Genomic DNA, 72,089 nt, shown 5'->3' on the forward strand with positions numbered 1-72,089 from the left:
CCTTCTAAAAAAGCAGAGGCAGAGTTAGGATTGAAAATACTAACTCTTTATTTGGGAAACACAAGCCATGGGTAGTGAGATTGAGAAAAAGTGAAATGAGGCAAGGAAAAAAAGCAAAGCAAAGCAGTGGTTATAGCTTCACAAAGAGTAAGAGGAGACTTGGCAGGTCATGGAGCATGAGTGTTTACTTGGCACACAGGTATTATCTGAAAGGCAGAAAAAGACAAGCTGAATCTTGGATTGTCCTTGGAGGGGAGAAAGGAGGGGGAATTTATCTGCCCAACATCCTCTCATTCCCTGTTTCCCATTGGTCAAGATTCATCATGCTCTAGGTAAACCATGTTTGCAGGATTCATCATGCTCTAGGTAAACACTCAGAAAACTTAGATACCATACCTATGGCATGTCATTTCATCTGAGTCCAGAAATAGATCACATGACATGAATAAGCTAAAGGAGGCAGGCAGCACCTTTGCAAGAAGGGAAACAGAGGAGTCAGGAGTGCTTACAAGGTTTTATCCATTCATGTGGTAGGATTAATGTCATGTGGGCATTCAGTACTGAGGTTTCTTTCAGTTATTCTTGTAGATAACCTTCTGATCTACTGTGGCAGCACTAACAGTGTATTCTAGGGTGGTGATGATGATGAAGAGATAGGGCTGGACTATATCTTTGGGAACCCGAGGGACTAAGAAATAGAAAATTCCTGGTTTGACTTTTCATTATCAATATGATTATTAGAACTAGACCTATCATTCAAACTGGAAAACCAATAAGCTTTGTAGACCTGTACCCTGGCTGAGAGGTTTTGAGCCCAGTCACAAATAGTATCAATCACTTTGTCACCAGTAGTGCAGTGTCCACAGGTCTGCTTTCTGCCCCACCTTCCTTGCCAGTGGTCAGATGTTATAGATGGAAAGGCTTCTAGGTCTACTATGTTTTCACCGATAACCATGAGGCTTTTGAGTTACAATCTTGCACTGGCAGGCAGTATTTTCCTGATAGGGCCACCCTTTCCTGGTTCTTAATAAAGCAGGTATAGATATTAAAACATAAATCCCTAAGTATATACCAAATCCATTTGTTTATCTGAGTCACATAGCTTCAACTCCTATTCAATAAAGTAGGTTCTTTATTTCTGGCCACAGACAATTTTCTTTTTCTGCTTTTAAGTTGAGCTATGTAGAATAAACTTTAAAAAAATCTGGCTATTGTAATTATTGAGAGTAAGGTGTGTAGTCGTGGTGAGTTTTCTTTCATTTGCTTAGTCTGCATCTTCACCTGAAGTCTCCCGATGCATTCTAAATTTTATCCTTTGAAATACAACCTTTACCTTCAATTGAATTCTCATGTATACAGGGTGTGTTCCTGAAATCTCTCTTCTCTCTTACCAGTGGGCTTCCCTATTCTCTTTTTTTTAAATTTTTTTTTTAGTGTTTATTTATTTTTGAGAGAGAGAGAGAGAGAGATTGACAGAGTGCAAGCAGGGTAGGGGCAGAGTGAGAGGGAGACACAGAATCTGAAGCAGCTCCAGGCTCTGAGCCGTCAGCACAGAGCCTGACGTGGGGCTCAAACTCTCGAACTGTGAGATCATGACCTGAGCTAAAGTCAAAAGCTTAACCCACTGAGTCACCCTGGTGCCCCAGGGCTTCCCTATTCTTATGCCATTGCTCTACCATTTTGCCATAGCTTTAAAGGAAATTTTGATGTTCTGTAGGGTAATTCACCACTTGTTTTTCACATTTTAAAAAACGTTCTATATGTTCTTGCTCATATCCTTAGGAGTCAGCTGTTGAGTTCAATGATCAGTGTCAACTAATTAGGGAGAAGTTAAGGGATGCTCTTGGAGGAGTTCATTGAGAGGATGTGACCACCAGTTGACCCTCAAGCAGGACCTGGGCAATTGGACACTCCTTACTCCCTCCCCTGCTCTTGGAATGTGTGTTCTACCCACCCTTCCCAATGCTAGGAGCTGTTTCAAGAACATAACCTTGAGAGAGCAAGGTGTTGTTGAGACCATCTGGGCTGAATACATGGTTGAACCCAGTTAAGGCCTTTATATAAACTTTTAAGTCTGGTGGGTAGATGTGGAGATTTACTGATCTTGTGGCTACCCAAGACAAGCTTTATATGTAAGTTCCCTTACTTTTTAAATCTGCCGCCTACTAATGTGGAGTGGTCTGCCTCTTAGTCTCCCCTTGCCCTCTGTGTATAGGGGACAATTTGTGACTCAAAAAACACTCTGTGTCTTTCTGTTTACTCAAATTTTCTTCTATATTCTCCAGGTGGGGTTTTATAGTTTATTTCTCTAAGGGTTTGCACATTTGTGTTAGCATTATTCCTAATTAGTTTATGGCCTTTGTTGATACAGTAAATTGAATTTTAAAAAAAAAATTATATTTGTGATATATATGTATATATATATTATATGTATATGGGTTATAGGAAATCTGTTGATTTTTATTGTTGATTTTATCTGGTTACTGTACTGACTTTAAAAGTTTTCCATTTGATTTACCTGGTTTCCTCAGGTATAAGATTATCTTCAAAGATTGCAGTTTCATTGTTTTTTTACCTGATCAATTTAATTTTTATTTGATTCTTCCTTGGACCTGCATTGTAATGCTAATAATAGTACTAATGGGTCTTCCTGACTTAGTGGAGATAGTTTTAGTATTCTACAACTAAGTATACGGTTTATGTAAGTTTCTTGTTAATGGCCTTTATTAAATTTAGTTTTCTTCAATTGCTAGCTTATTGTTAGATTATCCTTATCATTAGGAAGTGTGTGGAATTTTATTAAATTCTTTTTTATTTTTGGCATTTGTTGTCAAGATGCTTTGTTTACAACTTTTTATTTAATATTTCCTAATGATAAACAATTCTTAACATTCCTAAGATAAATGCTATTTGGTTGTAATATAGTACTATTCTTTTAATTCTCTTTAGAATTTGATTTGTTAAAGTCTTCTCTAGAAATTTTGTTTCTCTATTTATAATTAAATATTTTTCTTCTGTTTTGATATCAGGATTATGGTGGCATGGAATCTTACACTGAAGAAGATAAAGCAAAGGAACTACACTCCATTTAGACAATACATATTATAAAATAAGAAAACAAAATCTGAAAGCATAATACTAATTATCTGAATATAAAGAACACACACACTATATATGTGTATATATGTATATGTATTTATTTTTATATGTATATGTAGCTAAGTATATGTATAAATATATATTTATTAATATAAAATATACATAATATATAATATATATTTCATTATATATAAAGTTATGTGTTATGATGGAGCATGTGCTCACAAAAAATATATAGTCATATTTGTTCCTTTAGCAAAACAAACACAAAAGAAACAGAATGATAATAAATATGAATTCAGAAGTTAAGGAATTATAAAACAAAAATTTGCAGCATTGGTAAGTAAACTAGAGTTAGTTCTCAGAAGAAGAAAATCATAAAATAGAAACATTAATGCCTAGTTGAATTAGGAAAGACACACAAAAAGAATTTAAGAGTGCTGTGACACCATAAATGGGTGATTTTTAAAATGATAAAAAAGAGCCATGTATGGCCATAAATATGAAAATTGGATTAAAATGCATAATTTTCTGACAAATTGTAAATAATCAAAATCAAGGTGAAATTGATAAGCAAAAGAAACATTTTAAAGATTTTTTTTTTTTCAACGTTTATTTATTTTTGGGACAGAGAGAGACAGAGCATGAACGGGGGAGGGGCAGAGAGAGAGGGAGACACAGAATCAGAAACAGGCTCCAGGCTCTGAGCCATCAGCCCAGAGCCCGACGCGGGGCTCGAACTCAGCAACAGCGAGATCGTGACCTGGCTGAAGTCGGACGCTTAACCGACTGCGCCACCCAGGCGCCCCAGCAAAAGAAATATTTTAAAGAAAAACCTTTAAAGATTATCAAATAATTGATAACCAAAAAACTGTGGGTCTAGATGTTCTTACCACTTGAATTATTTCAAGCTTTGAAGACATTATATCAACTGTAATACAATGTAGAAAGAAATGAAAAACTCTCCAGTTCAGTTTTAAATCTAAGAAAAAACCCTGGTAACAAATCCAATCAAATGTAACAGAAAGGAAAAACAGAATAACTTATACATGTATGTGCCACAAAACTAAATTCAGAAGTAAATTAAGAGTATAATGTACCAGGAACAAATAAGTTTTGGTTTGGAGATATAAGAATGTTTTGATGAAAAAATTAGAAATAAAGCATACTATGTTAATAAATCAAAGGAAGAAAATGGAATATTTCAAATTTCTGGTAGAAGAATTTTTAAATTATATTTTAAGCTTATTTATTTTGAGAGAGAGAGAAAGAGTGAGAGCATGAGCTGGGAAAGGCAGAGAGAGAGGGAGAGAGAATCTCAGGCAGGTACCACGCTGTCAGTGAAGAGCCTGAGGTGGGGCTCGAATCTGCAGGGCTTGAACGTATGGAAGTTTCACCGACTGAGCCACCCAGATTCCCCAGAAGAATTTTTTAAAAGATGATGATGAGTATCATTTTATCAAAAGGCTACATTATACACTTAATGACAGACCAAAAGCATTTTCACTATAATCAGGAGTGAGCTAAGAATGTCTACTAATGATCACTTTTATTTAATGTTGCCCTAAAATTTCTAGGTATAGTTACAGGAAAAAACAGACTATTATTTTCAGATGGTATTTTTTCTTAGACACAATACAAGATAACCTATTAAAAATCATTAGTAATAATAAAAAAATTAAGTGACTTAAAAAAGAGAAGAAAATAGATTTCATAAACAATTATCTACTAGAAAAAAATCAACCACAATGGAATAAAGATACCATTCAGAATAGCAATAAAAGCACAAATATATAAGATAATGAGTTATTGAGTGCATCTTATATAATGGAGTTATCATAATATAAACAGGATGTGTGAGAGAGCTGAGCCATATTTTTGAATGGGGCTCATTAATACTATCAATATCAGTTTTTCCCCAATTAATGTTTAATACAACTTTAATAGAAACCTACTTTTTTGTCTTTTTGTTTTATATTTTTACAAACTTTTATTCAGACTCATTGGAAAGAAATAATTTTCATTCACGTTTGCAAGATTATTGGAGATTGTAAGTTCATTGAACTTAGTAACAATTACTAATAGGTATTCTGTAAACTTTATACCTGCTAGTGACACAGCAGCATGTCTTCTTTCTGCTCTTTACTTCCATAGAGATTATCTTATAGTCTTAAGAGCTAAGCATTTTAAGCATGAATAGAGACAAAATATTCCCCATATCCAATTAGTAGCCTGAACTTCAGAAAACCAATTTAATTTAATTGTAGTTAATTAAAAAAAAAATTGAGGCATAAGTGACATATAGCATTGTTAGTTTCAGTTATACAACATAATGATTTGATATTTGCATAATGCAAATTATGCCTATATACCGCAAAATGCTCACTACAATAACACCTGATCACAGTTAACATCTGTCACCATATGTATTTACAAAATGTTTTTATTATGTTGAGGATTCTAAGATCTACTCTCGTAGCAATCTTCAAACATACAATACAGTATTATTAAATATAGTCACCATGTGTACATCACGTCCCCGTGACTTATTTATTTTATAACTGGAAGTTTGTACCTTTTGACGCTGTTCACCCGTTCCTCCCATCTCTGGCAACCGCCAATCTGTTTTCTGGTATCTATGAGTTCATTTTTTTTTTTCTTCTTTTTTAGATTCCACAATGTAAGTGAGATCATATAGTACCTGTCTTTCTCTGTCTGACTTTCTTTAGTTAGCATAATGCCCTCACGGTCCAATGTTGTGGCAAATGGCAAAATTCCATTCTTTTCTTGGCTGAATAATAATCCATTGTGTATATATACCACGTTTTATTTATATGTATAATTCATCGATCAAGTTGGGTTTCTTCCATTTCTTGCCTGTGGTAGATAATGCCACAATGATCATGAGGGTACATACATATTCTCAAATTAGTGTTTTTGTTTTCTTCTGTGACCTCTATTTGATTCTCTTATATTTTCTATCTCTTAATTGAAGTTCTCACATGCTCATATATTCTTCCAAGCTTGATGAACATATTTATGACCATTACTTTGCACTCTTTTTCAGGTAAATTACTTATCTCTGTTTTATGAAGGTTTTTCTCTGAAGTTTTATCTTGTGTTTTTCATTTAGAATATATTCCTCTACTTCTTTACTTTGCTTCATTCTCTGTGTTGGTTTCTATGCATTAGATAAAGCATTCACCTCTCTCAGTCTTGAAGGAATGGCCTCGTGTAAAAGAGGAAAGTTATTGTTCCACCCCGCCCTTGCTTTTGGTTGTCTCTCAAACTTCTGTGATTGTCCAAGCAGTCTATTTTATTTTTCACAGCTTCCACTAGTTGGGGGTGTGCCAAGACCTCTCAGTGTCCCAAAGAGGTCAATCTCAGTACCTAGATTCAGGCTGATTGGAATCTAGACTCTCAAGAAGCAGCTTTTAAAATATGCAAATATATGCAGTGAAATGTATGCAGCCCTGGTGGTTGGCAAGCTAAGCCCCTCTAGCCACTAGTTCTAGGTGATCTAGAGGTGTTCCCTGGGGGCAGTTGGAAAACCAGGGCTCCAGATGAGCGTGTGAGTTTCCTCTGGGAGCTACCGGCACTCGAGTGTGGTAGAGGGAGAGGGTGAAGACAGCACCTACCCACTGAGGTTCTGGAAAGTATGACAGTCAGCCCTTAGACGTATGACACAGTTAGGAGGCTGGCCCTCAGGCTGTAGCTATGTTGATAAGCAGATAGGCCTCTGGCACAGAATGAGCTCCTGGCTCTGTTGCCTCTGGCTGTGCCCTGGAGGCGGTGGCCGTTTAAGGATTCTTTCTCCGTTGGTTACAGTCCTGTGGGACCCGCCAGCGTAAGCCCCACCCTGGCCACCACAGCCAGGTTCTGTAGAGGTGTCCTCTGGCGGCAGCCACAAAAGCTGGACACCAGACACGAAGCCCGGCCACCACACATGCGCACAAGTTCCCCCTCCAGGTGCGCCTGGTGCTGCGTCTCTGCGGCGGGAGTGCGCCAAGATGGCGCCCGCCGGCGGGAGTCCTGCGCGGGGTGAGTGTGGAGATGGTGCCTACCAGCAACGTGGGGGGGGCGGGTAGTGGGGAAGCCCACGGTTAAAAATAAAAAATAAAATAAATAAAAAAGATGGTGCCCACCAGCTGAAGAAAGGCAGAGGGACAGCGAAGGAGGGCGCCTGCCAGTCTCTGTCCTCGTAGAGCCCCACCGTGGCCCCGGATGTGCGTCAGCCCCGTGGGCCGCATCTCAGGCTTGAGGCTCCAAGATGAACGAAGGAGCCTGGCCCCCACAAAGTCATGCCTCCGTGGGCTGCTGCCTGGGCCCTGGGGCAGGTGAGTCCCAGCGAGCCCCGTAAGAGCCCTTTCTCAGATCCTTACATCCTGTGGGGCTTGTGGCGGAGCCCTTTCGTTTTCAAAAAGAGATATTGTGGGGTCATTTCTCAGGTGCAGGTCTTAAAAGTTGGGGGGTGCCCTATGTGGGTTCAAACCCTTAGTTCCTCAGGGAGAGGCCCTGGGTTTTGAGTTTCTTCCTGTGAAGTCACTGCACTCGACATGGGATTTATGGCGAGATCATGTCCCAGCTGCTCCTGCCTGCTAACAAGCGGACGGTCTTGTCTTTTGTTTGATGTGATACATGGAGTCACTCAGCCAGTGTCCAGGGTTTATGTTTTTCAGGGGAAGATACTCCACATGTAGCTGCTGATTTCGTGTGTTTATGGGAGGAGGTGAGTTTAGGATGCTCTTAAGTCGCCACCTTGAACCACAACCCAAAACCTACTTTTAAAAAACTTTCACGGGGGCACCTGGGTGGCTCAGTCGGTTAAGCATCTGACTTCAGCTCAGGTCACGATCTCACAGTTTGCCAGTTCGAGCCCCGCGTCAGGCTCTGGGCTGACGGCTCAGAGCCTGGAGCCTGCTTCTGATTCTGTGTCTCCTTCTCTCTCTGCCCCTACCCTGCTCATGCTCTCTTTCTCTCTCTCTCTCTCTCTCTCTCTCTCTCTCTCTCTCTCTCTCTCTCAAAACTAAGTAAATATTAAAATTAAAAAAAAAACTTTCAGCAATATGATTCTAACATCCTTCTGAATGAATAAAAACGTGGGAATGGATAATAAAATTTCGAAAAGAGGGAGCATGGAGAAAATACTGAACTAGACATTGAATATTATTATAAAGCCATAATAATTAAAAATAGGCTGCTACAGGTGCTGAGAGTTATGGCATCTAATATATAACTGTAAATAAGCAAATATATATTTGCTTATATATTATTTATACACAACAAATATTTGTGTGTAAATATATAAAAGGCGCTTTACAAAGGAAGGGGCACTCAGATCATATTAAGGGCCTAGCACAATGTACAATAAATGGGAGCTGAGGATAAAATGAAGCAAAACAGGGGTAGAGGCAATGACCAATATGTCACCACAGAGAAGGGCATGCGGTTTCAGGAAGCCCACCCTGGAAAGGTGAGTATAGAACCTGTATGTAATATTAGCACAGAGTTGACAGGTCCACGGTTCTAAGTAGAACAGTTGGTCCACACTCAGGAGAGGAGGTGTCAGAATTCAGGACTCTAGACCAGGGCTTGGGAATAATAAGTGATAGATCAGTCAGAGCAGAAACTGAGCCATGGAAGGATTGGTATTAGGGACTAGACCTTGTTTCTCATTGCTCTTTGACAGATTCATCAGTATAGTTTCAAGAATCCCTAGTTTAAATCTCTGTTCTGCTATTTACTAGTGGTAAAATGGGTTAAGTTACTCAACCACTCTGAACTTTGATTTTCTTATGCATAAGGTGAGAATAATAGTACTTGCTCCACAGAACTGTGAGGATTAAAAATTTTTTTATAAAGTAAATAATGTATTTTATTATATACGTGTGTGTGTGTGTGTGTGTGTGTGTGTATAGTTCTTAGAAAATTCCTGGCAAATAGTTCCATATAAATATTAGTTAATAATATTCATTATCATCATCATCATCATCATCATCATTATTATTAAGCTCCTTCTATGGGGCAGGTATGGAAACAATGGAGATGTAGTCCTGAGGTTCTCACAATCCAGTGTGGGAAGATGGAAAGATGGATACTTTCAATTCCATGTAAAAATACTGTAAAGTTAGCACTTTGTGTAAGCCCCAATGCCTGCCTGTTTTGGAGGTGACTTTTTATTTAAATTACATTTAATCAATTTCTCATTTATTCCTACAAATTAAAAGATAAATCAACAAAGAGATTGACATGAACATAGTTTGTTTTCCAGGGTCAAGATTATGGTATACCAGTTGTTTCCCATTCTTTTCACTTGTCATTGTAGCGAAATGTGTTCTCCTGTTATTAGTCACTTATGGTAAGCATCCTTTCGTATAAAATATTTATTCAGTTAGAAATACAACAATTACACCTTTATTTTGTAAAATTTAAATTATTTTAACTTTTTGACTTTACAAATGGTGATGTCATCAATATGACACATAAAGCCATTTTCAATTTTCTTATAATAAATTTCCAGGGGTGGAATTACTACATCTAATTACATTAATATTTCTAAGACTCTTGATATGTATTCTCAAATTATTTTTCAGAGTGATTATATTGTAGCATCTGAAAGTGCTTATATCACCTCAACATGGTTTCTAGATCTTTCTATGAAAGATGGCATAAAAAATTACCATTATTAAAAGCATCATTGGAATATGTACATATGTGCATAAGTATTCATAAGTGTCTGTTTGTTACTGATTATGTAAAAGGAACTTGGCAGAGGGAGTCTGGTAGATGCAAGTTTTCTGTGTGACTTGATTTTGATTTCTTTTGTATCTTTTTTTTGTTTTCCTTCTTTACCATATAGACTTCTGATACTTTCTTTCTGTTAAGATGGGTTGTTCTGGGACTTTGAAACATTTTTTTTTTTTTTTTACATCTGAAAGTGACCTATATACAAGGATCACTTCCTAAGAAACATATGAATGAAACAGCTGTAGGCAGTATGTAACATGGGATAAATGATAGGCTGGGTTCTCTGCTCTGTTGGCCTTTAGGCCTATGTATGCTGTTCCCTCTTCTGGGATCATTCTCCCCTCCCCCACTTAGTCTGGTGAACTCCTAGAAACTTCAGGGAAACCTTTTATGCTGACTGTCTCTATGGAGTGCTGAACTTCACCTCCCCATTTGGACATTTTCACACAATCCAAATGGAAAATATTGGCACAAATTGTGTGGCACAAATGCTAAAATTGTAGCTGGTTTCCGGAGAAACCAATGGGGACTCAGACAACCTCTCAGGAGCCCGTTTTTCTGTGTGTATCCATGCCAGGCTTCCAATGTGCTGTCCCTGCTCTCCAATATTTTCCTTTTGTGGAGGTAAGCTGGGCCACATTCCACCTTATATTCTCTCTCACTTGGTCAGGAAGAGAGAGCTTCCTCCTCCCTGATAGCTCAAACCAACGTTTGGGAACTATATCATATTAGTTTTGATTTGTTTTCCTTTTTGATCATGATCCCAGTCTAGAACTTATCCCTAAATAGAGAGGAGCAAAGTGAGCTGATTGGCTTGGCATTAGGAATAGATGCCAGACAAAAATCAAGGGCTGTTCCAAAAGTAGTGTGCCTGGCAACCACGTATGATAACTCATATAGCTCTGCATTCTAAACATCAGTCTTCCCAGTAAACTGTAAGCACTGGTAGAGTGTATGACATTTTCAAATAAATTGTAAAAAAATTTATAAAGATCTTACAAAAGGCTTTTTTCCCCCCAACAAAAACTGGTAACTCAACTGGTAACTTGATCTATATTGTAGCCTGTAAATGCAGGCTTCCCTTCCTTGGCAATGTTTGTATTCAGGAAGGCCATCTTCCTCCCCAGTGACTTTTATTTTCTTCTGGGCTCTGGGCATGAAAGTATTGAATCACATCAGTCAGCATTTGACAGCCTCCTTCAACATTCTAGATACTGAAGACACTGCTCAGAGCTGTGAGTGAGCCTCCCAACATGCAAATCCATATATAAAGCAAATGTTAGGATTCTGTAGAGCCTATATTGCGAGTATGAGAGGTTAAATAATTCCACAGCCAATAAAAAGATTAGTAATTTTTCTGATATAAAAGGGAATATACAATATCATTGAATATGATATTAAAAATTATAATGACTGCATTGAGGGGGCAAAGAAGCACCAATGATAGGAACGAAGAGAGACAAGAGTTTAGGCAAAATTTGTATATTTCCCCCCCAGAATTTGGAGCCTGGTATGATCCAACCAATTCCTTTAGCTTTGTAGGCCATGTTATTGACCTCTTTGATGTTTTCCCTGCGGGCACGTAGGATGTTACCATAGTGCTGGGAGGGACCTGTGCTCCTTTTCCTGAGCCAGTTCCTTCCCAGTTAGAATGGCTGTCCCTGCTACATGGAAGGATCATGTAGGAGTTGCTAAGCACTAAAAGCCATATCTGCACACTGGCCAGTATGTCTGGCATAGAAGTATAGGGGAGAATAAAAATCTCCATTCCAGATACTCAGGATAAAATGGTGTACACATTTTCAGAAAGCTGTGGGGAGAAGAGATTTCCCTTGGACTTGGAAGGAGAATAGAGATCTTTGCAACTCAGAAAAGAGTAGGCAGGTGTGCCCTGCTTGTGTGTAGTTTGTGGGAGTCAGGACTGCAGTCATGGGGAGCCTCGTTATTGCCACACCCTGAAACAGCTGGATCTGAAGGGGTCACCCTGGCTGGGACCGTACTCAAATCTGCTGTAACCAGAGTGGGTCTCCCTGCATCTTGTTACTACCTGGACCCAGAACTACTCTGGCAACTGTGTGTGTGTCTGTGTGTGTTTCCCCTGATGACAGAGATTGAATTCTTTTTCCTATAGTATCATTTTGGGTATAGATGAGAGCTTAGAGTTGCAGTGAACTTGTGTTCATAAACTCTGTCAGACCAGCACTTTTGTTTTTGTTAGAAAACAACAAAAACACCCCAGTGATAACATTGATGTTTATTATAGAAAATTATAGGTAAAGACGAAAAGCTAAACAATAAAAATGACTTTGAATCCACCAGTCAGAGGTAATCATTCTCTGTAGGTTGATAGAGATTCATTCTCTCTCCATCCTCCTTCTCTGCCTCTGTCTTTCCTTCTCTCTTTCCCTCAATCCCAAGAGTAGGATGATTACAGACGTACAAAATTTTTTAACCTGAGTTTTACACATGCACATACACTTGCATATACACACATTATATTTTATGAAAGTGTTTTTAAGTCATTAAATATTTTTTCATATTTTTAGTGAATGAAATATATTCTACAACTTATTTAACAACACCCCTGTTGCTGGACATTGTTATTATTTCCATTGTTTTGTTGTTACAAACATCACTCTGATAAGAAATGTATGAATCTTTGTGGACATTTATTACTTAAGATTATTTCACAAACTTTAGAATTTATAGGCCAGTAATGTTCCTCATGATTACTGGAAGTTTGTCGACCTCAGCTTCAGAATAAATTCCTTTGAGTAAATTACTAAAAGTGGGAATTGCCACTTCAGAGGGGATCCAAATGATAAGGCTTTTCATGCTACTCCACATTACCCCTGCCACTTTTCTCCTTGCAGGATTGTGAATGGTAATTCTAGGATTCAGTGGTCAGGTTCTCTTGTGGGTAACAAACTGTAGCAATGCTCTTCAACTCTAGATGGTGATGTTGCATTATGTTAAAATAAAAAAAAGCCTGCTCTGCACATGCAAGGAATGGATAAAGACGGTTTTCACAATTGCATATGGATCTACTAAGACAAGAGAGATAACAGTGGGGAGGTGGCTATATAACTTTTGTCTGTAACACATTATCTGGATTATTTATCCAAAGCCAAGATGCCACACGTTCTTTCTTGGCATTAGCTCTTTGTGACATGTCTCTGAGGAAAGGGGTAAATAATTTACAAGGATGAGGTTGCAGACCGTGCAGCTTAAAAAAATGAAAATATATTCCCATCCACTAAGCTGTTGTTTTAATGCTCACTCTAGCACACTTTCTCTCTATTTCTCAGGGCATCTTGGCTGTGGACCACCTCACTTTTCCTCCTTAGGCCCAACTGTTACTCTCCAGTAGATTGTCTTTGGCTTCTTCTTCATTTGCAGGCATAAAAATGCTCCCTTTTCTGAGGAAAGGAATGGTGGTGTGCCCTGTGAGTCACTCACTCACTTCTCTCTCTCTCTCTCTCTCTCTCTCTCTCTCTCTCTGTCCTGCAGAAACAGAACTTGAATTTTAATACAAGAGTTTCTGGATGGTTGGCCATCCATCTTCCAGGACAGCCTGAGGCCTCTTTACAGTCATTGAAGAAAATGCTTTGGATAGGAGAGATATGTAGGAACCTCGTCGCTCTTTGGGATGATCAATGCTGTCCTTGGTCTAGTACTTGTTCTTATGCTAGTCCTTTTCACTTAGTAAACTCCTCTGCATCTTCCAAGAAATGACTCTACTCAAATATCTCATCCTCTGTACAGCTTCTCTTGGTCCCTCTAGTAGCTACCCTTCTCTTGGTCCCAGAGATAGAAGCTACCTCCTTTGTGCACCCAAACACACACAGTCATTTTTCTTTCAGAAGTGTTTATTGACTGCTAACTACATTTGAGGTTCATAACAAACAAGACACACATGGTTTGTTTTTCAGAGCTCAGTAGTAAATGAAATATCACTTAATTATTAATAATACTTTGAAAAATATCATAAAGGACAAGTACATTTCTCATAAAAATTATAAGTAAATTGGGGTGCCTGGGTTGCTCAGTCAGTTGAGCATCTGACTCTTGATATCACAGTTTCATGAGTTCAAGCCCCGCGTTAGGCTCTGAGCTGATGGCGTGGAGCCTACTTGGGATTCTCTCTCTCTCTCTCTCTCTCTCTCTCTCTGCCCCTCCCCTATTGTGCTTTCTCTCTCTCTCTCTCTCTCTCTCTCTCAAAATAAATAAATAAATAAATAAATAAATAAATAAATAAATAACAAGTAAATTCTTACAGAATTTAAAACAATCTACTTTGGGAAGCCAAGGAAGACTAGGAGTTAGTTTGGTGAAGGGAGAAGGCTGAGGGAGCCAGACAGGGAGGAAGCAGTGCACAGGGCCCTGGAGGGAGGGATATAATACACACAAGGAGCTGAGAGTGGGTCCAGGATGGCTTGTGCCCCATGGAGAATGGCATGAGATCAAGCTGAAGAGGCTCTTCAGTGTCCTGTAGTCCATGTTATGTACTTTGTATCTAAGAACGTTTGGAAATCTATATGAAAGATTCAGAAAATAATAAGTAATTGAATCAAACTTGATTTAGAGAAGATCACTGGCAGATATTTGGAGAATGGCTCAGTGTATGACTGCTGGGAGACTAGCTGGGAAGCTATACAGTCTTCCAGGTGAAAGGTTTTGGTGATGGTGAAGATGAAGGGGATGGCTTTGAGAGAGATGTAGGGGGTAGAAGAGCTAGGAGTTAGTAGCTAATTATATGGGAAATGAGGGAGAGAAAGTATCAAGGATGGTGTCCCAGTGTCTGGTTTTATCAAGTAGGTGAGTTTATGAAAACGTGGATTACTGAAAGACAAATGGATGTGGTTACAAGGTTATGAGGTCAGCTTTGAACAAGTGACATCTCTAATGTCTGGAAAATATCCAAGTAGTATTATCACATATATAGTTCTGGGATCCACAAGAGAGTCAGGTAGTTCTGTGATCTTCAAAGTATGATCCCTAGACAGCAACATCACCTGGGAACTTATTAGAAATTCTCCATTCTGGACCTATTGAATCAGAAACTCTGGGAGCGGGACACAGAAATTTGTTTTAACAAGCTCCCCAGGTGATTCTGATTCATGCTGAAGTTTGAGAACTACTAGGATATATCTCCAACATTTAGAAGTTTTGCAGAGGAGAATGAGTAAGCAAAGGATTCCCAAGGAATGATAAGAGTTGTAGCAAGAAAACTGAGGAAGTATGGAGTCACAGTAGCAAAATGAAGGAGAGGTCGGCTGTGTTGAATGTTCTCAGAAGCAAAAGTGAAGACTGAAATGAGTCCATTGGTTTAACAACATAAATCTTACTGATGATTGTAACTAGAATAATTATGAGGGAGTTGTAGGGCAAATAACCTGATGTATATGTGGGCTAAGGAACAAGTGGAAGATAACAAAAGTGGAGGTGGCACATTCCTCTTTGATAAACTTGCCTTAGAACAGGATATGAACAATGGGTGATAGTTGATGGGGAATGTGAGGTTGAGGTTTTTTTTTTTAATTGTAGTTTTAGCACACGTATGGAAAAGTGCATAAATCATAAGTATATGGCTCAGCTCTGACAAGTTGGTGACCAAACTCCATTGTTTTCAATCATTTCAATTTTTGAATTGGGATATAATTGACATGTAGCATTACATTTGTTTCAGGTGTACAACATAGATTCAATATTTGTATATATTGCAAAATGGCCAACACAGTAAGTGTAGATAACATTTATCATCATACCAAACTCAGTTTTTTTTTTATCATAAAAATGGAAAACAATGGGGAAATGAGAGCCTTTCCCTGGAGCACAGCTGAACTGTGTATACAACCACAGCAGCCCAAGCCTGCTCTCCACAGGAGGGTGTTCACCTGAGCCCTTTGCTGAGCGCTATCTGTCCTTCCTCTTGGGCATCCTGTAAAACTCAGGCAGTTTTGCGAGATCAGCTCCAGGGATGGAGCTTAATTGGTTTAAATTTATCACAGCGATACCATCCCTCTTGACAATGATTGGTTCAGTACCGAGGCCTTGGCCAATCAGAGCAACTTTTACTGGTCAAGGGTTGGACAAGCAAACTAAGTTGATCCAATCAGATGGAAGGAAAGGCTTTAACTCACGGTTCAGGCGCTTGCGCCTCACTCCCTTTCACTGGATGGAGCAGGAAGTGTGTCGCTATTGTAGCTGCTTGTGGTCTTCTTTCAACTGTGGAGTAAACCAGCCTGCAGGCAAAGGAGGGCAGAGCAAGAGAACTGTAGAGAAATGGTGCTGAGCCCTGACTGTACTTTGCTCTCAGTCCTCCAAACCTGTGATTTTCCTGCTCTAGGAGGTAAGTGTGATTATAATTTTGGCCTGTTTGCTTCAGGTTTTCTGTTGTTTAGTGGTGAAGGTATCCAGAAACAGGTAGGTATCATTGCGCTCTTGAATACTGGATAAAGAAACTAAGACTCATAGAGGTGGAGTCGTTTGCTTTGGTCATACAGCTAGATATCTGAATCCAGATATGCTAGATACGGAAGCTCCTGTGCAGTAGATTCTAGCTGGTCTGTATTTACCAGGGGCACAGCAGAAAACAGATTGCATCATCAAGTAATTAAGCAGTTTAATAGGGAGGCCCTTTACAATGGTAAGAGAAGAATTAAATGAAACTAAAAAAAGGTTAAATGAAGCTCTCCAAGCCTCGCAGTAAGCAAGAGTCATTTATATCCCTAGATTTAAAGGGGCAAGGACAGAGTGAGGAGATGGGAGACACTTTGGGGAAACTGGGGAGAGCTGTAGCTCTGGACACAGGAGAGGAGTCACCCTCTGGAGTGAAGGACTTCAGTAGAGGATTGCAGCCATGACCCAGACTTGGCAAGACAGTGAGGGAGCCTGGGTGATAAATACTCTGATTGCTTTCTTTTTCCACTCTTCAGTCTCCTGTTGGCTCCCTTGAGAAATCACTGGGCAAAGGCCTCGGGTGACAGTCCATAGAGCAAGGAATAGAGCAGTAAACGGGAGGAGAACAGACTTGGATGAACAAATGGGAAGTATTCCGCACAAGGCACCTCTTACTCCCCTCTCTCCCCAGTTTCTCAGATTCACCCAGTGTTGCAGATTGGTTAACCTGAGAGTGGACTCAAGATAGGCTTGCAGGATATTCAGTATAAAGTGTTTTTGGTTTTGTAATCAACATGCATGGAGGAAGGTCAGGGAGTAGAATTGGGTAGAGAGGAGATGAAATACAGCACAGTTCTGAAGAAGGCCTCAGCTAAACATGGGGTCCGGGTGGCCCTTCAGAATTCTCCCAGGTTTGGGGTAAGGGACATGGGCCTTCAGTAGCCCTGTGATGATCAGTCATTGGATGCATACTCTGAGTATCCAAAAGTCACTGTCAACTTAGACCCTTTGTCAACAACCCTAACAGTGTTTGGATCTCTCTCAAGTATACAGTTTCTTGAATCAAGAGCCTGTGTCTCTTTGGGGAAGGATTGAGGGAATCATCATACACTTGCCATGGTATTGCTGGGTTCTGAGTCTGAAACGTAGCTCAGGTATAGAGACTGATAAAAGAATCATGACTTTTTGTTAGGGTGCCTGCTTTCAGACTTCTGACTAACCACCTTGGAGTTCTTTTGGATTTTATGTAGATTGAAAAGCATCCTTGTTGGCTGCCCATCTAGTTCAGCCCTGTGGAAGCTCTTATCTCTTAAGCAGACTATAACCCACACCTGGTCAGGCCTCCTTTGACTGACAGTGTGTCCTTGCCACTCTACAGTATTTTCACCCACCTGGCTTCTGGTTAAGTACTAATATATGGCCTTGATTGTTTTTGAAGATTTACCATGCCGGTTGTTATCAGGTGTGAACCCACTTCTGCATCTCTTATGTGCACTGACTTACGTAGGAGAGCCAACAACCAAACTTCTTAGTGTTGTTTTTTCCCCTCTCACCAGACATTCCTCATTGCTTTGGTAAATGTTAAATCCTCTCACTCTCCTGTGAAGCAAAGTGATCTGATGGATTTTCTGGCTTTACATAGTATATCCCTGTGGATATCACTTCTCTACATCTTTTAACCCCTTTTTCCATTGTCTGGCACAGTAATTCTGCTATTTCTGTTTCATTTAGTATGGGCCATCTTTTTCAGGCTTCTAGAGGCCTTCTTAGCTGTGTGTTTGTGCCACTTTCAAAGGTCTTTGTCAGAGCATTAATGCTGTATCACGAGAGAATAAACTTTTATTCAGATTAGTGTCTTACTTGCTTGGGTCCAGCACACTCAGAATCCATTTTGCCTTTTCTGGGTGAACTATGCAGTTACTTTGAGGGTATTGTTTCTCCTAGCATGTCTCCAACTGAGTTGTGCTGTGATTTAACCATAGTTACTAGTCAAGTGTCCATATGGGAGAGTGGCCACTGAATGGGCACATATGCCTTTGTTAGGAGCAAAATCTTTGCATGATTTTCAAACAAAAGAAGAGGGTTAACCCTTCCCTGGGAGAATTAGGCCACTTCCTCAGGCTTAGAGAGTTGAGGCAGTCTGGTGATTCAAGTGCTTTGAGTCCGTCAACCTAGATGCCTGCACCCCATGTGTCAGAATCCTATTCTTTTCAAATCAGGACCCTAACTATGGCACAGCTGATCTTCCTTGGTTGGGAGTGTAATCTATGAAACTTTGTTCCTGGGTGGTGTCTTTCTCTTCCTTCCTGCTGAGGAGATAAGAACCACTTTATTCACCACCAAGGAAATACTCCACTTTTAGTTGACTATTTATTTTGTCTTTATCCAGAGCATCCACAGTTGATTAATAGCATTCTGGTTCCACTGTCCTAACAATTACTGCTTCCTCTATTTTCCCTCCAAATTGAGCTAATGCATTCCCTTCTACCCGTTTTTGTTTACCACCTGTAAAAGTTTCAACAGTTGCCCTGTTGCCCTGTGCCAGCGGCTATTTGTGCTGTTTCTGTCATCAGAGGTGGGTCCTCATTGCCAGCAGGTGGGCATATGATCCAATTTGAAATTCTCATCTTGGCATTTGTTTTCTCTTGATACAAAATTTTGCCAGGTGGATTCCTGGGAAGCCAACTGTAAAATACAGAAAAGCATACAGGAGGCTTCATAAGAAATGTTCTTGATAATGCTCTTACAATCAGTTCTTAAGGAAGCAGAAAGGGAAGTCTCAATATGGAATGAATAAAGGCCTCTGCTGACCTCACGGGAACCTCTAAGGCTGACATGCCCCTTGTCCCAAGTTGTAATGTTAATCAGTCTTTGGCTTTGGCTGCCCCAGAAGGTGGTTTGATTTTAGGTGAAGCGGTTTTATTCAGCCCATTAAAATCTCCAAAGAGTGTTGACTACTGCACTCACAGCAGCTGAGGAAGGAAATAATTTCGTTATTTGTATTCAGCTTTGAGGTATAATCAGAATAGAACATTGTGGAAGTTTAAAGTGTGTGGTGTATTGATTTATATATTAAGTAGAAGTTTATACCCTTTGATCACCCCTTCATTCTTTTTTTAAATTGATGTATAGTTGACACAAAATATCCTATTTCAGGTATACATCATAGTTATTTGATGTTTTTATACATTATGGAATGATCACCATGATGTCTAGTTATCGTATGTCACCATACAAAGTTGTCACAATATTGACTCTATTCCCTATGCTATGCATTACATTCCCATGACTGACTGACTTTAAAACTGGAAGTTTGTATCTTTTAAATGTCTTCACCTACTTTACCCCCACATCCCTCTGGTAAATGAGTTTGTTACCTATATCTGTGTCTGTTTCTGTTTTGTTAGTTTTGTACTTAGATTCAACATGTAAGTGAAATCTTATTTCACTTAGCATAATACCCTCTAGGTCATTTTTGTTTTGTCACAAATGGCGACATGTCATTCTTTATGACTGAATGATATTGCATTGTATATACCACATCTTTATTCATCTGTTGGACATAGGTTGCTTCCATATCTTGGCTCTGTAAATAATGCTTCCACAAACATAGGGGTGCATATGTCTGTTCACCTTGGTGTTTTCATTTTCTTTAATCACCCCAAAGTGAATTGATTGTATGGTAGTTCTGTTTTTAATTTTTTGAGGAACTTCCATACTATTTTCCATAGTGGTTGCACCAATTTACATTCCCACCAACAGTGAGGGTTCTCAGCATTTCATTCTTTTTTTTTTTTTTTTAAGTTTATTTATTTTGAGTGAGAGAGTGCAGGCATACATGCACGCATGGGGGGTGGGGTGGGCACAGAGAGGGGCAGAGGGAATCCCCAGCAGGCTCCACACTGTCAGCCCAGAGCCTAGTGACACAGAGTTCAATCTCATGAACCATGAGATCATGATCTGAGCTGAAACCAAGAGTCAGACACAACCAACTGAGCCACCCAGGTGCCCCCTCAGTGTTTCATTCTTGAAGGAGGATGTAAGTGGCCTGTCAGAGCATGCTTCACTTTCAAATATGTCTAACTTTAAAGGGAAACAAACTTATGGTGGAATGAAAGACCTTGGAATATGCACAACATGAGGATAGTAATTTTTGTCCATTTTGTGTGTTGCTTTCTTCCTAGCACCTAGAACACTGCCTGACCTATAGTGTCGGCTCCGGAAGTAATTGTTGAACAAGTGCTTGTCACTCTTAGATTCCAGCAGAGCATATGGAGTGTGCCTTCCCACCCCTTTAGTCACAACTGTTACTTCTAAATAAGATACTATGCTTTCATTGCTATAGGCTGGTCATCAGTTTCAATCCATTGTTTATGGATGTTAGTATTTATGGACTGATGTTAAAATGGAAAAATCTGAGATTTTTCCCATTTTCTGAGACTTAGTTGACTGAGTCACAGTGTTATTCTTGACTCTCATATGTTTTTTTAGAAAGTTTATTTTGAGAGAGCTTGCAAGCAGAGGGAGGGACAAAGAGACAGAAGGAATCCCAAGCAGGCTCTGTGCTGTTAGCATGGAGCCTGATGTGGGGCTCAATCCCACGAACCATGAGATCATGACTCGAGCTGAAATCAGGAGTTGGACACTCAACACTTCTGAGCCACATGGATGCCTCAGCTGTCACATTTTTCTGTTACTGGGCAACTAAAAATTAATTTGTATTCATGTGGTTAAGTTTTCTTTTGTTTCTTAGAGCTAACAATGCACCCATAATGGAAAATCTAACATTTGTTTTGGCTTTAAGTATCTGACTTATATATATATATATATATATTTACATGTGTATATGTATGTATGTATATATATATATACATGTGTATATACGTGTGTATATATGCATATATACACACTTATATACACACACACACACACACATATATATATTTTTTTGTGAGATAGCCAAAAAGTATCACTGATTTACCATAAAAAGAGGACAAATACACAAACTGATATAGAATGCAGAAATCTCTTAAAATGTGAAAATCCTTTGGGAAGCAACATTTAAAAAGAGATCTGTTCACAAATATCTGTTATTTAACAAAATCACACCTACTTATCCATTTTTATTTATATAAAGAATTGTTGCAGATAGAAGTATCTAATTTATATAAATATATAATTTATATTCTGAGTTTACTGTTAGGACACTTTGCAGAGATTTGTACATTTAAGTTCTTTTGAAATCCCATCAGATCACTTCCTGTTACTCATCTTTTTAACTTGCACTTGTGACCTGTAGATTTAACTGTCTTGATACCAGAATTCATAACTGTAACAGTGTAACTCTAGGGCAAACTTCCAAATACTAATTTTAATAATACAATCATAGCATCTGATAATAGATTCTTTTGTGCCACACATGATGCTAAATACCTAACAGTGCCATCATCTTACCTCGTGCTCACAAGCATCCTGACTCTAGAACCCTCATTCCTAACTTCTGCCCCATGTTGCTTTCCAGGGCCACAGGGCTGCTGTTCTTTACTGCATCCCCTGGCTGAATTCACTGACAATCGCCACCAATAATGGTCATGAAAAGTGCCTTCTAAGTCCAAAGGTTTTAATTTTGACATCAAGTGAATTCACATGGGTAATTTTATGAAACTGATTGTTGTCCATCAAGATTCAGCCAAAAAAGAAATAGGAAAACATTGAAAGTGGTCACAGAATTTGTAGTTGCCTGAAGAGCTCTATTCTGCTTTTGGATTGTTGAATGTGGCTTGTTTTGCCTGTTCTATTATTGAAGGTGAGAAGATTTTGTCAGGTAGTGTTAGTCCAGACATTCCTTCCTCTTTGTGTGACAGCCTGATAGAGGCACTTGCCTGTGCTCTTAGTAATACCCCCCTCCCCCCCCCCCCCACGTGCACACACAGGATCTCCATGACAGGAATGATTTTCTTTCTAAAATGGAGTTATCTGTAGAGTGTCTGTTAGATTGTGAGCTACTTATGAGTATGTTCTGGATCTTTTAACCCTTCCCAGAACTTTTCCCAGTATCTTGCACAATCATTGGTTGAATGAATAAATGCAAGAACAGATAAGAGTTCAGAATACTAGGACATTTAGACAAAAATAGCCATCTGAGGATAAAAATGTAGGGCATGTGGCTTATCAGTTATGAGTGGACACAAACAGATTATACCCACAGTAGACTTCCTATCCCAGGAAGGACTTCTCGCAGCCTCTTGATGCTTGCTTCTCTGCATTGGGACAGGAATCTTTTTTTCTGGTAGTTCACAAAAACAAGATACCAAACAGCTAGTTTGCCCCTCTGTAATCAATGATCTCCCCAGCTGGTTGCCTGATCAATGTCACTGTGAACTTTGAAATGTCATCTCATTGTGTAATTCATTTACCATAACCAACTGTTAAACATAGCAGAAAAGTTCTTGCTTGCTTTCTAATGCCCCTTTAAATATCTTGAGTATATTCCACTTTTAGGTTCCTGTAATAGACATATGCATATTCTTTTCCTTCTATTAAACATATGGTCACTAGGAGAAGGATCAACTCATGCTGACCTTTCAGGCCTTTGAATTGTATGGCTCTCAAAGGAAATCAGTACAGGTCCTTTCTCTAATCCCTCATGTGATCAGATTACCCCATTCTATAAATTTTTCTATAAATAAGATGCAATAAGTGGAAGATGAGAAAGAACAGGACATTGGAAAGAATTTTTTTAAAAAATGGATTCAAGTAGAAGAAACCTCAGGGGACCGAACAGGGTCACATCCTCCTTACAATCAATATGGTGTCACAGTAGGAAGCCTGTCAGGAGAGGATGATTTAGTGGCTGTGCTAATTAATAAGATGGAAAGAAAAGTTAATAAAGCTTTTCTTCCATTGATATAGTGTATGCTCCCATCTTTCCTCTGTGTTCTCTGAAAGAAACAGTTTTGGATCTGAGATTGAGTCTCCCTTTGTCTTCACCTCTAACAACCACATTGTGACATGTGGCAACTCAGCTCTGGTGTGTAGGTGCTAAAGGGAAGTTTTTGAGCGGTTCATCTGTGATGTACAGGACAGTTATTCAGGTGATTAGCTAGATTCTATTCACGTCCAATAAGAAATGCTACCCTGAGATTTCCATGGTCCTGTCACAGGTCAAGAGTACTCAACCAAGTTTGATTGAGCAGTTCATTAGTCGGCGCTGTCGAGCTTATATTATCAAACTGGAAGTTCTTGCTCAGTCAAAATCGGTAAGTGGGTTTTTCCTTTTTCCGCATTATTTTAAATGAACATGAAGTAGGATGGCCTGTTCTCACAATGCCACATCAGCTCCACTGTACCATGATGGAGTCTGGCATTTCCCTTCCACCCCGGTTTCTAGTGACTGCCTTCACTGGACACATTGCTAAGGCCATGAAGACTATATTCTAATACAACATTTAATAAAAGTAAATGAGAATTGCGGATGAAGGTAATAAAATGGTAGGTGACTCTTTGACAACTATTATGTGGGTACATCAATAGAACTGGGAATGAAAGATTTGTCATCCTATTTCCTGAGAGCTGAGAAGGGGTTCATTCCTTTATTTTGCATAAAAAGCAGTGTCTGCACAAATTGTCCAGCCATTAATGTTGAGTCTGAAACTATGTTTTTTAGTTGATGTTTTTTTAGGCACCACGTCTAATCTTTTCATGTTATTCTGATGACCAGTTACTATCATGCTCACTGGGTCAGAATTCCCCGGTTTCTTACTGGGTCATCAAGGTTTCTTTATCAGACTCATGGCCTAAAAATTGCATTTGGGGCAAAGATATAGCCAACAAAAGGCAAGTGTAAGAAACCACATACCCAAACAGGAATGGACTTGTTTCAGGTATCTTTTTAAATTTAAAATAATTATTTTAAACTTGGGGTTTTATGAAGACCAAGTAGGTGATGGATTGAGATTGAAGGAGACCTTGGAAGGATTAGTGCTCATTTTGCTTAACAGGTTTACATATATCCAGAGGAGACCTTAAAAATAACACACAGCTACAACTGCAATATGATCCTTCCTCATTAAGCTCTGGGAAAACCCTTGCCCAGAGGAAATGTCTCCTTCCTAGTTCTCTGTGCCTTTCCTTCCTTTCATGTCATGGCCATTCTGTTCCTGCCCTGATTCTCTCCTGCTTTGCCTCTTGTCTGAGACCATTCACATTCAGCAGGTCACCTGCTGGGATCAATGCAGCTTACCAGTTCCAGAACTTTCTTAGTTTCTCCATTTGCAAATGTTCAAGGCTTCAACTTTAAATTCAGTTTTTACTGATTGCGTTTCTGCCTGTATTGGGACATAATGCTGGGGATTTCAAGGTACCTCCTCTCTGATAATATAAAATGCTTATTATAGCTGCTACTGCTTATAAAATATATATGCTGTGGAAGTGGAAGAGGCCTTTGTTTTTTTTGAAAAAGGAGGAAATGTCCTTTCAGCCAGAGTCCATCTGAAATGATCTTTCCCACTGCTGAAAGCCTGACACTGGAGTTTGTTTCACTCCATCAGTTTCCCCAGCTGACATCAGTAGTTAAAGTGAATCATTTGCTACTTCCTGGGGTTTTGCCTTTTAACCAGTTTATGTATCCTATTTGATAGAAATAGTATAAAAGGTAGAGGTCATAAGGAAAGTAGAAGCAAGAGGTAGGAATAATGATAAGCCATACTTTCTACATTTATCTAGGATTATTTCCTGTGTGCCACATTCATTGTTTTGTAACCAAAATTGGCAGAGAAATTACTAGAATATGCATTGTCCTTGGGAAATACCTAATAATTTCAACGTCTCAAAAAAAACCTTTTTGAAGATACAAAGATGTTTTAGATAATCTTTGCCTTCTTTCTTTTAATGAAATAGATGTAAACTCATCGAGGTCAGGAGTCTCCATCATCTTGCTGTCTCCCCTCTGGCTTAGGGTGCATCATGTTCACAGTAAATCGTTGTTGAATAAGTGCTTGAGATGATAGCCCTGTGGGTCACTGCTGCTCTGAGTAAGTTGACTCTGGGTTCCTGTAGACATCCTGAAGCAAATGTCGAACCCTGCTGCTGTCCTCTTGTTAGCAGGGACTCACATTCACCAGCAGGTGGCAGCAAACCTTTGCTTTTGCTTCTCTCCTGAGTAGGATGAAAGTATCTCAGTCAAATTCTATGGCTTGCAGGTGTCCTGCAAAAGATGCCTTTTGGATCGAGTTTACTAAGAAATTCACCCCCATCAAAATTATCCTCAGCTCGTACTCCTTTATTCTTAGAAATTAGATTTTTGGTAGAAGGAATCAAATCTGGTAGAAAATGAGCGAACCTGCCTTGCCAAATGTCCTTGTAAGTTCTGTGTGCTGGTGGTAGCAGACACCTAGGGAGATGCCACAGGGGAGGAAACTGGACAGAATCCTCAGTGGGAAGGCACTGCTTCTGCAGATGGGCCACTTTCTTCCACTTCCCATTAAAAATGTATCTTGCAGGGAAGGCAACTGGGTGGTAGGATAGTATGACCATTCATTGAGGTGACCTAGGACAGTTTTATATTTGATGTTCCAACATATTTATGCCCCTCTATTCTGACTAAGTGTCATAATGTGAATTAAAAATTTTATAGTCACAAGTGGCCTAATGTCTCCAGCCAGGTGATCAGCTAAGGGTAAATAGGAGTCAGACCCCAGGACTTGAGAGGCAGGTAGCAAAGCTGAGAGTCCTGAATAGAGGAGAGCTTTGGGGCTTGGGGAAACTGTGTTTCTTTCCTTGCCTTCTAAAGTTGGACTGGTTTGTAGCAAAATTGTGAGGCAAGTGGTATTTTTGCCCTATCCTCCGGTGTGCTCCACAGCTCCTATTTCTCCTCCTGAAGACATCCTAGGTAGCTACATTGCAGGTTTAAGGAATATGCTTTCTAATGGAAGAGATCCAGCCATCAAGTGCCTTTAAGGCAAGGACTGTGCTGACACTGATTTGACCATGCACACTGTTTTCCCATGGTAAACTGACTATGCATCCTGCAGATGGCAGGTGTGTGTGTGTGTGTGTGTGTGTGTGTGTGTGTGTGTGAGAGAGAGAGAGAGAGAGAGAGAGAGAGAGAGAGAGAAGGAGAGAAGGAGAGATGGGTCACACGGATAGGGATCTATTTTTGGCAGGACCCTGAGCTAGCTTTAACACTCCAGTCATCCATGGAGGGTGATGTGGTTCTAAGAGGTGCTGTAGCATTGTGGTTAAGAGAGTCTACTTTGCATATGGAGAAGAGTGACCTGAATTTAGACCCTCCCACTTGTTTGTTAGTTGTGTGAATATGGATAAGTAACCCCTTAGTGCCTTAATTTCTAGAATGGGGTTAGTAATGTTCATATTCTTAGCACAGTGCTTTATACTTGATAAATATTGGGTAAATTAGTTGTTAAAGCTGATTGCATAGGAAAACTAAAATGATATGATTATTTTTGTGGTCTCAAGGATTTTTATAGATATTTATAACTTTAATTTTTAAAGGCATATAGTCTTTAATTCCATAATTAAAGAGTCTTTTTTCCAGTTTTGAGATATATTTGACACATAGCAAATATAAGTTTAAGGAGTATAGCATAATGATATGAGTTAAATTTTAAAATGATTATCACAATAAGTTTAGTTAATATCTGTAACCTTATATAGATATAAAAAAACTATTTTTCCTTGTGATGAGCACTCTTAGGATTTACTGTTAACACTGTTATTAGGTATATGTGAAAGTTAACTGTAGTCATCATGTAGTATATCACATCCCCAGTACTTAATTATTATACATTTGGAAGTTTGTACTTCTTGTCTACCTTCACCCACCTCCCCCATCCTCTGCCTCTGTTAATCACAAATCTGATATCTTTTTTATGCATTTTTTCTTTTTACTTGTATTTTTTTTAAGATTCAACTTATCAATGAGATCATACAGTATTTGTCTTTCTGACTTATTTCAATTAGTATCAGGTTCTCAATGTCCACCCATAGTGTTATAATGATAGGGTTTCCCTTTTTCATGGCTCAGTAGTACTCCGTGTGTCTGTGTGTGTACCACAACTTATTTGTCCATTCATCTGTTGTTGAACACTTAGTTATTTTCATGTCTTGGCTGTTGTAAATAGTGCTGTGAACTTGGGGGTGCAGATATCTCCTTGACATAGTGATTTTGTTTCCTTTGGATATATACCCAAAAGTAGAATTGCTGGATTATATGGTAGTTCTATTTTTAATTATTTGGGGAATCTCCATACTGTTTTCCATAGTGGCTACACCAATGCATAATCCCACCAATAGTGCACTGTGTTCTTTTCCCTTAACATTCACAACAGGTTTTATTATCTTTTGTCTTTTTAATGATATCTATTTTAACAGGTTTGAGGTGATCTCATTATAGTTTTGATTTGCATTTCCCTGATAATTAGTGATGCTGAGCACCTTTTCATGTATCTGTTGGCTATCTGCTTTTTTTGAAAAATGTCTATTCAGGTCCTTTGCCCATTTTTAAATTGGATTTTTGGTTTTTGGCTATTGTAGGAGGTTTTGCTTTCTTTTAGAAAGTGTATCTTGGATATTAACCCCTTATCAGACAGATGGTTTGCAAATATTTTTTCCTATTCTGAAAATATTTGCAAATATTTTAAGTTGATATTTTCTGTGCAGAAGTTTTTCAGTTTGTAGTCCCACCTGTGGGCTTTTTTTGTTTGTTTGTTTGTTTTTATTCTGTTCCTTGTGCTTTTGGTGTCATAGCCAAAAAATCAATGCCACAACTCATGTCATGGAGCTTCAGTCACATGTTTTCTTGGAGTTTTATGGTTTCTGGTCTTACATTTTAGTCTTTAATCCATTTTGAGTTCATTTTTGGTAAGTGGTAAAAGATAAGTGTGTAGTTTTGTTCTTTTTACATGTCAATATCCAGTGATCCCAGCACCATTTATTGAAGTGACTATCTTTTCTTCAATGAATATTCTTGGTTCCTTTGTCAAGTAATAGTTGACTACATGTGCATTGGTTTATATCTGGGTTCCTGATTGTTTCATTGGTCTATGTGTCTGTTTTTATGCCAGTACCATACTGTTTTGATTACTACACTTTATAATATAGCTTGAAATCAGGAAATATGATTCCCTCTGTTTTGTTCCTCTGAGAAGGAAATAGTTTAAAGCTAGGAACTGGAACTTGGACATTGGTCTTGGCTCTGCTGTTAACTAGATATATTCCCTTTTACAAGTGCCCGAACCTGAGACTTCAGTCATTTACTTGCAGAGGAAAAGTGTAGGGTCTGATGGTTGCTTCTGTACCTTTGGTGTTGATGGTGGATGTTTCCCATGAGATGCCTCCACACAGTGCAGTGTGGTGCTCTGTGCTCTGTATCTGCTGGCTGGTTGAGTCTGTTAGAGGCTGGGATCATTGACTTGATTTCTCTGGGGCCCAGTTTCCTTGCATTTCAAGATTGTTTTCCTGGCCTCAGCTCATATGTTCTATGAACAAGAAGAAGGGCACTTCCCCAGTATGGTGTATGGAGCCATGCCAACATGACAATTAGGGAGGGAAACAGAAAGATGAAAAAAGGGGGTCACCTGATGCTAAGGAGTTAGACTGTGTTAATTGTCCAGGAGTCAAAAGGAGGGTGCTCTTAGGGACACTTCTCATAGTGGTCAACTCCTGCTAATCGTTGTCTGCTTCTTAGTAATTTGCTCAACTAACTAATGGGGGAATTTGAATAAATCTTGGGATTCTGAATTGGCTCAAATGATTGCTTAATGGTTAGGCATGAAGAAACAAAACACGTTGTATAAGATTTGTGACCATTTAGGAATTCTCCTTTTTCTTTTGTTTGTTTTTACTTAAATTCCAGTCACCATACAGTAATATTAGTTTCAGGTGTACAGTTTAGTGATTCAACACTTCCATACAACACCCTGGGGTCATCACAACAAGTGCACTCCTTAATCCCCATTTTAAAATTAAAAAGAATTAAAATAAAATTAAATTAAAATTAAAAAAATCACTGCTGTTAGTGTGATTTGCATATTACTGAGGTGCAGAGATAGTGAATTAGGGCTTGGACCTGGGCTCCCAGAAGTTCAAGGTGGGCAGGCTTTTAACTACTACTAGAATCTCGTCCTTCAATAGCTGTTTGCCCAAGGTGTTGATTCTTATGTTGTGATGTTGACCAGCCAATCCTCTAAAGACACTGAAAGAAAGATTTAAACTTGGGTGTTTAATGAGCTGAAGAACTTCTCCCAGACATGCTTTTCTACTAGAAGATCCATCTTCCTCTGAAAACAGTAGTTATTTTCCCCTTCTACAAGAGAGATCTGATTTGCAAAAACCCAGTAAATTGAGGCAAAACGGTGAGACTTTCTGCCTTCAAGATTAATGAACCCCAAGTTTGGTATGTGTGCATATCCTCTGATCCCCATGGCCTACAGAATAAGATGGAACAAAAATTTGGGGCAATATTTTAATTCTCACCTAAGGCCAGAATGAGATCTTTAAAAACAGAAAGCTCTGAAAAGAATTATAGTACCCTCCTCTGTCATGTAATTCAATGAAAATAGAAAAATAAAATTCTAACTCAAAATGTGAAGGAAGAAAGTTAAGATAAACATTTATAATTTTGTTTTTTTTTTAATTTTTTTTAATGTTTATTTAGTTTTGAGACAGAGAGTGCGAGTGAGGCAGGCCAGGGGAGAGAGAGAGGGAGACAGAATCCGAAACAGGCTCCAGGCTCTGAGCTGTCAGCACAGAGCCCAATGCGGGGCTAGAACCCACGAACAGTGAGATCATGGCCTGAGCTGAAGTCAGACGCTCAACAGACTGAGCCACCCAGGTGCCCGACAGTTATAATTTTCTATAAGACTTTTTGATAATTTTTTTGAAATGTCAAATCAAATTCTTTAATTCTTCATCTTCCCCTCCCTTGTTTGCTCCTGCTTTGCTGTTGCACTGCCAGTGGGTGTTCCTAGCCTGCCTATTTGGTTAACACTGTACTTCCTGCCCAGAAAGTAGCATTTCCTCAAATATGACACTTGGATCACCTGCATCACATCATATGGGGAACTCAGTAACTAAAGATTCCAGGGGACCTCATGCTTCTCCCAGACCTAACTCATCAAAGTATCTGGGGCTGGAATCTGTTTCTTAATGAGGTCTTCAGGTGATGATTGTACAAACAAAGCTTAAAAAGTGTGCTTAGGGGTGCCTGGATGGCTCAGTTGGTTAAGTGTCTGACTTCAGCTCAGGTCATGATCTCCAGTCCGTGAGTTCAAGCCCCACGTCGGACTCTGTGCTGACAGCTCAGAGCCTGGAGCCTGCTTCCGATTCTGTGTCTCCCTCTCTCTCCCTGCCCATGCTCTGTATCTCAAAATTAAAGGAAAAAAAAAAACGTGTTTAGAGTGTTCTAATGCAAAACTCTATGGCTTATGATTATTGGGAGAACTTCTTAAAAAACAAAACAGGTGAGTGGTTACCCAGGGGAAAGGTCATGATTGGGAAAGACATGAGAAAGGGGATTTTGTGATGCTGCTAATGTTTTGTCCATCTGGCTACTGATTTTAGGACTAATTACAGGTGAAAATTCATCCACCTGTAGTACTTATGATGTATGCACCTTTCTGTGTGTGTGTTAAACTTCAGTAAAAAGCAACACGAAACAAAAATACAGATGGTCCCTCATAGCTTCTGCTTATTTAAGTAGCCTGGGAGAGACCTCTGGAATGTGTTGATGAAAAGCTCCATTATGATTCTGTTGAGAATTTTATGCTAGAATTATATGCTGTTGAGAATTATGTGCACTGCTAGTGCAGTTCAATAGGAATATAATACAAGTCACATCTATATTTTAATTTTTTCTAGTAGCCACATTAAAAAAGTACAGCGAAACAGGTGAAATTAATTAAAAATTTTTTTAGCTCATTGTCATTTAAACATGTAAGCACTATAAAAATTGAGATACTTTGGGGTGCCTGGTGGCTCAGTTGGGTAAGCATCCCACTCTTGATTTTGGCTCAGGTCATGATCTCACAACTGATCTCACAGTTGTGCCATTAAAGCCCCGCATCAGACTCAGTGCTGACAGTGTGGAGCCTGCTTAGGATTCTCTGTCTGCCTTTTCCCCACTTGCTCTTCCATGCTTGCTCTCTTGCTCTGTCTCTCAAAAAAAAATTAAAAAAAAAATTAAAATTGAGATATTTTGTATTTTTTTCCACATTAGATCTTTGACATTTAGTGTATGATTTACACTTTCAGCACATCTGAGTTTGGACTAGCTGCTTTTCAAGTGCTCAAGAGCCACATGGGGCCAGTGATTGCTGTATTGCATAACAAAGTTTTAGACAGTCCCTTAATCTGAAAATGCTGGAACTAAGATGTTTCAAGCAAGCTATTTTGCTTGTAATCTGAGTCACCCTTTGATTTGTAAATCTTTCTCACAAAACTCTTCCTTCATGAATTCTTGTCACTCCCTTACTCCCTTCCTTCCCTGTTACTCCCACTAATTAAGGCTTTCCTGACCCCGTGACTCCTTCCTAGGCTATTAAGAAATTCTTCCTGCCTTTACTTTCTCTTTTCCAAACCAATTTGCTATATGTGTTCCATTGTTGTTGCAATATAATTTTCACCATGACCCTCCTCTGGACCATAATGCCTCCAAGATATAACCAAGAATTTGCAAATTGGAAGGGAGTTTAACATTCATGAATATCAACTATAACACGTATTATACTTTTACAAAGTATATTCCCACATTGCATGCACTTTGAACTTCTACTCACCCTGTGACGTAGGCACTATTCTCATTTTGCAGATGATAAAATGAAGCCCATCATAACCACAAGAAAATAAAAGTAGTAAGAGGCAGAGCTAGGCTCCCATCCAGGTCTTTGACTCTACATTCCATGCTCCTCTGCATCATACTCTCTTGGATAATCTGATCCTGTATCCCATAACACAGAACAGAAAAATTCTGATTGCTCACCACTAACAGGGCTAGTGTTAGCTGATACACCACTAATGATGGAAGGACACAGCATTAGGAGCAGTCCATTTTAGTGTTGATAGCTGATTTTTAGAGAGCTGTGTCATTAATGTTCAAATCCTGCAGTCTAATTCTCAAGGTTCTCCATAATCTGGCACTAAACTGCATTTTCAGTCATATTTCCCACTTTTGTAGCCACATGGCATATTTTATACTCTCATCCACATTCTGTCATTCTCTGGCCATACCATTCACTTTGAGTGGCGGCTTCTTCTCTTTAGCACAGAATTCTATCTATTCTCCAGAGACTAGCTGTGAGCCCCATCTGTCTACAGATGGGCACTTTTTCCTCTGAATCTGGTACCATGTTGGCTCTTTGCTATTACTGGTTACATGATTTGCTCTTGGATTTAATTATCACATGCTCAAGTAGAAGATAGTAGAGAATCTAAATCTTCGAAGTTTTAATGATCCCTTTCATGTCCACCTACAGAGACCTTAGATAAAATCTTGAAAAGCTAGCAATATTTCTTTACCATTAAGTATTCTCATTAATGTGTCTGCATTTCTTCCATAATGGATGCCGCCCAAAACTATGCTTGAATCATTGCTCCTCAGGTAAGCAATGGAGTCACAGTTGAAAGTGTCTGAGGAAATTGGGATCTGACACAGATTTTGGTGTTGGATACCTGCACAGATCACTGACAACTCATTGTACACAAGGGCGCTTCCTGAATGGTTGTCATGGGTGACCAAACCAGGTTTGGTTAGATCAATAAGTAATAAGTGTTCTCCAGGAATAGCTCCTCTGTCTGAGGGAATCTTCATCACAGCAGTTAGAAACAGGGTTTGCCCTAGCTCTTCAGGGAAAGTACAGCAACCATGAGGTTTGTTACACCTGAGCAGACAACTAGTTCACTCAACACAGAGTGCCTCTGGAAACAGTGCTTTTTCTATAGAGGGAAGTGAGAATCACTCAGCCAGCAGTTTCAAAGAAAAAAAAAATTGAGAACCTTCTTTTATTAGCCCTCTATTCTCTTTACCTCAATGTAATTAAACCATATTAAATTAAACCTTTACTCTGCACTGGCTATGAGCCACCATCATGGGCTATAATGAAAATATATGTAGATCTGGAAACTGAATCTCAGAAGGATTCATGGAGGACTCATTTACCTTCCAGGTAACTCATTTGAATTTCAGAGGAGGACATTGAGGTAGGGAGAGAAGGTGGCAGGAGTGGTGAGTGTGCTTACCTTGTCTGGAGACAATATAAGAAAAAATAGGAATACTTAGAGCTTGAACACCCTTTACCTGACTTCCTTGCCTAATAGAGCAAGAACAAAGGGGGACTGTCACTCCTCTTAGGGCCTTTGTGTCAATCACAAAGGCTAGAGCACATTCTTCCAGGTGAAAAAGCTACCTCTGCTCTTTCTGAAAGTTTGGTTTAATCTGGAAAGGTATTACATTTTCTTAGTTTATTGGGCACAAAAACTGCAATTTGAGTCCAGCAGTGAAAACAGTACTCTTAGCATTCTGCGATTACTCTTCTCATTGATGCCCCTAAGCCTTCCCATTATTTCAAACCCTGATTTCTACCACTACTCAAGTCCAGAATGATGGCATCCACATGGGTGATGATGGTAAAGAATCTTGAATGGTAAAGAATTCTTGAAGAATTTTGAATCTCTTAGTGCGTTAGCATGTACAGATTCCTGAAGAATCTTGAATCTCTTAGTGCGTTAGCATCTACAGATTCCATGCCCCACAAAACTGCAAACATCAAAGTTTCTCAGGTTTCTAGAGTGGCAGTTTTGCTTCTGAATTGGATCCTTGGCAATCCTGGATAAATTCCATGGGCTAGAAATTAATCTTCTCATATTACTTTTTCTGAAAAACCTAACCCAGAAGTCATCTCTTTTACCAAACCCTACCAGACAGTCCTCTGAAAGAAAACCATTGCTTCTCTAAACTCCATAACATTTTATGGACAATCACAGTTTTGAGCGAGAGCATTTAGATTATAATTCTCTCCCTTCAGTTACTCCTAGGATGGTAGGTTCTTGCCTCATTTCTTCTTTGATCCCTCATAGTGCTTGATACAACTCCTTTGCATATCAGAGTACCTATAATGAAATTGAAAGAGCTGTGGACAAGCCATTAGGATATGAGTTCTTCTCCTGACATTGACACCACAAAGCATTCTTGCCTCAGGTGAGTTATACCATATATCCATCTGTGCGTATTTCCCTAATAAGGGTGAGTTGCTACTGACCATTTCTGCTGTGAAATTCTGTAATGTTGTGTAAGTACTTTGACCCTTGTTCAGATAGGATTTTAGATGCCAGTAACATGGAAATAATAAGTAGCATAACTGTATTAAAAATAGGGTCATGAGAGACCATTAAGTGTAGGGTTTAAGAGTGCAGGCTCGGGGCACTTGGGTGGTTCCGTCAGCTAAGTGTCCAGGTCATGAGATTGAGCCCTGTGTCAGGCTCTGTGCTGGGCATTGAGCCTGCTTGAGATTCTCTCTCTCTCTCTCTCTCTCTCTCTCTCTCTCTCTCTCTCTCTCCTCTCTCTCTCCCCCCTCCCTCTCTCTCTCCCCCCTCCCTCTCTCTCTCCCCCCTCCCTCTCTCTCTCCCTCCCTCTCTCTCCCTCCCTCCCTCCCTCCCTTTGTCTCCCTCCCCCCCTCCAAAAAAAAAGTGCACGCTCTGCGGTTACACATTTTGGGTTCAGATCCTGGTATCACCACTGACTTGGTGTGTAACTTCTCTATTTGTTAGTCATTCAGTTTTCACCATCTAGAAAATGGGGACAATACTACCTGTCTTGCAGAGTTGTTGCAAGATTTAAGCAAGTTAATTTGGGTAGTGTTTTGAATGGTGTTTGGCACATGGTGGGTCCAATGAATGTTGGCTATTAAAGTTATGGTGATGATGATTTCTGAGAGTCTGAGTTCTTAGTCTATGCAAATCAAAATTTGGGAGAAGTCACACTTTCAAGACGTAGTGTGACTTTTATTTTCCCAGGACCTGTCTTGGTGGTAAGTACATTGTGTGCCTATTAATGTTTTCCAGTTTGTGTGTCATTCCTCTTTCAATAGCAAGGTAGATGCTGCAAACTCCTGAGATTTGTATTGGCACATGTGAGGCTCCTATCTCTTGGTAGGCCCTGACTCCTTTACAAGTCTATAAACAAGAAGCCTATTGGCTGCATATTCTGTTTGCCCATATAGACTTTGCTTCACCCTTCATCATGCTGATTTTTGTTTGAGAAGGCTGATCTCCATGGATCCCTGGGCTCCCATGTCTTTCTGGTTAGATTCAGCCAGAGGGAGGCACAGAGAGGCAATTAAAAGGCAGAGGGTGAGGGAGAAGTTACAGTGTTTATTCCCTGCTCCCGTTTTGGCTGGACTGCAGTCTGTGAAATGCCATACCTCCTCTCAGACGGCTTTTCTACAACTTCTTGCTGTAGTCCAGTGGCACCTTCAGATCTAAAGGACTCCTCAGTGTTGCTTGTTTTATGTACTACCCCTTCTTGTTAAATCTTATCACATCTTGGTGTAGTCCCCTTATTGAATGAGCTTTAACTGCTGTTGAGTATACTTTTTTCTAGTGGGTACACATAAATAGGGTTGATGCCTCCCAACCAACTTATGGATGAGAAGTCTCTGGAACATTTTAACCTGATCCTACAACCCTGAGGTTCATATTTATCCCCTTCAAAGTCTAAATCCACGGGATATGGAGAGTACTGCTTAAGGAGCAGGACAGACATTTCCTAGATAGTTAAACACTATTCAATGTAAAACCTCAACAGAGAAAAGAACTGAATGGATTTGACCACGAGTTTTATGACTTTTGGAATACTTTGGGTTATAAAGGAACTTCTCAACATGAATTCTGTTTTCATGTTGTATTGAGGAAATATTTAGTGATCTTGGATGAGAGAGCCAGGAATTAAATGTCTGGGTTGGGCTAGTGGTGGTGTGCTGGTGCTCATGGTGAAGTCATTGAGCTCATGGCCAAGGGAAAGGTTGGAGGGAGAGGCATGGAAATGGTCTACCACTGGAGGGACTGGGCCTTAAGTGTGCTAGACTTCTCTGCTTTTGATAGGTTAATTGTAGAAACTTCCTCTTTCTTGTTGAAGAAAGTTTGAAAGGCTTAAGGGCTTTAATTAGATAACATTTAGCAGAAGGCAAAGTATAACATTGGTACCCATACAAAAGAGGGCTGTGGTTTGTAAGAACTTGACTTTGGCTGGCACTTGAGAGATAAGGAAACATAAATCCTTCAGTCAGATGCTTTTATGGGAACCACTTTCCTTGATGGATTAGTTTATGTAAAAAGCTCCAGTGAAGAATAACATTAGAAATCTCTGCATGTTTGATTTTACTGTTAGAATTTTATTAACTTGGTTCAGTGGTGAACTGGTCCAAGCAGGATGTAGTTGTGAGGTTGAAGTTACATGTGGTTTATTCAGTTTCTGCAGTTTTCCAGCTTGGGGTCTGTATTTCAAACCATGAGAATAAATCTCTCTTCCTCTGTTGATAGATGTCTCTGGACTCCACCACTAGAATTAGCATCATAGTTCCCATGGCAACTAATGTACTTGTAAGAAGGGAAGAAAGGAAAGGGACTAAATAAAATGACACAACTACACCTGAAAAACAAATTATTTATGAACTTGAACATAGAGTCATAAAATGAGGGCTTAGGGAGAAGGGTATTACACATATAAGGTCTTTGGTGTAAGACATTTATGATTCATCCACTATTGTATTACTTTTGGTTGATTCAGCTGCCTCAAACTCACTGCTGGTCTTCTATTTCCTCCATTACCCCTCTCTTCTCAGATTCAGTGGAGAACATTATCAGGGCTAGGACTACTCATAGTCCAAAGTGCTTACCTCTGCAGGGCACCTTGGATGAGATCACCCCAAAGTCATATGGACCCTCTGTTACCTTCAAAACAGGAGCTCTAGACTTAGGCTGTTCACAGTCTGTGTCTCGTTTCCTGTAATTTTATTTTGTCTCATTCAGGAGTTGAAAAAAGGAGGGTTTATTCTGTTCAGAGCAAGGTTTTTGTATTTCTTACTAAATTTTGCCAGCTTCTTTCTTCCTTACTCATATCCCAAACGTATGTGAAGACCAGATAGAAAGAGCTGACTGCTATTGATCAGTGCATTCTGGAAGGAAAAAAAAAAAAAAAAAAAGAAGGAAAACAACCCTACATTCCAAAGATCCTGTGACATAATTAGGTCTTAACCCAGGCTTGAGAATCAACCAACAAAGTAGGGAAAGCTGACTCAATGATATTGCACTTACTTTGTGTCAACCTGTTTTTCCTATTATGTCAACATCTATTAATCTGAGCTTTAACAGCTCCCCTTTTCTTCCAAGGTGTATTACATCTGCTGACTCAGCCTGTACATTTTCCTCGGTCCTTGTAGCATAACTCAAACCTTTGGTAATCAAGAATAAGTAAAATTTCCAAAATAATTTGGGGACTCACATAAGGTTGCTAGCTTTTTAGTTGGCAAAATAAGGATATCAAAAGAAAATCAACCATTTACTAATACCACACATTATAAAAACTTTTTTCATACTAAAGAAGTTGGAAGTACTAAGCTTAGAATAAAGAATAATTCTTAAAGGCCATCTTACCCAGCACATACACATGTATAAATTTGCACATACGCTTTGATCATTATTATTTTTATTGTGGACCTGGGAAACCTTGTCATGAATCATCAGTAGACCAGATTATTATGTTTAGAATACTTCATCATGCCTTATTAACCACGGTCCTGCTTAAAATAGTTCATTTTGTTTCAGTCAGTTTTGAAAGGGCCTAATTTGGGAGAAAATCCAAAATAAAATCCAAAATAACTCAGTCTTAGTTATTACCATAACCCCTAATTCTTTTTTTTTTTTTTAACTTTGTTTATTGAGACAGAAACAGCATGAGTAGGGGAGGACATAGAGGGAGAGAGGGAGAGAATCCCAAGCAGGCTCTGTGTTGCCAGTGCAGAGCCCAGTGTGGGGCTCCATCTCACAAAACCATGAGATTATCACCTGAGCCAAAACCAAGATTCAGATGCTTAACTGAGCCACCCAGGTACCCAACCATAAACCCTAAATCTTTTCAAAAATTTATTTAATTCCAGTGTAATGAACATACAGTGTTAATATTAGTTTCAGGTGTATGGTATTATTCAGCAATTCTGTATATTGGTGCTCCTCAGGATAAGTGTACTCTTAATCCTCATCACCTATTTCATCCATTCCCCCACCCATCTTTCTGATAACCATCAGTTCTTTATAGTTAAGAGTTTGATTTTTGTTTGTTTCTTTGATCATTTGTTGTGTTTCTTAAATTCCATACAGATATTATATGGTATGTCTTTTGCTAACTTATTTCACTTAGCATTATGCCTGGGAGATCCATCCATATTGTTGCAATTGGCAAGATTTCATTATTTGTTATGGTTGAATAGTATTTCAGTGTGTGTGTGTGTGTGTGTGTGTCTGTGGTGTGTGTGTGTGTATCTCAAATATTCTTTATCCATTCATCTATCAATGGACATTGGGTTGCTTTCATTTTTTGGCTTTTGTACTCAATGCTGCAATAAACATAGTGGTGCATGTATCTTTTTTTTTTATGGATGCATGTATCATTCTGAATTAGTGTTTTCGTTTTCTTTGGGTAAATACTCAGTAGTGGAATTACTGCATCATCTGGTAATTTTATTTTTAATTTTTTGAGGAACCTCCATACTGTTTTCCACAGTGGCTTTAACAGTTTGCATTCCTACCAGCAGTGCCCAAGGGTTCCTTTTTCTCCATATCCTCGCCAGCACTTGTTTTTTGTGTTTTTGCTTTATCATTTTGACAGGTGTGAGGTGATACATGATTGTGGTTTTGATTTTCATTTCCCTGATGGTGAGTGATGTTGAGCATCTTTTCACGTGTCTGTTGGCAATCTGTATGTTTTCTTTGGAGAAATGTCTATTCATGTCTGCTGCCCCTTTGTTCATTGGATTATTTGGGGTTTTTTGGTGTTGAATTGTGTAAGTGCTTTATGTATCTTGGATATTAACCCTTTATCAGGTATGTCATTTGCAAATATCTTCTCCCATTTAGTAGATTGTCTTTTAGTTTTGTTGATTGTTTCCTTTGATGTGCAGAAGCTTTTTATCTTGATGAAGTCCCAATAGTTCATTTTTGCTCTTATTTCCCTTACCTCAGGAGACATAACTAGAAAAATGTTGTTATAGCTGATGTCAAAGAAATCACTGCCTATGCTCTCTTCTGAGATGTTTGTGGTTTCAGGTTTCAGATCCTGAACCCATTTTGAGTTCATTTTTGTGTATGCTGTAAGAAAGTAGTCCAGTTTTATTCTTTTGCATGTAGCTGTCCAGTTTTCCCAGCACTATTTGTTGAAGAGACTGTTCTTTGCCCATTGCGTATTTTGTCTTTTTTTGTTCTAAATTAACTGACTAAATAATCATGGGTTTATTTATGGGCTCTCTGTTTTGTTCTATTGATATGCATGTCTATTTTTTTGTGCCATTACCATACTGTTTTGATTATTATAGCTTTGTAGAATATCTCGATATCTGGGATTGTGATAACTGCAGTTTTGTTCTTTTTCCAGATTACTTTGGCTATTTGGGGTCTTTTTTGGTTCTATACAAATTCTAGGGTGATTCTGTGAAAAATGCTGTTGGTATATTGATAGGGATTGCATTAAATCTGTAGATTTAATATTTAAATTTTATTTAGATTTAAAAATTTGTTAATATTTAACAATATTTTCTTCCAATCCATGAGCATGGAATATCTTTCCATTTGTTTGTGTCATCTTCAGTTTCTTTCATCACTGTTTAATAGTTTTCAGAGTGCAGGTCTTTCACTCCTTGGTTAAGTCTATTCCTAGCTATTTTATTATTGGTGCAATTGTAGATGGGATTGTTTTCTTAATTTATCCTTCTACTTCATTATTAGTATATAGAAACGCAACAGATTTCTACACATTTACTTTGTTTCCTGTGACTTTATGGAATTTATAAGTTCTAGTAGTTTTTTTGGTAGAGTCTTTAGGGTTTTTTTATATAAAGTATCATGTCACCTGAAAATTGTGAAAGTTTTACTTATTACTGATTTGGATGTCTTTTATTTCTTATCTGATTGTTGTGGCTAGGAATTTCAGTACTATGTTGCACAAGAGTGGTGATATTGGATATCCTTGTCTTTTCCTAATCTTAGGGGAAAAACTGTAAGTTTTTCATCACTGAGTATGTTGTTAGCAGTGGGTTCACATATGGCCTTTATTATGTGGAGACATGTTCCCTCTAAACCTATTTGTTGAGAGTTTTTGTCATGAATGGGTATTGTACTTTGTCAAGTGCTTTTTCTGCATCTATTGAAATAATCATGTAACTTCTAGTTCTTTTTTTTAATTTTAATTGTTTTTGGAAGCAAGAGCATGCGCATGGTGCTTGTGTGAGTGGGGGAAGGGCAGAGGGAGAGGGAGAGAGAATCTTAAGCAGGCTCTGTGCCCAGTGTGGAGCCTGATGTGGGGCTTGATCTAATGACTGTGAGATCATTACCTGAGCTGAAATGGAGTTGGACACTTAAATGACTGAACCACCCAGGCACCCCTGTAACTTCTAATTCTTAACACAATAAGTGCCTGATATACACAGCGGACTCAAAAAATTCTTGTTGAATATGTGAATGATTGAATGCTAAACCTTGTCCATTTTCTTCTCCCAAAGTTTGGCCAGTTTGTGATTTAGTGCTTCAGTTTATCTGTGGTTTCCTCTGTGACATATTGGTATGGGCAAACAAAGCAGATTAAGAAGAAATGAATTTCTTCTTCAATTGAGGATTGTGGTGTATCTTGTATTAATGGGTGTCTTATGGGGTGCCTGGGTGGCACAGTCGGTTAAGCGTCCGACTTCAGCCAGGTCACGATCTCGTGGTCTGTGAGTTCGAGCCCTGCGTCAGGCTCTGGGCTGATGGCTCAGAGCCTGGAGCCTGTTTCCAATTCTGTGTCTCCCTCTCTCTCTGCCCCTCCCCCGTTCATGCTCTGTCTCTCTCTGTCCCAAAAATAAATAAAACGTTGAAAAAAAAATTTAAAAAAAAATGGGTGTCTTAGTCTGTTTGGGCTGCTACAATAATGTACCACTTATAAACAACCTAATTTTATTTCTCACAGTTCTGGAGGCTTGGAAGTCTGAGATCAGGTGCCAGCATGGTTGGGTGAGGGGCCTCTTGTGGTCACAAACATCTTGTTGTATCCTTACATGGTAAAAGGGTAGGGACCTATCTGTAGCTTTTATAAGGTACTAGTACCACATATGGGGGCTCCACTCTCATGACCTAATCACTTCCCAATGGCCCCATCTACTAACACCATTACATTGGGTGTTAAGATTCCAGCATGTGTTTTGGGGGCTGGTGTGGGGAGTGGGGGGACACATGCATCCAGGCCATAATAGTTGAATACATTCATTTGGCAGATTCCAGCTTTGCTGTAGGTAATATCCACACTTCAGTACCACCTCTACTTGGTACATATCCAGACTTGGGCTCCAAATTTGGCAGCTAATTTGTGATTTGTTTGTATTTTGTTCCAGATGACTCAAGTTGCAAAGTGAATAAATGACTAGAGTAATAGATATATGAGTGAATTGCATGATATGGTTAAAATTACTGAGCCATCTTCTGGTCCACTGTGTTTTCAGAGAAGAAAATTATAAATCATGGCTTAATGTTGCTCTTACTTGAATGTTTAATTCTTCAGCTTTTACAAATGATTCAGCATTTGGCTTTTCAGAGGGTTTTTTTTTTTTTTTTCCTCTTGGGTTAATTATTCTCAATTTCTCTGAAATGTTTTAGCCCATTTTTAATCCTATCAACATATTTGTTTTAACTGCAAGATAGCTTAGGATATGTAGTGGGTTGTTATACCTTAGAAAGAAATGAGAAACTTTCAGACTTGGAAGAAACCAGAGGTCCATTGAGTTGACTATTTCCCAAGCCATCTGAATGTGTGGGCAAAACTTCCCTAATGATTACAAGAGGATGGACCTTACTAGGTTATAACTAATTTGACCAGGATGCCATTGTAAGGATAAGAACATGGAGGTCCAATTTCTTCACTAGACAGCCCTTCTCTTTGTCGGTGTTAGAGGCAGTTATGTTACTGAGGAGTAGCGTGTAGGTAAGGTGAGCAGCGTATTCCCCTATGCTCTGGCTTCTATCAAGAGGGATTTATTTTCTTTCCACACTTGGCCATTCTTCCAGCCCTCCTCACATATTACTTCTATTAGCAGTTTGGCAACTTTAGAAAATGAGCTAGGTATGTTAAGTGGCCATTCCTCCCTCTCTTTTTAAAAAATTTTTTTTTTCAACGTTTATTTATTTTTGGGACAGAGAGAGACAGAGCATGAACGGGGGAGGGGCAGAGAGAGAGGGAGACACAGAATCAGAAACAGGCTCCAGGCTCCGAGCCGTCAGCCCAGAGCCTGACGCGGGGCTCGAACTCACGGACCGCGAGATCGTGACCTGGCTGAAGTCGGACGCTTAACCGACTGCGCCACCCAGGCGCCCCTACCTCTCTTGTTCCATACCAGGAATCAGTCTGCCTGTAGGGGCAAGCAGTCTGATGTGCTCCTCCATGCTATAGATTTATTGTGGTGCCTCCAACACAGGCTTTCAGTTTCAGTACTTCCCATGTCTGCATGGGCAGAGGTGTCGAATCTGGGGATTCATTGTCATGAAACTCAGTATTGCCATAGATATGCCATGTTCTCTGATAATTCTATCAAAAACAAAGCTGACATTTTGATTCTCATCTTTTTAGCTCCTCAGTCACTCTAGATTGTAAACTTGGGCAAGGAAACACGATATAATTGCTTGGATCTCTACAAACTCTAACATAAACTGTCTTACAGAGGTGCAGTAATCTTCAGTATATTGGCTGTAGAAGGATCCCAGACTTCCCCAAATGTCAGCATCTGAGGATTGAATAGAGACCTCTGCGATCATTTTTCTCATTCCTCTGCTTCTGGGCAGCTTCACGGCCAGCAATGTGCTGAGAAGAGATGCCTGCTTTGAAAGCTCTGGGTTCATCTAATGCTCTACTACCAGGGAATGGCTGTAGCGTGTAGTCAAATAGGCAGTTTGGAGTGGGTACTAGAGAAAACACTCCTTTCTGTCCTGGGTTTGTTGCTGTCTCCAGCTGAGGGCTCCTGGGAAACTTGGTTTGCTTTGATTATAACCCTTACCTACTGGCCCTTTTAAAGGTTTTATGCACTGTTTTATACTCAGTTTGTGTATAGTGATAATGAATTCTGGCCTAGTTGGCATGCTATTCAATTATTGACGCCACACAGTCTCCCATTCCTTTCTGACTAGAAATTCAGTCAGAAAACCAAAAAAAGGTAGACTGATTTCAAGTGAACAATTCCAGCAATCACATGAATCAGAATTAGAAAAAGGTAGAGTGTCATATCTGCCGATTCCAAAACATGGATGTTTTTAGAGTTATTTCTCAAGTTAGGAGGCACCCCCTATCATCTTTTAAATATTCCGTAACTCTGAAATAATATTGAAATATTTAAAATAGCTTTTTTTATCTTGTGTGATTAAAGAAGAAATATATGTATACTGAAATCAGAAAATGTATTAGCATGAAGCAAATAGAGAATCAGCAATCCTACCACACAGATAGTCACTGATAGTATTGATGCATTTTTCTGTACTTCTTTGCTATACACACACATGCTCACTTTGGAGGGCTTATTCCATACACACAGTTTTGTAACCTATTTTTTTCTGTGACCTAATTTTAATGTTTATCCTGATAGACAACCTCAAGCACATTTCTGTGTATCAAGATAAAGCTGGAAATAGGCAGCCACAGAATTAATGTTTCCTGAAAAGAGGCTCAGCCTCTGGTGTTTGATGAAGCTCACTCACAGTGTGTGGTGACAGGGGAGCTAAGTCTCAGGATGAGAATCACTGAAGCAAATACCAATTTGGACAAGATAGATAAAGGGATGTTGTCAGAGGGACTGCCCTCTCAAAGATAATTAAATCTTTCCAGAGGTTAATCTGGCCAACCAGCATAATACCTAGAGATGAAAAACCTTTCTTTCATTGTCACCGAACAGCTGTCAAACACAAGTGATAAGAAGGTGGAGAAAATGAGTGATAATTGGAGCTTGAGGATCTGTGTTATAAGTTTCAGTGACAGTGCTGGCATTACCCTAGAACTCTCTTGTCAGCAAATGAGATCTTCCTGTGCACACACCAATCAATTTACTTCCTGCAGCCCTTGTCCCAGTCAGGGCTGTAGCACAAGGCTGAAAGCACACAGTTTTGGCTGCTTCAGAACCCTGCCTAAATTGTAGTAGTGTTAGCAGTACCAGTTAGAAACCGTCCAAGGCAGAGGGGGTTTTCATGAATAGACCATGATTCCTTTTTCCCTTAACGACTAAGTGATATAATAAAAGGAATATAGTAAAATACACACAATTGTTTTGTGCAAAGAGTATCAGTTATGTTTGTTCTGATTCTTCAGAAGTACCTAAAATAACTGGAGGCTTGGCTGAAATTCATTTTTTACTTTCTAAACGCTGCCTTATATCTAGAAATAAATGAAGTAATTTAAGTGATATTTTAACTATAAATATAACATATAGTAAATAGACACATATTTAAAAATTCAAAAAGTGTGGGAGGATATAAAATGAAAAGTAATTCTTCTTTACCTTCCTCAGAGATTACAAGGCACTGTCCATAGGTAAGCACTATTTTTCGCATGTATCTTTTTCCCCCCAAGATTCTATTTAAATACAAGTTAGTTAAAATACAGTCTAGTATTGGTTTCAGGAGTAGAATTTAATGATTCATCACTTACATGTAACACCCAGTGCTCATCCCAACAAGTGCCCTCCTTAATGCCCATCACCCATTTACCCCATCTCCCTCCACCCCCGCCCTCCAACAACCCTCAGTTTTCTTTTTTTTTTTTTTTTAACATTTATTTATTTTTGAGACAGAGACAGAGCATGAATGGGGAGGGTCAGAGAGAGGGAGACACAGAATCCAAAGCAGGCTCCAGGCTCTGAGCTGTCAGCACAGAGCCCGACGCGGGGCTTGAACTCATGGACTGCAAGATCATGACCTGAGCCGAAGTTGGACGCCCAAGCGAATGAGCCACCCAGGCGCCCTGTAACCCTCAGTTTTCTATATTTAAGATTCTCTTATGGTTTGCCTCTTTCTCTGTTTTTATCTTATTTTTTCCTTCTCTTATGTTCATCTGGTTTGTTTCTTAAACTCCACATATGAGTGATATCATATGGTATTTTTCTTTCTCTGTTTTATTTCACTTAGCATAATACACTCAGGTTTCATCTATGTCATTGCAAATGGCAAGATTTCATTCTTTTTGATGGCTGAGTAATATTCCATTTGTGTGTGTGTGTGTGTGTGTGTGTGTGTGTGTGTGTGTATACACACACCACTTTTTCTTTATCCATTTATCAGTCAATGGACATAGGGACATTTGGGCTTTTTCCATAATTTGGCTTTTGTTGATAGTGCTGCTGTAAACATTGGGATGCATGTGCCCCTTCAAATCAGTATGTTTATAATCATTGGATAAATGTCTAACACTATAATTGCTGGGTCATAGGGTAGTTTTATCTTTAACTTTCTGAGGAACCTCTATATTGTTTTCCAGAGTGGCTACACCAGTTTGCAGTCCCACCAACAGTGCAAGAGGGTTATACTTTCTCCATATCCTCGCCAACATCTATTGTTTTCTGAGTTGTTAATTTTAGTCATTCTGACAGGTGTGAGGTGGTATCTCATTGTGGTTTTGATTGTATTTCCCTGATAAGTGATGTTGAGCATTTTTTCATGTGTCTGTCAGACATTTGTATGTCGTCTTTGAAGAAGTATCCCTTCATGTGTTTGGCCCATTTCTTAACTGGGATATTTGTTTTTTGGGTGTTGATTTTGATAGGTTCTTTATAGATCTTGGATGTTAGCCCTTTATCTGGTATGTCATTTGCAAACATATTCTCCCATTCCATTGGTTTCTTTTTAGTTTTGTTGATTGTTTACCTTGCAGAAGCTTCGTATCTTGATGAGGTCTCAATAGTTCATTTTTGCTTTTGTTTCCCTTGCCTCCAGAGACATGTCTAGTAAGAAGTTGCTGTGGCCAACATCAAAGAGGTTGCTGCCTGTGTTCGCCTCTAGGATTTCGATGGTTTCCTGTCTCACAAAGAAGTCTTTCAACCATTTTGAATTAATTTTTGTGTATAGTGTAAGAAAGTGCTCCAGTTTCCTTCTCTATGTTGCTGTCCAGTTTTCCTAGCACTATGTGTTGAAGGAGCTTTCCCCCCCCACTGGACATTCTTTCCTGCTTTGTTGAAGATTAGTTGACCATATAGTTGTGGGTCCATTTCTGGGTCTTCTCTTCTGTTCCATTGATCTATGTGTCTGTTTTTGTGCCAGTACCATACTCTCTTGATGATTACAGCTTTGTAATACAGCTTGAAGTCTGGAATTGTGATTCCTCCCACTTTGTTTTTCTTTCTCAAAATTACTTTAGCTATTTGGTATCTTTTTTAGTTCCATACAAATTTTAGGATTGTTTGTTCTAGCTCTGTGAAAAATGCTGGTGTTGTTTTGATAGAGATTGCATTGAATGTAGATTGCTTTGGGTAGTATTAACATTGTTAACAAAATTTGTTTTTTCCAATCCATGAGCATGGGATGTTTTTCCATTTCTTTGTGTCGTCTTCATTTTCTTTCATAAGCTGTCTATAGTTGTCAGCATACAGATCTTTCACCTCTTTGGTTAGGTTTATTCCTAGGTATCTTATGGTTTTTGGTGCAATCATAAATGGGATTGATTCCTTGATTTCTCTTTGTGCTGCTTCATTATTGGTGTACAGAAATTCCCCCAATATCTGTACATTGATTCTGTATCCTGTGACTTTGCTGAATTGCTGTCAGTTCTAGAAGTTTTTTGGTGGAGTCTTTTTGGGTTTTCCACATAGAGTATCATGTCTGTAAATAGTGAAAGTTTGACTTCTTCCTTATCAATTTGGATGCCTTTTATTTATTTTTTTTGTTATGTGGTTCCGGAGGCTAGGACTTACAGTACTGTGTTGAGCAGCAGTGGTAAGAGTGGACATCCCTGTTGTGTTCCTGACCTTAGGGGAAAAGCTCTCAGTTTCTCCCCATTGAAGATGATATTAGCTGTAGGTGGGGCTTTTTTTTTTTAATCCACATTTATTTTTGAGAGACAGAGTGAGACAGAGCACAAGTGGGGGAAGGGCAGAGAGAAGGAGACACAGATTCTGAAGCAGGCTCCAGGCTCTGAGCAAGTGTTCAGCACAGAGCCTTACGTGGGGCTCGAACCCATGAACTGCGAGATCATGGCCTGAGCTGAAGTCGGTCACTTAACCAGTGGCCACCCAGGCATCCCTAGCTGTGCGTCTTTTGTATATGGCCTTTATGATGTTGAGGTATATTCCTTCGGTCCCTACTTTCTTGAGGGTTCTTATCAAGAAAGGATGCTTTATTTTGTCAAATGCCTTTTCTGTATCTATTGAGATAATCATATGGTTCTTATTCTTTCTTTTATAAATGGAGTGTATCACATTGATTGACTAATACTGAACCACTACTTGATTGTGGTAAGTGATTCTTTTAATGTACCGTTGGATGGTATTTTTGCTAGTATTTTGTTGAGAAACTTTCTGTCCATGTTCATCAGGAATATTGGCTTGTAGTTTTCTTTTTTAGTGGAGTCTTTGGTTTTGGAATCAGGGTAATGTTGGCTTCATATAATGAGTTTAGATGTTTTCCTTCCATTTTTATTTTTTGTAGTAGTTTGAGAAGAATATATATTAGTATTAACTCTTCTTTATTTTATTTTATTTTTTTTCAACGTTTATTTATTTTTGGGACAGAGAGACAGAGCATGAACGGGCGAGGGGCAGAGAGAGAGGGAGACACAGAATCGGAAACAGGCTCCAGGCTCCGAGCCATCAGCCCAGAGCCGGACGCGGGGCTCGAACTCACGGACCGCGAGGTCGTGACCTGGCTGAAGTCAGACGCTTAACCGACTGTGCCACCCAGGCGCCCCAGTATTAACCCTTCTTTAAATGTTTGGTAGAATTCCCCTGGAAAGCCATCTGGCCCTAGATACTTGTTTGTTAGGAGATTTTTGATTACTGATTCAATTTCTTCATTGGTTATAGGTCTGTTCAAATTTTCTATTTCTTCCTATTTCTGTTTTGGTAGTTTATATGTTTCTAGGAATTTATCCATTTCTCCCAGATTGTCCAATTTGTTGGCATATGATTGCTCCTAATATGCTTTGTAATTGTATTTCTGCAGTGTTGGTTGTGATCCCTCTTCTTTCATTTGTGATTTTATTTATTTGGATCCTTTCTCTTTTTGTAAGTCTGGCTAGGGGGTTATTAATTTTGTTAATTCTTTCAAAGAACCAGCTTTTAGTTTCATTGATCTGTTCTTTTTTTATTTCTATATCCTTGATTTCTGCTTTAATCTTTATTATTTTCCTCTTATGCTAGTTTTGGGCTTTATTTCCTGTTCTTTTTCCAGCTGCTTTAGGTGTAAGGTTAGGTTGTGTACTTGAGACTTTTCATCCTTCTTGAGTAAGGCCTGAATTGCCATATACTTCCCTATAATGGCAACTTTTGCTGTGTTGCAAAGGTTTTGGATTGTTGTGCTTTCATTTTCATTTGCTTCCATGTGTTTTTTAGAATTTATTCTTTAATTTCCTGGTTAACCCATTCATTCTTTAATAGGATGTTCTTTAACCTCCATATATTGGTGGTCTTTCCAAATTTTTTCTGTGGTTGACTTCAAGTTTCATAGTGGTCTGAAAATATGCATGGTATGATCTCACCTTTTTGGATTGGTTGAGGCCCGATTTTTGGCTCAGTATGTGATGTGTTCTGGAGAATGTTCCATGTGCACTCAAAGAATGTATATTCTGCTTTTGGATAAATTTTCTGAATATATTGTTAAGTCCATCTGGTCCAGTGTGTCCTTCAAAGCCACTGTTTCCTTGTTGATCTTCTGCTCAGATGATCTGTCAATTGTTGTAAATGGGGTGTTGTAGTCCCCCACTGTTACTGTATTATCATCAATGTGTTTGTTAATAATTGATTTATATATTTGGCTGTTCAAGTTGGGGGCATAAATATTTACAATTGTTAGATCTTCTTGTTGGGTAGACCTCTTTCTTATGATATATTGCCCTTCATCTCTTACTACAGTCTTTATTTAAAATCCAGTTTGATATAAGTATGGCTACTCCAGCTTTCTTTTGATGTCAGCATGATAAATGGTTGTCTGCTCACTCACTTTCAATCTGGAGATGTTTCTGGGTCTAAATGAGTCTTTTGTAAGCAGTGTATCGATGGGTCTTGTTTTTCTTTTTCTTTTTTTATTCATATACCCTATGTCTTTTGATTAGAGCATTTAGTTCATTTAAATTCAGAGTAATTATTAATAGATATGAATTTGGTGCCATTGTATTACCTGTAAAGTTGCTCTTCCTGTAGATTGTCTCTATTCTTTTCTAGTCTTTGTTGCTGTTCTCTTTCCTGCTCAGAGGGTCCCCTTTACTAATTTTTGCAGAGCTGGGTTAGTATTTACCAACTCCTTTCATTTTTGCTTGTTTTAGAAACTCTTTATCTCTCCTTCTATTCTAAATGACAGCCTTGCTGGATAAAGTATTCTTGGCTGCATATATTTTTTTTTCCTATTTAGCATGTTGAATATATCATGCCACTCCCTTCTGGCCTGCCATGTTTCTGTGGACAGGTCTGCTCCAACTTTGTGTCTACCCTTGTAGATTTAGGACCTTTGTCCCTATCTGCTTTCAGAATTCTCCTTATCTTTGTATTTTGCAAGTTTCACTATGCTATGTCTTGATGTTGACCTGTTTTTATTGATTTTTGGGGGTGTTCTGTGTGCCTCATGGACTTGAATGTTTGTTTCCTTCTCCAGATTAGGAAAGTTCTCAGCTATAATTTGTTCAAATAAACCTTCTGTCCCTTTTCCCCTTCTCTTCTTGGACTCCTATGATATGTGTATTATTGCACTTTATAGAATTGCTTATTTCCCCTCAGTCTGTAGTTGTGATCTGTCAGTTTTCTTTCCCTATATTTTTCAGCTTCATTATTTTCCATAATTTTATCTTTCTGTCACCTATTTGATCCTTTGACTTCTTCCATCCTCATTGTAATTACATCCAGTCAATTTTGCATTTTAGTTATAGCATTTTTAATTTTAGCCTGACTAGGTTTTAGGTCTTTGATCTCTGAAGCAAGGCTTTCTCTGGTATCTTCTATGCTTTTTTCAAGCCCAGCTAGTATTCTTATGACTGTTGTTATAAATTATTGTTCAGATATATTAATATCTGTTTTGAGCAAATCCATGGCTCTGGTTTCTTCTTGATCTTTCTTTGAGGGGGATGGGGGAGAATTCCTCGGTCTTGTCATTTTGTCTCGGTTTCTGTCTTTTACATGTTATGAAAACTTTTTGTGTTTCCTACTCCTGAGTATAATGGCATATTAAGAAGGGGTTATACACTGTACAGGGCCTGGTGCTTCAGGAAGTGTTTCTGGTGTATGCGTATGTATGCTGCTATTGTGGTTTGGCTGCTCTTTCTCCCAAGTCAGTCCTCTGCAGAGTTTCTACTTGCTTGCAGTGGAGAATGTTTGGATCTTTAACTAGGTGTGCTTTGCTTTGTTTGTTAAAATACACCTGATTTAAAAAAAAAAAAAAAAAAAACCTTATCCAAAAAGAGAGAAAAAGAAAGGGAACAATGACAACAACAACAACAAAAACCCAGACAAGAAACTGTAAGTCTGATTCCAAAGAAAAAGCAAAAAAGAAGACAAAAAAAAAAAAAAAGGAAAGAAAAAGAAGCCTCATCCAAAACAAATGAGAAAAGTAAACAAGAAACCAAAAAACTGTAAGCCTGATACCAAAAAACCCCTAAAAAACAAAACAATCTGGTCCTATTTCTGCCAGAACTGAGGCTGACGCTTTGGAGCACTCTGTGATCAGTAGACTGGGTGCATGCCACTTTGGGGGGTGGGGGCAGCTCTGGCCGTCTTGGGGAGAGGTCTGCAGCACTGACTCATAATCAGACCTGCTCTAGTAAAGATGTCCCTGTAGGGTGCAGGGGGGCAGGGTTTGATGTAAGCGGCTCCAGCCTTCACTGAGGGGTACTGTGTTGCTTGTTGAAGTCTGACTTGGTGGGCGGGGGGAAGATGGTGTTGGCCCACTTTCTAATGCCTGGGTAGGGAAGTCGGTGCCCGCCTCTGTTCAGGTAGCCCTCAGAGACAAGTGAACAATCTCCCCTCCTGTGTTCCTGGCTTTCTTGAGCTTTCTATGTCTGGGGCCAGCAACATGCCTGGTGCCAGAGCTCTCCTGTGTTTTATCCCTGGTGTATAACGGATTCAAAACTACAAATCATAAAGGACCCAGCAAAGCATGGACCTGCTCCCCCTTCCCAGAGGAGAGCCTTGCAGTGCTGTGCCTGGCACCATGCTGTCCTAGAAAAGCCACTGCATAGCTGCACAGGTACCTGGAGTTTACAGGTGAAAAGCTGCGACCAGGTTATCTGCCCTTTGCTGGTGCCTCTGTACCCTGCTGTTGAATGGCCGCTCAAAGGCGCCAGCTGGGTCTTTTGTCCTTGGAGAGGCAATATACCCTCCTCCAAATCTACTCCAGGAAAAGGAATGTTATCTCCTAGAGCCACGCCAGGGATCCCCATACCACACTGCTCCCAGGCTTCCCTTCCTTCTCCCCAGAAGCACTGCTACCCTCCCAGGTCTAATACAGCATATGGCACTTCCAAAAACTCAGAATTTCAACTCCACTGTTTGCAGAAACTTGCCATATTCAGTTCATTATAATTACCCTGTCAGTGATTTTGGGGGGAGTGCTTTTCTTACCAAACCCAACTACTCTCACCCCACCCCTCTCTCCTCTCTGTGAAAAGGGCTCCCACCCCTCTGTAGCACTGAGGCATTTCTCTCCCCCAGTTCCCCTCTCTGCACGTGTACCTATCATGTGTTTTCCCTCAAATTATGCAGGTTGTTCTCTTAATCCTCAAATTGATTTCCTAGGTGCTCAAAATAATTTGATATTGATCTAGCTTCAGGGATCAGAGGAGGAGACAAACCCAGGGGCCCCTTCCTACTATGAAATCTTAACTCCTCCCCTCATGTATCTTTAAAACAATAACTCTATTACATTATTCTATTTCTTTAGTACCTTAATACTACTTTAGATGGTTTCCTTTAGCTCTAATCAGTATCAGTTTGTCAAATATTGCTTCATATTTTAAAATGTACTCATTGGGGGAATCAAATTGGACATATCCTATCCCCCCTCCACCATATTTTGCCTCTCTCAGGATACTTCAGACAAATGCTATAGTTTTGACTCTTTTAATTGTAAGAATGGTCTCTTGGAAACTGTCACTTGGTTTGAAGCATTAAATTCTTCCCAAGTCTAAATACAAACTTGAGTCTCATATCTAATTTCTAGTTTATGTCCTCCCTACCAATCTTGGGCCATAGTCATTCCTAGAAAAAGGAGTATGGAAGGGAGGAAAGATGGCATAGTCATGGTCTTCAATTTTCGTCTCTTTTCTCTGCTTCCCAGTCTAGTACTTGGAGAGGAGGGGAAATTTGATAAGCAGCAAAATGTTTTATTTTTTTCTCTAGTCCTTCCGTTAAGATTCTGTCTTGGCTGATACTGGCTGAACAAAGTCCTTTGTGGCTGGTTCTTTGTGAGATGAGTATTCCCTGACATGGGCAAAGCAAATTCTGGCAGAGATGACCTGTGTCTCTCTTCCTTGCTCTATATTTGTCTTGCCTCTGGTGGTACCCACATAGTAATTCTCTTTTCCAATTGGCCTTCTCTCTATCAGTTGTAGGTGGTTGATGAGGTGATGGTCTCTGCAGAATGTTATTAGTCCTGTAGAAATGTGTTTATCAGTTCTTCCTTAAAATACACTTAATTGACTGTTACCTTCAATGTGGGATCTTTAGCAAAATTGTGAGATAGTAAGAAAAGTCCTATTCAAATATTAAGTTGAATAAGTGTCTTTGAGTCAGATAAAGCTGAATTCTTATCAGATCTCTACTATATTACTAGCGTAAGTGACTTCATCTCTCTGAATCTTTGTTTTCTATTGATAAAATGGATATGAGGAAATGCCTGACCTTAATGGGAATGCAACAAAATGTGCTTGTGATCTTAAATATTATATAAAGATGCAAGTGATGAAGAAGAACATTTGAGTGATTAACTTTGAGATAGGAATAGTGATGAAAAAATGTTACCAAATTGATAAATACAAACATATATATTTGGAGAGAAACAGAAAATCAATGGTTCACATCCCAAAATAACTCAGCTTTGGGAGAGTCTCCAAAGTTTCTTTTCCAGCAGTTGATACTAAACTGAAATTACGGAATGCTTTTCCTTGGGATTAGAAGGTAGCATATAGCCTAGCATGCGGTTTTCTTATTCTATAATGAAAAACTTAATTATTTTTACGTAATGAAAACTCTAAAAGTTAGAATGACCTTTCTGTCTTAGGCTTTGATATAAATAGCTTCTTGATACATTTGTAAGGGAAATAACGTGACTGAATGTGAGAAGAGAGAGAAGAAAATAGAGGTTAGCAATATAATTCAGACGGTGGGTGGTAGTTTTTTTGTGTTGTTTTTTATTTTTGTTTTTGGTTTTTTTTGATTCACACAGTGTCCTAGAACAGTATTGGAAGTACTTAGCCTGAGATCACTTAACCCTGATCCCAAACATCCATCTTTGTTCTAAGAGGTCTCACTGGAAAGGAAAGGAGTTGTGTGTGTACTTCCTCTGGAAAAAGTGATTGAAGAGCCATAGGCAGTATTATTTAACTGCCTTCTGAAAGACAAAAATATAGTTTGACTAGACACTAAAAGTCCTTATTTGCTCTGTGCCTGAAGGATTTAGAATACTCTGCAAGTGGCCATTGTTAGAACAAAAGAAAGGCCAGAAGAGATTATCTGCAATAAAGCTTTTTGTGATCCCACCTTAACTCACCCACCTCCTCCAGTTGTTACCTCCCCTGCAGTAATTCTCTCTCAAGGCACTTAAACACTCAAGACTGACCACAATTATTTTTCCTTTGCTAAGCCCTTGAAGGCAGGGTGTTTCTTATTCATTTTCTTTTTTTATGAGCCAGGTCTCACCACACATGTTTACAAAATAAGGTCAAAGTTTTGTTTTCCCACAGTACAAAACTTGGTGTTTTTTGTTCCACTGTGTTTATGACCACAAAACTAAAGAACTCAGCAAGCTAAATTATTCTAGCAGATTCTTATTAGAAGGGAAAGGAGTGTCTTTAGTTATAAAATGAGAACATGATCGTTGAAGTATATTCTTGGACTTGGGAGACATTCTTGCTTTTGAAAGAATGGATTGTGCTCAGAGGTAGGATTATGCTACAAGGGCCAGTGGGCCACTTTTCTCCCCTCACTGGAATTTGTGGGAGATCCTGGCCAAGGTGTCCATAAAAGTGGACTCAGAGTCAGATGCCTCAACATCCCTATCTTCATTCCTCATTGATTTCATCCAGTATACAGTTTTTGTGGATTCACAGGTGCTATCTCTTAATCTACTCCTCTCTCATCCCTAAGTGAACATGGGATACTCTTGCTCACATTCACAGTGATCTTTGATTCCAAGAAGGGAGATACGGATCCTACTTTTCTTCCTCTTAACATTAAATCTCCACTAGTGATAAGACACCAGTGGGTTAAATGTGGTAGATTCTGTGCCAATGAGCCATTTGCCTGGCTGCAACATGTGGCATTTGTCAGCTATTTAGTTAACCATTAATATTTACTGAGAATAATGCCAGAGCCTGAGAAAATTCAAAGCTGAATGAGACCTGCTTCTAACCCAAAGGTTGAGGAGTTGACATCAGACTGTGTCTGGAGGTGAAATCTGTTGTCTTCCTCACTCCATTAGGCTTTTAGCCCCTTGGAGACCTGTCTGAATATGTGTAAATTTTATTTTTTAAGTGAACATTCAGTGAAACTGACTTTTTTGGGTTCTGTATACAGTTCTATATACAGTTCTAGTACATGTGTAGACGTACATAAATCTCATTGCATTCGTGGTACAGAAAACTTCTGTCGTCTCCAAGACACTCTCATGCTGTGCCATTGTAGTCAAACACACCTTTCACGCCTTGTCCCTGGCAACCACTGATCTGTTCTTTATATGAAGTTCTTTTTCTAGAATGTTATATATACAGAATCCTATAATACGCAAATTTTGAAACTGGGTTCTTTCATTCAGCATAATGCCTTTAGGGTTCATCCATACTACTGTGTGTATCCATAGTTTATGCCTTTTCCTTGCTGAATAGTGTGGCATTGTATGGGCTTGACACACTATATTTATCCACTTGACCATTGAAAATATGTGTTTATTTTAATTTTTTGGTGATCATGACCAAAGTTGTTATAAACATTCATGTGCAGTTTTTAGTGTGAACATAAGTTTTCATTTTTCTGTGGTAAATAAGTAGGAGTGAACTGCTGAGTCTTATGTAGATGTATATTTAACTTTGTAAGAAACTACTAAACTGTTTTCCAAAGCATCATTTTTAATTTCCTCAGGTAACAGATGGGGGTTCCAGCTGCTCTGTATTCTTGTCAGCAACTGTTATAGTCAGTATTGTTCATTTAACCATTCTAATTAGTATATAGTGGTATTTTGTCATGCATCCTGGTTTTAATTTCATTTCCCAGAATGGTTAGTGATGTTTAGTATTTTTTCATGGGCTGCTGGCCTTCATATATAATCTTTCATGAAGTCTTTTGTCCATTTTTATTTACTTTTATTTTTTTAAACATTTTATTTTTAAGTAATCTCTACTCCCAACATGGGGCTCAAACTCACAACCCCAAGATCAAGAGTCACATGCTCCACTGACTGAGCCAGCCAGTCACCCCTTTCCATTTTTAAATTATCATTTTTTATTTTTTATTTTTTTACTGTTGATCTCTGAGTTTTTTATGTGTCAAGGTACAGAGCTTTCATTGAATATGTAATTTACAGAAATTTTTCATTGGTGTGTATCTTTTATTTCCTTAATGGTCATTTTAATAGCAAGAGTTTTAAATTTTGAAGTGAAATTTGTTTCTGTGCTTTTGGTGTCCTGTCTATAATCTCTTTTCCTAACTCAGGTCAAGATTTTCCCCATATTTCCTAAAAGTTTTACAGTTGTGTGTTCTATACTTATATCTGTGATCCATTTTGATTTTAATTTTTCTATAAGGGGTAATATTTAGTTCAAAGTTTGTTTTTTTGCATATGGATTATCAACCAGTCATGTTGGGACAATTTGAGAAGACTATCCTTTCTTAATTGAATTTCCTTTGTAACTATTAAAAGTCAATTAGCTTCTATTTCATTGAGCTATGTCTGTCCTTTTACCAGTATCAATCATACTGTCTTGATGAGTGTAGCTTTATTGAATAATCTTAATAGGTGGTATGCTATCAAAATATATATCAAAGATATCAAAATATTGGTTGGCAGTTATTTTCGTTAACTTTAATAATGTTCTACTTCTTTCTGGCCTCCATTATTTCTGCTGAGAAGTCTGTAGCCATTCAATTTGTTGCTCCCCATAGATAATACATAATTTTTCTTGGCGTTCACTGTTTTTTCTTTGTGTTTATTTTTTGTCAGTTAATTTTGATTTTTCTGAGTGAAAATTTCTTTGGGTTTCTTTTTTGGGGGGTTGCTGGGTGTTAATCCTGTTGGTATTGTTTTTCAATCCCTGAAGCTGTGTTAATTTTCAATCTTCTGTCCACTGTCCAGATTGGATAATTTCTGTTGTCCAGTCATCAAGCTCAACGATTCCTTACTTGGTTATCATTATGCTATTAAACCCATCTAGTGACTTAAGAAATTTTACTCCTTTTTTTCAATTTTTCAGTTCCATTTGGTTCTCATGTATACATTTTGTTATGAGACTGTATATCTTTTCATCCATTTTGAGTTTTTGTCCTTTTGGAAATATTTTTATAATTGCTGCCTTATAGTCTTTGCCATATATTTACAACATATTTGGCATCCCAATGATGGCATATGTTGATTGTCTTTTTCCCATGTAAGTTGAGATTCTCCTGGTTCTTCATATACCAAGTAAATTTGGATTGTATCCAGGACATTTTGATATGTGTTGAGACTCTGCTTCTTATTTAAATCACATAAAAAAACATTTGTTTTTGGGGCACCTGGGTGGCTCAGTCGGTTAAGTGTCTCACTTCAGCTCAGGGTCATGATCTCACAGTTGGTGAGTTTGAGCCCCCAGCACCCCGAGTCAGGCTCTGTGCTGACAGCTCAGAGCATGGAGCCTCTTTTGGATTCTTTGTCTCCCTCTCTCTCTGCTCCATCCGTGCTCGCGCTCTCTCGCTCTCTCAAAAATAAACAAACGTTAAAAAAAAAATTTGTTTTTGTGTCAGCATGCAGTTTACCTAGTTGATTTCAGACAAATATTCTTTGTAGTTTTAATGGTAATTCTGTTTTTAAATCATTTGCCATGCTAGTCTGATCTGTCCCATGTGGATACCACCTAGTAGCCAGTATTGGAGCAATGTGGTGGGCTATCACTTAGGTCACTTCTTAAAGACTTGGAGTGTTTTTTTGTTTTGTTTTGTTTTTTTTTTAAGTATTTGTTTAGTTTTGAGAGACAGAGACAGAGCATGAGTGGGGGAGGGGTAGAGTAAGAGAGGGAGACACAGAATCCGAAGCAGGCTCCAGGTTCTGAGCTGTCAGCACAGAACCCGACATGAGGCTTGGACTCACAAACTATAAGATCATGACCTGAGCTGAAGCTGGACACCCAACTGACTGAGCCACCCAGGTGCCCCAAGACTTGGAGTGCTTTTAAGGATGGGATCCACACATCTACTGACCAGGATTGGGTCCATGAATCAACATGGTGATTTTATGCCATCATTAACCTGCTCTCTTCTGTTCCATGATCTCTCTTGTACTTTCTAACCTGGCCTAGTCCTTTGCAATATCTAGACAGAAAGCTGGGGCTTTATGTGCCATGGTCTACCATATAGAAGGAGATTTACTCCATCCCCTGGGGGGCCACAGCCCCTCTGATCAGATTGGAACATTCCCTTGCTTCAGAGTTTTAGGCACTGGTATGCCTCTGCTTCTGCCACTGTCAGTGCTGCTACTCTTATAGGATTGCCTAGGGACCAGAGGGTAGGAAGACCGGCGGGGGGGGGGGGGGGGGGCTGGGGAAGAGTTCCTCCATGCTCTCTTTCCCCTTCCTCTAGGCAGAGCTAGAGGGCTTCAGGAGCGGTTTCTTCTGTGCCCATGCTCACTTTTGGGGTTTGGGTGCTTTTAAATTCAGGCTGGGGGATCCTGGAGGGAAAATTGGTAAACTCAGTATCAGTTTATTCATACTTCAAATTTTGGTGTCCTGTTTTGATCTGCCTGCTATTATTTACTTTTATAAAAAGACTTTTTTAGAGCAGTTTTAGATTCACTACAAAGTTGATAGAAGGGTACAGAGATTTCCCATATGCTTCTTGCCACACACACACACACACATGCATGGCCTTCCCCATTATTAACATCACTCACTAGAATGGTACATTGATTAAAATTGATAAATACACATAGACACATCAAAATCTCCCAAAGTCCATAGTTTATCTTAGGGTTCACTCCTGGTGTTGTACATTATACACATTTGGACAGATTTATAGGACATGTATCCATCATTATGTTATCATACAGAGTATTTTCATTGTCTTAAAAATCCACTGTGCCTCATTTATTCATTCTCTACTCATCCCCTGATGACAACTGGTATTTTTTACTGTTTCCATAGTCTTGTATTTTTCAGAATGTCATGTAATTCTGGAGTCATACAGTGTGTAGCTTTTAAGACTGGTTTCTTTCACTTAGTAATTTGCATTCAGGATTCCTTTGTGTCTTTATATGGTTTGATAGTTCATTTTCTTTTCAGTGCTAAATAATATTCCATTTACTGGATGTACCACAGGTTATTTACCCATTCACCTACTGAAGAATATTTTGGTTACTTCCAAGTATACAGAATAAAGGTGCCATAACCATCCCTGTCTGGGTTTTTGTGTGGACACAAATTTTAACTTGTTTGGGTAAATGCCAAGGAGCATGATTGCTAGACTGTGTGGAAAGCATATGTTTAGTTTTGTAAGAAACCACCAAACTGTCCTCCAAAGTAGCTGCATCATTTTACGTTCCTACCAACAGTGCTTGAGAGTTCTTGATGCTCCATATTCTCACCAGCATTTGGTGTTGTCAGTATGTGGATTTTTGCCATTCTAATACGTAAGTAGTGGTTTCTTGCTTTAATTTGCATTTCCCTAATCACATATTATGTGGAAAATCTTTTCATAGGCCCTCTGAATATCTTCTTTGATAAGATATCTGTTAAGGTCTTTGACCCATTTTTAAATTACGTTCCTTGTTTTCTTAGTTTTAAGTTTTTTGAATAGCAAACCTTTATCAGATTAGTGTTTTGTAAATATTTTTTCCCAATCTGTGGCTTGTCTTCTCATTATCTCTTCTCACTGACTTTCTTAGAATAACAGTTTTTAATTTTAATGAAATCTAGCTTGTCAGTGATGTCTTTTATGGATCATGCCTTTGGTGTACCTAAAAGTTGTTGCTATACCCCCAGTCATGTAAGTTATTCCCTGTTGTCTTCAAGGAGTTTTATAGCTTTGTGTCTTATATTGAAGTCCATAATCCATTTTCAGTTAATTTTTGTGAAGGGTATAAGATCTGTGCCTAGACTAATTTTTTTGCATGTGGATGTCCAGTTGTTCCAGCACCATTTGTTGAAAAGACTATCTTAGAGCCACTGTATTGCCTTTGCTCCTTTGTCAAGTAGCTGTTGACTGTATTTATGGGGGCCTATTTCTGGGGTCTCTAGTCTGTTCCATCCATCCATTTGTTTATTCCTTTGCCAGTACCCCATTGTTTTGATTACTGTAGCTTTATTAAAACTTCTAAGACAGGTGGCATCATCCTCCAATTTTGTTGTTCTTCAGTATTGTGTTGGCTATCTGGGTCTTTCACCTCTCCATATAAACTTTATTATCAATTTGTAGATATCCACAAAATAACTGGATAGGATTTTGATTGTTTTATTCACCTTTTAGAGTTCTCAAAAGCTGCCTTATACATTTTGTAGTGGTTTAAAGCATGATTCAGTGGAAAAGACAAAGTAAACATACTCTATTATACCCAGAATCATATATATTTCAGTCATACAAAAAAGGATGGGAAGAATAGAACAAAGGTGTGCCCACCTCCTATCTGAAAAAATAAAATATGAATATATTTTATTTAAAATTTTGTTAACATTTTATTTTATTTTTTTGAGAGACTGAGAGAGCCAACGTGTGAGCAGGGGAGGGGCAGAGAGAGAGAGAGGAAGACACAGAATCCAAAGCAGGCTCCAGGCTCTGAGCTGTCAGCACAGAGCCTGACACAGGGCTCAAACCTATGAACATGAGATCATGACTTGAGCTGAAGTTGGATGCTCAACTGACTAAGCCACCCAGGCACTCCTAAAATATGAATATTGATACCCACCAAACTTTTTTTTTTTTTCTTAAATTTATTGACAAATTGGTTTCCATACAACACCCAGTGCTCATCCCAAAAGGTGCCCTCCTCAATACCCATCACCCACCCTCTCCTCCCTCCCACCCCCCATCCACCCTCAGTTTGTTCTCAGTTTTTAACAGTCTCTTATGCTTTGGCTCTCTCCCATTCTAACCTCTTTTTTTTTTTTTTTCCTTCCCCTCCCCCATGGGTTCCTGTTAAGTTTCTCAGGATCCACATAAGAGTGAGACCATATGGTATCTGTCTTTCTCTGTATGGCTTATTTCACTTAGCATCACACTCTCCAGTTCCATCCACGTTGCTACAAAAGGCCATATTTCATTTTTTCTCATTGCCATGTAATATTCCATTGTATATATAAACCACAATTTCTTTATCCATTCATCAGTTGATGGACATTTAGGCTCTTTCCATAATTTGGCTATTGTTGAGAGTGCTGCTATGAACATTGGGGTACAAGTGGCCCTATGCATCAGTGCTCCTGTATCCCTTGGATAAATTCCTAGCAGTGCTATTGCTGGGTCATAGGGTAGGTCTATTTTTAATTTTCTGAGGAACCTCCACACTGCTTTCCAGAGCGGCTGCACCAATTTGCATTCCCACCAACAGTGCAAGAGGGTTCCCGTTTCTCCACATCCTCTCCAGCATCTATAGTCTCCTGATTTGTTCATTTTGGCCCCACCAAACTTAATTGTTACACTTAAACATTTGTAATTCAAGTCTCTACTTTCAAAAGTTAGCCACCAAAGTATTGCCCTATCCTTTTTTTCTTTTAAAAACACTTTTATTGAGATATACCACATACCCTAAAATTCACCTAATTAAAAAAAAGTTTTTAACGTTTATTTTTGAGACAGAGAGCATGAATGGGGGAGGGGTAAGAGAGAGAGGGAGACACAGAATCTGAAACAGGCTCCAGGCTCTGAGCTGTCAGCAGAGAGCCCTATGCGGGGCTTGAACTCACAGACTGCGAGATCATGCATGACCTGAGCCGAAGTCAGATGCTTAACCGACTGAACCACCCAGGTGCCCCTAAAATTCACCTAATTAAAGTGTACAGTGGTTTTTAATATATTCACAGATGAAAGTAACCATCACCACAGTCAATTTGAGAACATTTTTATCATCCCAAAAGAAACCCTGCGCTTCAGCTATCACTCCCTATCCACCATCTTCCTCACAGCCATAAAAAACCCACTAATATGCTTTCTATCTCTATGAATTAGCCTAGTCTGGACTTTCATGTGAACCAACTCATATAATTGATGGTGTTTTGTGACTGACTTCTTTCACTTAGCATCATGCTTTCATGGTACATCTGAATTGTAGTATGTGTCTTTTCTTTTTATGACTGAATAATGTTATATTGTGTGAATATACCACATTTGGTTTATCCATTCTTCAATTGATGGTCATTTGGTTTGTTTCCACCTTTTGGTTATTTTCAAAAATAATGTTGCTGTACACATTTGTGTACAATACACAAATTTGTGTTTTTGTGAAGACAGATATTTTCATGTCTCTTTGGTATATACCTAGAAGTGGAATTGCCAGATCATATGGTAACTTTGGGCGGAGCTGGCAATTGTTTCCTAAAGCAGCTGGACCATTTTACGTGGCCACAAGCTGTGTATGAAGGTTCCAGTTTCTCAACTTCCTCATTGATACTTGTTATCTAAAATTTTTTATGCTAGCCATTTTCGTGGGTGTGAAGTGGTATCTCATTGTAGTTTTTATCTGCATTTTCTGATGACTAAATGATACCAAAAACCTTTTCTGTGCTTACTGGCCATTTGTATATATTCCTTGTGGAAATGTCTATTCATATTTTTTTATTTTTATTTTTTATTTAGTTGTGGGATTTCTTTATATATTCTACATATAAGTCCCTTGTCAAATATGTGATTTACAAATATTTTCTCCCATTCTGTGGGTTGTCTTTTCACTCTTTTTGATGCTGTTCTTTGTAGTATGAACATTTTAATTTTGATCAAGTCAAAGTTAAATCCAAGATTTACTTTCTTGTTTTATTCTAAGAATTTTGTAATTTTAGTTTTAAAAATTAGGTTCTTGATTCATTTGGAGTTAGCTTTCATATATTGAGATAAAATCTAATTTCATCCTTTGGCATGTGAACATTTAGATATGCTAGCACCATTTGCTGAAGAGACTGCTCTCTATGGAGTGGCATTGTCAGCCCTGTCAAAAATTAGTTGATCATAAACATATGACTTTATTTTTGAAGTCTCATTTCTATTCCACTGATCTTATTTCTGAGAGTTTACTTAGGTATAGCCTCACATATACTTGCAAAAAAAAAAAAAGTTCCTTTAGCTAATCTGCTCTGGTCTTTGTTTTGCTGCCCTACTACATCCTTGACTGTAGTATGTCCTACTGAGATGGCAGCTCCTTTGGCCATAGCTGTTATTCAGTGACTGACTGCCCATCCTAACCTATCACTCTAGCTTACACCTTAAAATTACTACCCTCTTCAGACCCAATCCAAGTTTCTTACTGGGCTCATCTCCTTTCTTCCTTCAAGATAATTTCCAGAGTGGATATCCATTTCCACTTCATGGAAAACATCCCATCTCCCCTCCTGATCCTGTAGTCCTGTTAAATCAGTCACTAAACAGTCTGATATTGTTTCTTCCTGTGGTACATAATTCCTCAGAAGCGCCTTTCTGGTCTTTGGTAAAAATCGTCCTTTCATAAAAGGCATCCTGGAAAAGGAACACAAAGGGATTTGGAGTAGTTATTTTCAAATCCAAGTTAACACCTGTCAAGTGGGCTGAGATGGAGAGCAAGCTTACCATACAAGTTCTGTTATTGATATAGTATTTAGATGGGCTGTCTTAACTTTGTCCTGTACCATGTTGCTCTCTACTTTATACATGGGCATTATTGTTACTTGTTCCACCATTAGGGGACAGCTTTCCAGCACCAGGTGCTTAGCTTCAGAACCATGATGTGCAATAGTGGTTAGCTACATATTTCAACTCCTAGCATTGCATTCAGGCATTATATTGGGACTTGGACATTTTGTTATTACCATGATCTGGGCAGTGACTGTTAAGCTTCCTCTCTTGAGTCTCTTAGTTTGGCTGCACACTGAACAAATCATCACTCCCTTCAGTTTTTTGGTTTGGAATTAATAGTTAGTACTCATAGCTACATACTTTAAAAAAATGGTGGAGTAGTGTGTTGTATAGCTAATGGGTTAATTCCCAGTTGCATTTTAGGAGTGTGGCAAAAATGTAACATGCTGTTGATTAACTCTTGTTCACAATACCCTCTATATCACATTTAGTAATAATTGGTTGATTCAGGATTGGGAGTCCCTGGAAGTAAGCCTAGATTTTGGGTCCCAACTAATTGAACATCACAAGCAATTCTTCCTTTCTCTGAGAATATGTTACTGGGAAATCTGTATACTGAGCAGCATTTCTCCCATAACAGCTGGGTGATTTTAAATGACTGATCCTTGGTCGGGTGAGTTTGTGTATCGAGGATAAAGAGATCTGTTACTATCAACATTTTTCCAGTTTTTGTTACCTAGTCCAGGGATCAGAGTTTTATAAACACTAATTTTGAAGGCTTCCCAGTTTAGTTTCCACATCAGTTGCCAGATTGACACATGCTTTTGTGGAAAAATATGCTCTTGTTCATGTTAGTATCTCTCTCCCAGAAAACACACACACACACACACACACACAAGAAGTTAGGCTGTCAGGAACAAACACAGGGTTTACACTGGGCTTTGCAGCCCCTGAAATGAGGTGATGTTTATAGTTCTCATTCATGTCGGTGTCCATTCTCGGAGACCTCACAGCCTCTAGGAAGCTCAGAGTCTTGCCAATGCCCTCCTTCCCATACTCAACTCCCAAGTTCAGTGTCCTGACATTGACAGACCACTCTCTGTTTCTTCCTCCATCTTTAAATCTCTAAATCCTGGATTTCCTCCAAATCTCAGTTCAGATCTCTAAAGCTCAGTTTTTCCATCAAAAATCCCCTGATCTGTCCTAGGGCACTGTGTGAATCTAAGCAAAGGAGAATGCCCACTATCAGAACTGTTCTTAACCCTCTGCTTTGTTTGATCTGTACCTCAAATCCAGTTAGCATTATTTCCCTTAAACCCAAGGAGAGAGTGGAAGTAGTCTGAACTATAATGCCTCATCTGCATTTCTATTATAATTATTTCTTCTCCAGAAGACATAAATTCTTGAAAGGTGTTCTTCAATTCCTTGAAACAACTTGTTCAAGCAGCTCCAGTGTCCAAATACTTAATGTTCATTTTCTTACGTGAATATCAGAAATAAAGATGGAGTTTTGGCAAGATATTCCAAATGGACTCAGAAGTCATTATTCTGGGTATTTTGTGAAGAATGAGACATGCTTAGTAAAGTAAGTTTAAACTCAGCATTTGTTGAATGAATGAAAACAATAAACAAATTATTATAGTTAACATGGATGAATACAGAACAAGTCATATTTTCACTCTTATGTCTGATGGTGATGTTTTGTGGTCTTTCATCTTGAGATGACTCCTCATATTAGCTTTTGGAGTCATCTACAGTTAGATGAACCAGGAAGTGTTATACTGCCATTTTTTTATTGTATTAGAAGACTTTCCTTTTGTTAATAATTAAGAACTTTCTTGAGATGAGTCGGTTTCTTGATAAAATATTTTGTAGTTCTTTGGGGAATTTTCTGTATAGTGCATTTTCAATGAACAATTTGTATTAGTATTAGGTGAATAAAAATATTAATCTTTGCAGTGTGTTGACATAAGTGAACTGTGGTAAAATTTACAGGGATGAATGGAATAATTTATTCCTATATAATTAGTTTATTAAGAGGTTGCCATAGTGACTTCAAAGAATTCTTTAAGAGAATAGTAAAATTTTGAAGTTTTGTACAACTAACTCTTTTGGACATCCTCTTTTTTTTTTTTTAATTTTTTTGATGTTTACTTGTTTTTGAGAGAGACAGAGTGTGAACAGGGGGTGGGCAGAGAGAGAGGGAGACACAGAATCCAAAGCAAGCTCCAGGCTCAGAGCTGTCAGTACAGAGCCCAATGCAGGGCTTGAACTCATGAATCATGAGATCATGACCTGAGCTGAAGTTGGACATTCAACTGATTGAGCCACCCAGGCTCCCTGAGACATTCTCTAAATCAACAAAGGAGTTCAATATATATAATTTACACAAATAGATATTAGGTGAAGAAGGGAGATTTTATAATTCTGAGCAATTTTACCCTTTAGTGTCATATTTAAATTTGAAATTCAATACAGAAATTGTAGCATGGTTCAAAATTTGTACATTACCATCTTCCAGCTAAGTACAAAGGGTTTTAACAATTTTTTTTTAAATGGGTGAAAAAAGGGATACCTCTTTTTTCATGCAGTCAACAATTCCAGCCTTCTGGAAAAGTCAATTGATTTAAAATCTAAATTTAGTTATCCATTCAGTATGTAAAATTCATAAGTGAGTTCTATCAGCAAATGTGTGCTGTCTTTGGTGCTGAGTTTACAACCTGCATCTGCCTCTGGATGCCATGAAAGGAACAGCACAAACCCCCAACTTTATCAAGCCTTTAAAATTGGGCAGTATACAAAAGTGTATATATGTAGTTTGCAGATAATGGTGATCATCCTGAGCTCTGTGAGAGCCTTCTAATGCCTTTCCTTCTCAGGGCTCTGTATTCTGTAGAGAATCTAATAGAAAAAGCAGGGGCGCCTGGGTAGCGCAGTCGGTTAAGTGTCCGACTTCAGCCAGGTCACGATCTCGCGGTCCGTGAGTTCGAGCCCCGCGTCGGGCTCTGGGCTGATGGCTCAGAGCCTGGAGCCTGTTTCTGATTCTGTGTCTCCCTCTCTCTCTGCCCCTCCCCCATTCATGCTCTGTCTCTCTCTGTCCCAAAAATAAATAAAAAACATTGAAAAAAAATTAAAAAAAAAGAAAAAGCACAAAAGGGGTGAAGGAGTGGTGGGAGAAGAAAAGTAGTTACAGGCTTGGTACCTTTTCTGGCAAGCACAGGGACAGAAAGGAAACTAAGTTTGCTTTTCATAAATATCCCTACTATCTCTCCAACAAAATTAAACTGCTACCCATCGAGTTTTCCTACAAAAGAAGTAACAAAGCAGGTAGGTCAATGAAAAGAGCATAAATTTGGCAGCAGCCAAAATACACTTGAACTCTGGCTTAGCCATTAACCATTAGTGTGATCTTTAATTCGATCTTTAGCCATTTGAGACTCAGTTTCCTTATATGTAAGATGAGAATGGACTCATTTCTTCTACTCCCAAATTTGTTCGAATAGGCCCTATCTGGGACATTGGCATTGTCATTCATCTGGTAGGCCAAGAGTTTTCTACCCTTCTTCTTTACATCCAGTTGGCCACCATGAACTCTTGGTTCACACTGCTGATGGGACACCAAGCTTCATTCTGCTTCCAGTCACTCAGTGCTTGGATTTCTACAGTAGTTTCCTCATCCTCATTCTGCCTCCTCAAGAAGCCCTCGATCTCCCCTGAAAGTTTTTCACTTTCTTCTGCAACTCACATGAACATCTTTTATGGTACAGTCTGTTCTCCTCATCAAGGTCTGTGTCACCTTTGCAACCTGGGTCTTAGCTGAGTGATTGGAACATAGGAGTCCAGTAAATATTTGTTAAATGAGTAAGTGACTCATTTTGCATGGTTTTTGTGAAAGTCATCTATGGGAAAAGAGAAATTAAGTGGTATTTATAAATATGATTACTATTTTATTCTCTGAAAAGATTTCTAAGTCTTCAGCATGTTTGCATGTTGGCTTCATGATAATTATTAAAGGTGATCTACTAATCCAGATATCAATACCACTGATTAGTAAATCAACCTTCTAAGCTGGGTTCCTCAAATTTGTTCATTGTTTTCTGCATCGTATCAGAAACCAAATAATTTGCAAGCAGTCATCCATCCTTTGTGAGTAAACAGGGTAAATTCTGTGCCAGATGTGTTCTAACTTTGGTTGGAGTTTTCCAGCTTTTCTATTTTTTCTTTATGCTTCCCATGACAGAGAAAATTCTTACTAGACACACTGTACATATGGGGCTGCTTTAGAAGTGGTCTTAGTTATGTTTTACATGGAGAATAAGGCTGATGAAATTTTATTCAGGAAACCCAACACGTCACTGAAACTAAGGACAATTCTAAGTCAAGGAAGAATAGGTTTGAAGTAATTACATGGTAAACTCCTGACATCATGGTATAGTGGTGGTGATGAGAATAATCTTAGATAACAGGTGGCAACAGGCCATTTATGGAACATACACTGGGATAGAAGGAACCTTGAATTAGCAGTGACTAGAATAGCAGATGTGTGTCAGTGGAAGCTCTGAAATTACATTAAATCCTTTGAGTAACTGTAGACATGGGGAAGGGGAGTTGATTTAAATTTATGTAAAAATCTTCATGGAAGGAGTAAACCTTTCCAGTTCCGATCAGAATTGGGAGGCAGAAGTGAGAGGGAAGCAGAAAAGTAAAACTAAGATGAGAGGGGAAGAAAAGATTTGGATGGGGTCTGGGTGGAGACAATTTTGATTCATGGCTGATGAGGGGTTTTACCAGTTACTTGGTGAGAAGGACTCCAATTAAATTTCACAATGACCCACATAGTGTGTGTGTGTGTGTGTGTGTGTGTGTGTGTGTGTGTGTGTGAGTCAGAATAAACAAACTCATGGCTTAGAAAAGTGCATGTGATACATTTTACAAGGTAGAATCCATAATTGGCAGGAATTTTTTTTCTGTTACTAAGCTTAGAATATGAGTACTCATTCCAGGATCATTAACTTAAGTTTAATGGATCAAGTGATATGTGCAGCCAGTATTCAGATGCTCAGGGAAGGACTGAGAGAGCATAACCCCTTACAGTGTTCTTCTGCCTGCATAAGACCTAACCCTTTTGTTTTTTAATATTTTTTTTCAACATTTTTAAATTTATTTTTGGGACAGAGAGAGACAGAGCATGAATGGGGGAGGGGCAGAGAGAGAGGGAGACACAGAATCGGAAGCAGGCTCCAGGCTCTGAGCTGTCAGCCCAGAGCCCGACGCGGGGCTCGAACTCCCGGACCGCGAGATCGTGACCTGGCTGAAGTCGGACGCCCAACCGACTGCGCCACCCAGGCGCCCCGACCTAACCCTTTTTTGAAGGGCTAATCATATGATCATATGTCAGATGATTGGGATGTACATCTGTCAGGTGTAGGATGTTGGATACATCCTACCCCTTTGTTATGTACTTTGTACATGTAAACTGACAAGGGTATGATGCAGATGTGAATTTATAGATTTAAACCTAAAAGGTGGAATTCTAATTACAGCTGTTTCTCTTCTCTGAATATTACTAAGCATTTAGAAGAAATCTGAACAGTTCAGAAAGAGTGTCTCGGTACTCTGAACAGAAACACCTTTAAAAAAGTTGTTAGTGGATATTGGAAATGTTTGTAACACTGACTTGGTTTGCTACCTGGATGTAGAATGCCATGTTCCTTTGATGAGGGTGGATCTTGCAGACTTGCTCTCTGTTATCACTCTGACCCTAAAGGCTCTTGGATACCAAGACAAAGATGAAGGCAGAGTAGGAGATTGGGATGAAATAAGTGACTCCAGGATGCTCTCTGCAAGAGATTCCTTTGAAAACAGACTTCCTTGCTTGATCTTGTTTTCCTGTAATTTGTCTTTCTCATGAAAGAAGAGAACAACAAAGTAATTTCTTCAACCTGAAGTCCTGGTTGCCAGTTCATCACTACCTTCCTGGAATGATCTCTGGCCTTCAGTGATACTGAGATGACAAGGAATGATGTTAAGCAAAAGACCAGTTTTTAAAGTATGATTAGAACCCATAATTTTTAAATATACAGTATTATAATTATATACATAGTTTGATTTTATATACAATGCACATAATAATGCTTTGATCAACATCTTTATAAAGCTTATCCTTAAGATGGTTTTTTAGGACAGTCTGAGAATTAGAATTATTGGATCAAAGGGTATGAAAATGTTTTTGAATCATTCTGACCAAGTGCTTTGCAAAAACAGAATCCATTTTGCCAGCATTTGGATCAGCAGTGGATAACGTTGCCTAGTTAACCATACTTTTTAAAATATTAGACATTATTAATTTTGAAGAAATTATTTGTATATTCATTGAAGAGCCAGAATGTATTAATTGTGATTATGGATGCTTCATTCCTTTTTTGACTTTGGTCTTTATTTTTAAAAGTGTTTACAATGATGAACTGAGGAATTTTTCCATGGTATTAAGTCAGTGAGAGTGCTTAAACTGAGGTCCTCCCATATAAATTAGAGTTCTTTCTATTTACCTATGCTGGATGAGTCTTGTCATTAGTGTTTGGTTATAGGTGTGCCTGGTATGTTAGGAATTCATTTGAAATAGTGGAAGAGGCAGGGTGCAGAGAGGTGGGGAGGAGCTTAGATTCTGCATCCAGATTGCCATTTATAACTGTGACTGTGGACATGTTACTTAATCTCTGTGCCTCAGTAGTCTCATTAATAAACTAAGGATGATACTAGTATTTTCCTTACTGGGTTCTGTTGAGATTTAATATATGTAAAGTGCTAAGAAGTCCTCTTGACACAAAAAAACTAAAGAAGTGATGTTATTGTTTAGAAAGATCTTCTCTGGAAAGCTGCATTCAGGAGAAATCAGAGGAAGCAACCATATTTTCCCATTCCAACTCATGTTCAATTTCTACCTTGAAGACCACTTGAGCAAAGGTGGTTCCTACCTGCAATAGCTATAAAGTTGCCCAAAGCTAAGTGATCTTCCTTCTGACTTCTTTTCCAGTAGTGGGGAAATTTCAGTATTACTGATTGAAAGATTCTCCTGCTTAAAGTGGGGGGTTGGAAGGGCAGTGAAGCAAACAAGTACAGGAGATACCATTGATATACTTTAAATTCCCTTTGCTTTGGAAGAGTCCCTATAAATTGGGTGATGTGTGTGTGTAGTGTGTATGTGTATATATATGTATATATATGGTGTGTGTGATAACCTGACCCATACTTACATTCCTGATAGCAAATTAATTGAGAATAAATTCTCTGTGGTCTATATATTTGGAGCATAAAGAGTGTTGGCTTCCCACTGAGGAAGAAGTTACTGTTAATAAGTGACCAAAATCATCATGGTGCTGCCATGCACCTAGATGTACTCCAGCTTGCACACATGCTGTGTGTGTGTGTGTGTGTGTGTGTGTGTGTGTGGCCATAGGAAGGATGAAGAATACTTTTTTTCCTCTAGAGATAAGTGTTGCTAAAATGAGATTTTCTTGGCAGGCGTGAGCCTTAGCTAAATAAAGAGGTGAGGTGTTCATTTTCAGTGCCTCTAGCTCTTTTAGGATGCATCCCCCTCCCCACCATACCTCACCATCTCTGAACCTTTGGAGTTGCCTCCTTGTCTGTTCAAGGCCTCCTACATAGCTTCTTAATAAGGTCTGCCCTCCCAGACCTAGCCTTATGTTGTGCATTTCTTCTGTTTTCTTCATTTTTAGCATTTCCTCATTCTGTATCCTACTCTTTCATAACCCTCCATGACAACTGTGAAATTTAGCAAATAAAAATTCAGGATGCCCAGTTAAACTTGAATTTCAGATCAATAAGAATATCTTTTTAGTTTAAGTGTGTCCCGTGTAATATTTGGGACATACTTATCATAGATGTTAAGTTTTTTTAATGTTTATTTTTGAGAGACAGAGTGAGCAGGGAGGGGCAGAGAGAAGGAGACACAGAATCCAAAACAAAGCGGGCTCCAGGCTCTGAACTGTCAGCACAGAGCCCAATATGGGGCTCAAAACCACAAACTATGAGATCCTGACCTGAGCCAAAGTCAGATGCTTAACTGACTGAGCCACCCAGGCACCCCAAATGTTAATAATTTTTTATGTGAAATTTGAATTTAGCTGGGTGTTATTGGAAACTAAAGTAAAAGGGATCCTTGTTACATAGTGAAAGACAATTAGCTAAGCTGTGTCC

Source organism: Prionailurus bengalensis, chromosome B3 (genome assembly GCF_016509475.1).
Source record: "Prionailurus bengalensis isolate Pbe53 chromosome B3, Fcat_Pben_1.1_paternal_pri, whole genome shotgun sequence".
Lineage (NCBI taxonomy): Eukaryota > Metazoa > Chordata > Mammalia > Carnivora > Felidae > Prionailurus > Prionailurus bengalensis.